Genomic DNA, 72,089 nt, shown 5'->3' on the forward strand with positions numbered 1-72,089 from the left:
CTGTTAGACTTTGACTTGAGTAGTGGCCGAATGCAAAGATCTCAAAGCCAAAGAGGATCCTGATTCCTCAGAATGCAAATTTTTGGAGTCCAATCTTTCTCCCCAAATGTGTCATAGTCCAGTTTCCTGTTATCAGAAAATTTTACATGTTTAAAATTTATATTTGGTGCTACCCTAATTAAACTGTCTTCAGAGATGGATTTTCAGTCACACAAGAAAAAAAGGTTGTATTACTCTATCATCACAAAATATTCCTTCATTTGCCAGATTCTTTCCCTTTCCTTCTCTCCTCTTCTTCTCCTTCTCTTCTTCCTTCCTTCCGTCTTTTATTTCCTCATGTTTCTTTGCTTAGTTCTGACTTCCCTCCTTTCTCTTCAGTTTGAACCCATAGCTTGAGTATCCAGAGTCTCCACAACCAAGATGCCCCAGGACCATCAACAGGTAGACAGCAAGGGACTCCAGAGACACGTTGAGACCTTAACTGTAGAAAGATTTACCCAGAGCATTAGCAAGCAGATCTGCGGAAGTACCACAGCCATGGTTGTGTGGCCCCTCTATGGCCATGGGCCTCAACAAGGACAAGAAGGTGACGAAGAGCATGAGTAAATCAAAGCACAGCTTCAACCACAGGCACCTTACCGAGCACACCATATTCACATAGGACATGACCCCAAAAGGTGTGTGGCTTTGTTCTGAATGAATAGTAAACTGTGGAGCTGCTCAAGTTCTCCAAAGATTAAACAGTTCTGTAAGTTCATCAAGAAAAGTGGGATTCAACAAATGATGCTGAGAAAACTGGAAATCCATATGCAACAAAATGAAATTAAACCCCTATCTCTCACCATGCACAAAACTCAATTCAAAATGGATCAAGGACCTAGGAATAAAACCAGAGACCCTGTGTCTAATAGAAGAAAAAGTAGGCCCTAATCTCCATTGTATGGGATTAGGCCCCAACTTCCTTAATAAGACTTCTATAGAGTAAGAATTAAAATCAAGAATCAATAAATGGGATGGATTCAAACTAAAAAGTTTCCTCTCAGCAAAAGAAACAATCAGTGAGGTGAATAGAGAGCCTACATCTTAGGAGCAAATCTTTACCCCTCACACATCAGATAGAGCACTAATCTCTAGGGTATATAAAGAACTCAAAAAGCTAAACACCAAAAAACAAATAATGCAATCAATAAATGGGCCAAGGACCTGAAGAGACACTTCTCAGAAGATGATATACAATCAATCAACAAATAAATGAAAAAATGTTCATCATCACTAGCAATCAGAGAAATGCAATTCAAAACTACTCTAAGATTTCATCTCACTCCAGTCAGAATGGCAGCTATTATGCATACAAACAACAATAAGTTTTGGCAAAGATGTCGGGGGGGAAAGGTACCCTCATACACTGCTGGTGGGACTGCAAATTGGTGCAGCCAATATAGAAAGCAGTATGGAAATTTCTTGGAAAATTGGGAATGGAACCACCATTTGACCCAGCTATTCCTCTCCTCAGTCTTAAAAATAGCATACTACAGGGACATAGCCACATCAATGTTTATAGCAGCACAATTCACAATAGATAAACTGTGGAACCAACCTAGATGCCCTTCAATAGATGAATGGATAAAAAAAATTGGCATATATACACAATGGAATATTACTCAGCAATAAAATAATAAAATCATAGTATTTGCAGGTAAATGGAGGGAGTTAGAGAAGATAATGCTAAGTGAAGTTAGCCAATCCTAAAAACCCAAATGCCAAATGTTTTCTGATATAAGGAGGCTGATGATTCATAGTGGGGTAGGGAGGGGGAGCATGGGAAGAATAGACAAACTCTAGATAGGACAGAAGGGTGGGAGGTAAAGGGAGGAGACAGGGGGTTAGCAAGAATGGTGGAATGTGATGGACATCATTATCCAAAGTACATGTATGAAGACACGAATTGGTGTCAACATACTTTGTATACAAACAGAGATGTGAAAAATTGTGCTCTATTTATGTAATATAAATTGTAATGTATTCCAGTGTCATATGTAAATTAAAAAATTAATAAAAAAAAAAAGTGGGAGCCGGGAGCAATAGCGAACACCTGTAATCCCAGTGACTTGGCAGAGGCAGGCTAAATCAAGAAGACTGCAAGTTTGTGGGCAGCCTCAGTAACTTAGCAAGACCTGTCTCAAAATAAAAAGTAAAACGGACTGGGGATGTAGCTCAGTGGCAAAGTAAATCTAGGTTCAATCCCCAGTACCAAGAAAGAGAAGAGTGGAACACATATCCATGCCAACAAGAAGAGAAAGGAACTGAATAATGTCCTAACTGCCAAGGAGGACTAAGACCCCTTTTTCCTCTGTACATAATAAAACCTTTACAGAAAAAAATAGGGGGAGGGAGGAAGGGAGGAAACTGGTACTGTAGAACTACATACCCCTCAGTGTGATTAACTAGTGAGGAATTCCCTCATAGTGGATCTCCTGATCAGAACATCAAGGATGATCATCCTTGTCAGGAACCACTATTTCCAGAATAATAGCCCTAAGCATAAATATGCAACCCCAACCCACCCAACCATATTGTGTTAATATGTGAACTTGAAAAGTCTCTGTGAGGATCCTTTATCTGTAAAACAGAGATGACATCTATCAAATGAGGCTACTTTCTGCGTGTAAAGCACTTGCATATAATAGTTCTCAACAACCTAGTTATTACAATTTTAATTTTTATTTGTTCTTTTTAGGTATGCATGACAGTATATTTTGACATATTATAAATACATGGAGTATAACTTATTCTAATTAGGATTCCATTCGTGTGGTTGTACATGATGTGGAGTTACACTGGTTGCGTATATTCATATATGAGCATAGGAAAGTTATATCCAATTCATTCTAGTGTCTTTTCTATTCCCATTCCCCCTCCCTTCCCTCAGTCCCCTTTGTCTAATTCAATGAACTTCTACTCTTCCTTCCTCCTCTTATTGTGAATCTGAATATTAGAGAGAACATTTGGACTTCAGCTTTTTCAAACGTGGCATTCTCTGGTTGCCAGCGAAACTAAATATATATTTAGCTTTCAATATGTTTACTGGATATTTTCTATCTCTTCTTTTGTGACTTATCTGTAGCCCTTTTGATAGCATAACCAATCTTGACTTGAAGTCAGTTGTCAGCAAAACCTTTCCTGAACTGATGTGAAGCTATTTTAAATTTTATTTACCCCATTTAGAATGAACATTCATATATTTGAATAAATATATAAACTAAAAATGTATTTGATGAACTGCATGCTGCTCTGAGCCTCACTGGGAATGATTAGCACGTACCATCAACACATCAAAAACTGAAATCATTTTCTCTTATGTCAAACCTATTCATCTATTTATATTAATTCTTATTGATTGGAATCACTAGCCTCTCAACTAAGAATCTGGTCAGCAATCATGATTTTAATCTCTCCTATATCCTTGCTCTTAATTTTATCCATTTCTCATTTCCATGGCAACAAACTTAGTTTAAGCCCTTGTGATGGCTAATTTTATGTCAACAAGACTGGGCCACAGGCGGTCCAGATATTGTGTCAAACACTATTCTAGGTGCTTCTGGGTGAAACTAATATTTAAATTGGTAGACTGAGTAAAAACAGATTGCCCTCTCTAATGTGGTTGGGCCTCACCTGAAATCCACAGAAGTGAACAAAATAGTGACACTCCCCAAATAAAAGAGAATTCTCCTACTGATGGCCTTTAAACTTGAATGTAAACATCAGTCCTTCTTGTCTGATGACTTTCAAACTGATACATTGACTTTTCCAAATTCTATAAAGATTTCTAGCCTTTAACTCAAAATGGGACATTGGCTCTGCAGATTTTAGAATTGCCTTCCTCCAGAGTCATATGAGTTAATTTCACATAGTAAATCTCTTTATGTATATGTGTGTATATACATGTACATGCATATATGGGTGTGTATGTATACATATCTCCTTTTGGCTATTTCTCTAAAGGATCTTGATTAATACACCTATCATTCATTGCCTAAATTATTCTACTGCTTCCTAAACAGTTTTCCTAAGACAGCCTTCATTCCCTTCAATCCATCTTTCACATTGCAACCAGGGAGATCTTTCTAAAATGCAAATCTGAGGCAGGTATGGTGACATACACATGTAATCCCAACTACTGCAGAGGCTGAAACAGAAAGACTGCAAGTTCAAGGCCAGACTGAACGATTTACCAAGTCCCTGTCTCAAAATATAATTTTTTTTCAAAAGGTTGGAGATGTAGCTCAGTGGTAGAGCATACCTGAATGCAATTCACAGTACTAAAAAAATAAAATAAAATGCAAATCCAGTATCACTCCCTCACTTAAAACTCTTCAAAAAGAGACCCTATTACTCTTAGGATGAAGTCTATACTCCTTAATGTGGCCTACAAAATCCTTTATAATCTACAACCTACTTGTTACATGATCTCCCCTATTATTGATCCTTTTGCCCCAGTACCTGGATTACTGAATGTTACCATTTACCAATTTGCTTAAGCCCAGAAACCTGGATTCTCCCCTTCCCTTCCTCCTCTTTATCTAATTAGTCATCATATCCTACCCTCAGTACCACCACTTGGTCCCAGTCACAATCTTTTCTCATCTGGACTGCTAAACTAGCCTGAGGCAGAAGCAAAACATGACCCTCATGAATAGCTTGATCAACATGCTCAATTTTGTACTATAAAATGTTTTATGTGTAAGAACATCTGATGTACTCTTGAAGCCCCCACTGAATTTTTAAGAATTGTAGAAGCTATCGAATTTCCCACTAAACTAGAGGAAAACACAGGATCAAGGCATTTTTATACACCCAAAGATTTTGAAAACTATCAAAGTAAGAAGACAAAAAAAATAATGCTTTAATTAAACCTTGGTACTATTTTATTCAAGGTAAATGCAATAAAGAACTGGGAAGAATCTGAGATTTTTATCCTATTTACAAAGTAACAGCCTACTGACTGTTGCTGGATGCTGGCAAAAGACATAAGAGTCTAGGATCAGAGATAAAAGTTGTTATTGCCTTCAGCAACAGCAGTAACTGGAATAAAATACTAACATTTTCTTGTTGTAGTCCTTCAATCTCTAACTCCCACAGAGTTGCACAAAAAGGACCTAGATGACATCTACGCACACAATGAGTTACATTATAAGAAAGACCCCCCACCAAGCTTAGAAAACCTAACTATCACGGGACAGTAAGCATGCCTACACTTTGTTCCAAAAGTAGACACTACATCTTCCAAGATTCCAAACACACATGTCCCTTGCCCTGGAAGGAAACACTATCTCTTTCTGCCAATGATGTTCCCTATGCAAACATCCTTAAAGAAACAGTCTGGAACATAGACAATCAGTGCCCATTGCTCACAAGAAATATGTGGAATATGAGAGGGCTACAGAGAACTGTCTCCCAACACCATGGACAATCTCCCAACAAGATCCACAAAATTGTGTGATTTCTACTATAAAGAAATCTCCAGTCTTTACTTTTGGAAAATTTTTCCCATGATATGCCACTCCCATCAGCCACTCTAATTAATCTGACTAACAGAGGGGAAGACCAAATCAATTTGTCTCACACAACATTTAATTAAGGTTACCACCAATAGAACTCTGTACAGCAAGATAAGGCCAAACTACAAAGTCCTGGACCCAACCAGTTTAAAAATCCCACACACCATTGGGGTCTACTTAGAAAGCCAAGTAGCTTTCCCTTTAAAGTTCTATATTGACCTTTTCATTTGGCCTGAGTCATTAATCCAGGCATAGCAAGATATATCAGATACTGCACAGATGTCACCTGAGGAGGAAGTCTAAGGCAATTCTTTCATCCATAGCAACCTTGTTTAGTAAGCTGAAGCTGACCTTAATTCCTTCCAAGGCCAAGGTAGTGTAACTTATAACTACAGCTAAATTTTACTACTCTTCCTAATTGGATAACTTCTGTTATAAGAATAACTGCCCTAAAAGTGTACATAAATAATGCATCCATTATCATTCTAGGGAGAACCCTCCAGCAACTAAGAATTGCCTCACTTTGAAAAAATATATATATCTAGAGTCATTTGAAGGTCACATGATCTATTTCCTTAAAGATTTGAAGATCTTATGTTTGCTCTTCAGGGTGTTGTCAGGAGAGACAGATTAACTCTTGGCTTCCACCCAGGAAATAAAGTCCTAAGGACACACAAGGTGCCCCTAGAAAGAAAACATTGTTTACAATGCTCAGCCTTCCCAAGTAGGACATATTCATTCAGAGAGCAGAGGTGACAGTTCCTTCAATGTGGACTCTAGGCAAGCTGATGAGCCTTAGAACCCCTAGTTCAGTTTGAAAAATTGAAATCTAATCCCTGATTTTGAAGGGATTGCCTCAGGGTTGTCTGTCCAAACTATTCTATTTGTCTTTGCCATCAGGTAGGGGGTACTGATCATCCCATAGAATGACCAAGCAATAGCTATGGGAATGGAGATGTGGAAGACATCTGGTAGTATTAACCGGTGTTTTGAATGGAAGATATGGAAGCTGGGTTATCCACTGCTCTTTCTGGTAGACTCTTGCTAAGGTGAAGAGAAATGACAATCAAGATCATGGATGGAACCATTCGGAAAGAAAGGCAGATTCGACAGTTTCACCATTTAAGGTATTTGCAACATTTTAGGAGAGTACTCAGGCGTATTCCTTCCTGAAGAAGAATCCAGGTGTCACACTGAAAGACAAAAGATTGTTAGAGATCCTTCCTCCCAACTCCTGGTGTCTCAGGTGTTCTCACCCCAGATGCTGGGATTGCTTTCTATCCCACAAAACCAGTTTGCCTCATTTCAGTAACTATAAATCACCTTTTCCTAAGCATCTCTGTTCACACTTAGACCTTTAATCCCAGAGTCCAATGTAAAAGGGATAAGCCATTTTTATAAAACTTAGAGATTCATTATGCTACCCACTTTGGCCTGCATGAACAACTCAGCAGTTCACAAAGCAGTGTACTTACCAAGTAGTGACTGGCCTCATGATACTGGGTCATACAAATCCAACAAGATTCCAAATGGTTGAACCAGAATTTGAGTGTGAAATTCCTAGGTCTCTTTTGACTAGATTTCCAATCCACTGGTCTGAGGATGCCCTTAGTGAATTGAAAAGCATCATACCCAGGAATGGTCAGGAAGAAATCCCAAATTTTAAAATAGCAATAGATCATCCTGATCATTAACCATGAAATGGCTAAGCACAATCACATTCCATAATCAGATGAGGGATCCACAATCAGAAATCTATTTGATTTCAGGAGTGGTAGCACACACATATAATCCCAACAACTCAGGAGGCTGAGGCAGGAGGGTTGCCAAGTTCCAGCCCAGCCTAGAAAATGTAACAAGAACCTACTTCAAAATAAAATATAAAAAGGGCTAGGGATGTAGCTCAGTGGTAGACTGCCCTGGGTTCAATTCCCAGGGAAAGAAAGAAGGGAAATTTTTATTTTTCAGTTCTAGGGCTGTAGGAAGCCATTCTCAAACGTGATTGGGCACCTCCCTGATTGGGTGTGAGGCGTTCTGTCGGAACTAATCCCCACCCTCTCTAGGTGGGAGAGCCCTTCCGTGTGGGGGTGTGACTGACCATTGACCCTGAGACCAATCACTAACCCTGACCTTGGAATGCTGTCCCCCTCAACCTTCATTGGATGGAATTTTCCCCTGAATTTCTTGTTCCCCAATAAAAGGCCACTCCCTGGCGTGCTCTCTCTCTCTCCTGCTAGTCCTGAATAAGCCTCGCTGCCCCACCGGGTGGCTCGAGGCAGGAGCCAGAGGGAGGGCCATCTCAGACATGGTCAAAGAAAAAGGTAAATTGAGTTTATGTTTATTTTGATCTCACTAATTAACTTCTATGCTACGAACCTCTTGTATGAAGCCAGCATGCTGGTCACCCAGAAGAATTGGGCCACTTAAGGACTACAATAGTATGGCTAGGATCTACTGCAGTCTGGAACAGCAATATTGTAACGGGGAAAAAAGGGTCACCTGAAAAAGTGTCAATAGCAGTGATGCACAAGGAATGCTACTGAGAGGTCAAAGGACTGATATATCAGCGAGCACAGTGTAGGGAAATGGAGGTGATGGCTCTCTATGTGACACACACAACCACCGCCATCCTCCTACACACCCCACACACATGGCAACACTTTCACAGGTCTGGTGCACAGGTAGCCTCTGAATCACAAACTAGGTCCTTTGTGCCATACCTACAATGGTGGACAGGTTGCTGTGTCCAGTAGGATGATGGATCTAGGCAGTAATGATGGCTAGTACAGCTTATCAGCAGCTAGTACCAGAGAATTGATCCTTACTATGGGGGGGGCACTTACATGAGTAACAAACAGTTTAATTAATGTATTATGTAATATTCTTATCTCATTTTGGGACCCAAAAGAAGGGCATCTTTAACCTACCAGTCTGAAACCAAATCCTAGGCCATTGGCTATAGCCCAGTAGTCAGTAAAAATATAACAAACTTTTGCCAAAAGGTATATAGGCCAGGACTGTGAGAACAGTTTCAAGTTCTGCATAGTGAACAGAACAATGCCCACATTTGATTCTGCTGACATAGCTCTAAGGCTGAGCAGTGGCTACAGCTCAGTGGACAACATCAGGGTTGAGCTTCTGAACTAACAGTAAACTAGTCCCAGGCATTTATGGTAAACTTTATGAATTGAAGTCCCCATTGAACCAGCAATTTTGCCTCAGGCAGCAGAATAAGCAATGAAATATCCCCAGCAGAACAGTGGCCACTTTTTCATGTAATACTGAGAAGTTGCTAGAACCAGATCAGCTATATTCTTGAAAATGACATTTCCATTTGACAGTGACTTTCTTTGGCCCTTGCTCACCTTGTCTTGAGTCCAGTTGACTCAAAAAATGGGACTATCATGCCAGAGTGACAAAACCTCCATGTATCAGTTTGGAGAGAGCCCGGAGGCATGCTAATAGATGCTTTTCAAAAGGGAGATATTTCAAAGACATATAAGAGGGACAAGGAGTCAAAATCTTCAAAGGGTGCCTCCAGATAAAGGATGCTTCTTTTTTACCAGCAAAATGGTAAAGTCATAGTCAAAAACTTGTAGCTCAAAGGAGTTGTTCTAGTTGTTGGGACCCAAAGGTACAAACATTTCTCTATATACATAGAGAGTTATAAGGATCATCTCTGGCACTTACAATCATTCAAAGTATAGGCATGTAAAACAAATATCAATTATGCATTCATGTAAAAGCTATAGTACACTAAGGCCTCAAGCAACAAGGTCACACTAATTTCCCTTTGCCACTGTAACTGTTGCTCAAATCCAATCAATTGAGCGAAGATGCCCCATCATCCCACAGGGAAAGCTAGTGCCTTGTATAGCTATATTCAATAGAGCCATAAGTTTTAATTTCTCCCCTTTGCAAAAATTCTCCAACACACTTGAGCAGGTATGCATTGGGTCTCATTTGTAACCATCTTTCTCCTTCATGAAGCTCAGGTTAGGATAGAACACAAGGGAGAGATTGGGAGGACAGAGAAAAAGAGCAGCTCTCTTTAATGAAACTTAAGTTTCAAGTTCAATTTCCATTTCAAATTGCCACTCATTCATGGCTTACCTGAATTAGCTTCCAATGTTTTCGAAACACCCAAGGTCTTTGCTGAATAGTATGGTCCTCCCTATGGACACTATTTACTTCAACTTTCAGGATTCTTTGGCTGAGCAGCCATAGACACACTTCCCTTAGTCAAAGGCAGTAGAGCCTATTGTCCCACTGTGATAAGATCCCTTCTACCAGCAAAGAATGAGCAGCCACCAAGGCACCATTTAGGAAGCTTGTTTCCTTCCTTCTCACTACGACAAACAGACTATTGGGGGATCCTTTTTCTCCTAACTCACCCAATACTTGGACAAAAGCATTTATCACTGAATCCTAGGAGTTGTCACCTCTCCAAATCTCATTTGTAAGACCATTATTCTTCCTTTTCCAGATGACCACATCTGCCGATATCCCATCCTCACCACCAAAACTGAGAAGGGTCAGAAATTTTACTCTACTCACAAGCCAACAAGTTAGCCTGACAGATGCTGGCAGAAAATGTGAGATTCCAAGGTCAAAGACAAAGGACTTTATTAATCAGAGCAATAGCCAAAGTATTAAAATTTTCTTATTTTTGGTTCCCAAGCCCCAATTCCCAAGGGGCAATATAACCTGCATAAGCAGAAGGTTGCATTACAGGAAAAGAATTCTGAGTACAGGGAACCTAAATCTTTTTAAATGTCCTTTCCTCCAGGAAGAGAAATCCTCTATCTTACAAGGATCTAAGCAAACCTACCCTTTGCTCTGGAGGGAGACACCATCTGTATCCATCTTCTTCATCTTTATCCTTGAAAAAACACCTGAATTAAGTTAGTCAGTACCTCTTCTTACAAGATATTCAGAAAGACAAGCAGGCCATGAAGAGAATTATCTAATAAATACTTTATTTTAAACAAAGAAAGTGGAAATTATCTCCCCATTTTTTTAATTTACCAACCAACAAACTGGCCATTTGAGAATATACTTCCCTGATCACCTTTCAATGGACATTCTTCTATTTCTGTCTAAACTTTCTCAGGATTTCATGTAAGACTAAACTGATCTTCCACATATCTCACAGGAAAAAAAAAAAAAAACTCAATCATCAGCTATGCAACAGAAATTTAATGGATTTCAGCAGAGTGAGGACAAATTAAAAAGTTCTGAGGACCAGGTAGAGAATCCAGTACCCACCTAAATAGTGATTCTCACTTTATCCTGTCTTCAACACACCAAGGGATATTAGGTATCCACTTATCAGTAGTTCTTTTTTTTTTTAATAAGTTGTTGATTAACCTTTATTTATTTACTTATATGTGATGCTGAGAATTGAACCCAGTGCCTTGCACATGCCAGGCCATTGCTCCCCGACTGAGCTACAACCCTAGCCCTATCAGTAGTTCTTTTGGGGGGACAATAGAGGAATGGCAAATTTGAACATTAATTCAACAAATCCCAAGTTAAATCTTCAAATTCATTATTTGACCTAAAAGAGTATGAATACAGCTCATAAAACCTTAACCAATTTTAACTACTTTAAAACTAAACAGTAACATACAATCCATATTGGGTTTATACTATATTATCCAATCTAATTGGGATGATACAGATGAGCTCTTAAAAAAAAAAAACTCAAGTGTTGCATATTATTTGAGGCCTCTGAATTGGAAAGCACTTCAAAATTCTAGCCTTTAAAATCTAGGGCCAACAATACCTGCAGTCTTTAAAATTAGCAAAACTTATGCTATCTTAAAATATATAATCTAACTTATACTCACTTGCTTCTCTGATCCTTCACAGCAATCAACTCAGAAATACAACTACTAGATCAATATTAAACCATGGAAAAAAAGACAGGCCACTACATTAGCTGATTTTTCTTCTCTTTGAATTTAATGAGCTTACATCAAAAAATTAGGTAGTCATTTTACATTTAAGGAATAAAAATCTTAAAAAAAAATACAAAGAGTGAAAGAATTTTAACCAAATTTACACTTCTTTTTGCTGCTATAGTTTTTAACAATTCATCTCATCACATCTTATTGCAATGTGCAAATGCATTTGCAGCACCCATTACAATCATGAAAACTAAATTCAAGAAAGTACATATACTGTTAATAGTGGCCCTTGGAGGAAACTGATTTACCTTCTATTAAAAACTCTACAGTATATACAAGCATTACATAATAATGCTACTTAACCATCTGTTGTCAAGAATCATCACCAAAGTTTTCTAGAAATAAGTCTACATAATGAATAAATATCTAAAAGGTAAAGTGTTCCTTATTTTAATTTTAGCAAGATCTTTTACTTTTCATTGCTAAGAAACACTTGAATAGTTTTAAAGCAAAAGCTGTTAAGAGTCTAGATAGCTAAACTGTACTCCTGAGTTCAAGCTTACAGAAGTCTTTTGTAAGTAGTTCTTCAATAAAATATCCTCCCTCCCATGCCCCTGGCCCCAAATCGTGTATTGTTTCTTACAAAACTTTGGTCAAGAGTAAAAATATATCCAGGCAGATGTATATGCCATACAATAGCAAGAACAGTAGAGCCCAACTAATGACTTTGGGTTTTAAAAATAGAAGGCAATTAAAATGTACTCAAAGTTACATTAAGAAAAGCTTTCACAGGATAATATTGAAACAGTCACAAAGGTTAAGAAAATACTGATATCAAAGTACAAATGACTACAATGTTAAAATAGACAAAAACTACTATACAAGAGCCTCTTTCAAAATTAAAAATAAAGAACACAACACATGAGTCAGGATGATTTTCCTGTTCTACTCATGGATCTTAGTCTCTGTATTTATAAGGTTGGTTATGTTGACATCTGGTAGAGTTTCTTATGACATCTGATGAAGTCTCATTCCAACTTCATAGGGTGGATCTTCCCCAAGGAACCTCTAGATCCTGGTTACATCGTGGTCATTGAACAATCTCAAAGTAGTGTAAAATCGCCATGATGTGCTGGGGCATGAAGACGTATCCAGTGTACAGTGCCATCCCCACAACGGAAACCAGCATGGAATCTGAGTTTTAGTTAAGGAAACTTATTATTTTTCTTAGTTTATTTAAAACAAAATCACACAACTTCTTCAATAACCATTTCATGTTGAAGTAATCATTCGCTTAGTACTTCTCATTTCTATGCCAGCCTCAGCAACTTAGTGAGACCCCACCTGGTAGTAAAGTGTCCTTGGGTTCAATGCCAAGACAGAGGAAGAGAAAAGAAGAAGAGAGAAGAAAGGGAAGGAAAGAAGGAGGAAGAAAGAAGAAGACAGATACAAGTCAATTATATACTTAGTGACATAACAAAGTGATAGCATCAATCACTTATTATTATCACTATTAAACATTATTATTACTATTGCTACTATCTGCAACAGCTTCAAGCAAAAAAATCACTTTGGGGGCTGGGGAGATTGCCTGGCATGTGTGAGGTACTGGATTTGATCCTTAGCACCACATAAAAATAAAATAAAAGCATGCTGTTCATCTACAATCACCAAAAAAAAAAAAAAAAATTAAAGTCATCTTGGTAACCTATACAATAACAATTATTCACTTTGTTTCTGCTCATTTCGGAAGGAACTAAAAAGTAGCAAGCAACAAGGGTCCCCTCTCCAGAGCCACACAAAATATTGCTAACAAAAATCATGTAAAATCTGGGCTGGGGTTGTACCTACAGTGGTAAAGTGCTTGCTTTGCACGCGTGAGGCCCTGGGTTCGATCCTCAGCATCACATAAAAATAAATAAAGATACTGTGTGTTCATCTACAACTAAAAAAAAAAAAAATTACAATAAATAAATAAATAAATAAGATATTGTGTAAAAACAAATCATGTAAAACCTAAGGGCTTTTGACTTTTCAAAGTCAAGAAGGAATGCTAAAAGAAATAACTGCTTCTGAACTATGGCCATGTTTCATTAATTCACTCATTCATACTCATTTATTCTCTCTCCTTTTTTCCCTCCCTCCCTCTCTCCCTCATAAGCCTTTCAGTTCTACATACTAGTATTCTATAATAACTTACATTCTTATAAGAAGATAGGGTTTAAATAAACAATGTGCTTACTACTAGCTAATATTTGTATAACAGTTTCATTGACAAATATTCTTCACATAACATTATCGTGCTTAACTCTATGGCTTTCCTATGAAATGTTTATTATGGTTATTACTCACCAGAGGTTGAGAAAACAGAGTGACTTATCTCAGGGCATGCAGAAAAGTGTGTTTAGAGGTCAAACCAAGGTTCAAACCCTAAATTCTTCACCTCATTCAGAAAACATGCCAAGTCCATAATCAAAATTTATACTTTAATTTGTCCTAATCCAGTTCTATTTACCACCTTAAAACAAACATACAAAAAATTATACACTTGCTGCATCCCTATCATTATCACATATTTAGCTGGACAACCATTTGAGTTCTGCCCTTCCAGGCTGTGGACATGGCTCTACGATCACCAGTGACCTACTGTCAAATCCAGTGGCTTTCTGAATTAACACTAGGCACTTCTCTAGGTCTCTCTTCCCTCTCTATCACCATTTTTCCTGTGTCACTGGCTCTTTTCTCCTGACTGTCCCTTAAGTATAAGATTGGAGTGAAGTTTGTACCTTTCTTCCATACACTGCACAATCCTCCTTGAATACAATCATGCTTTTGTTTTTGTTTTTGTTTGGGGGTGGGGCAGGGATTTGCTCATGGTACCAAGAAATGAACCCCGTGGCCCCCTGCCACGGAACTATATCTCCAACCCTTTTAATTTTTTGTTTTGAGATAGAGTCTCACCAAAGTGCCAAGGCTGGCCTCAAACTTGAGATCCTCCTATCTCAGCCACCTAAGTAGCTGGATTATAGGCATGCAGCTAATCATGCCTAACCCTATTGCATCTTTGGGGATAAGCCCTGATTGATCTTTTTATTTTTGTAATTTTTTTTAGTTATAGATGGACACAATATCTTTATTTATTTATTTATTTATTTAATGTGATACTGAGGATCGAACCCAGTACCTCACATATGCAAGGCAAGTGCTCTATTCCTGAGCCACAACCCCAGCCCCCTGATTGATCTTAACCAATTAGAATATCCCCTTCTCTTGACAGCAATAGCTTCCTCAAAACTGATTAGCTCAAAGCTTAGGACTTCTGCCAGGAATTCAGGAACCAGCTGCTCTCTCCCCCTCTAGAATATGCAGTTTGCAAATGGAATCCTGGAATCAATGGAATCACCTTTCCTTCATGAGGAAAGAAGACTCAGAACGTTAGATTTTTTTGTTACATAGAGCTGAAAGCATTCTAAATGATAAAAATGGGGCTTCCAGAGTTCTGCCTTGAGCCCTGTACTCCCTTACAACTAAAACCACCACCTTAGTGTTGTTGACCTGATCCCATCTTCCACACAACTGACAGACATTTCCTACTTAACTTACTGAACATTTCCACCATATGACATTTCACAGGACACCTTAAATTCAAGACAGCCAAAACTAAACTCATTAACTCCAAAACTACCAGTTTCTATGAGTTCTATTTTTTCAGTTCATATAACTATTTACCTACTCATTTGCTCAGAGGCATCTTTGATTTCTTTTCCTTATATTTAAATTGTCTAAGACCTCATTTCTTCCGTAACCCCTACGAGTGACTCTTATATCTTATCTCCCCTCCCCCAATCAATGACAACTGATTGAGACACTTATCATTCCTTACTTAGATCACGTAAAAGTTCCCACCAGGAATGGTGGTACATGGAGGCTGAGGCAGGAGGATCACAAGTTCAAGGCCAGCATTAGCAACTTAGTGAAGCCCTAACAACTTAGGGAGACCCTCTCTCAAAGAATAAAAAGGACTGGTGCTTCCAAATCTCAATCCCCAGGACAAAAAAAAATTCTCCCATTTTTGGCTTCTTGCCCCTCTTTACTAAAGTGAATTTTGTGAAATTCATGAGGCTTCCTATTGCCTAGAGGATGGCACCTAGAATTCTAAAGCAAGCATTCAAGAACCTTTACAATCTAGACCCAGGTGTTTATCTTATGTGGAAGTTCACAGCGATAGAAGAGACTGAGGAACTGATCTCAGAAGAAGAGGAGCAAGTAGAGTAGAATAGATCAAGGGGAATAAACTAAGCTGGGTTGGGGTCTTAGTTTCTGCAGGGCACTCAAAAGCATGCACTGTGCTACTAAGTTGGCATGGCCTCAAGTGAGGGGCCTGAACTTCTGGATCCCTTTTCTATGAATCATTAACTACAGAATGGGGTAAGGAAAATCCACTTGAGCAAGAAAGCTCACTTAGCAGAAGACAATGCTTGAGAAGAGTCAGCTATAAGACATGAGCAGACAACACTCACGGGAGCTGGTGGATAGGTACATCAGCTGGTAAAGGGAGATCAGGCCAATCACATCTACCATGCTGCTTTTCTTTTTTTTCTTTTGGAACCACGGATTGAATCACTGAGCCATCCCCAGTCCTTTTTGTTTTGTTTTTTTGTTGTTGTTGTTGTTGTTTTTTATGAGATACACATCCTACTCATAGCCAAGTTATATGAATCTCAATGCATTTTCTTTTTTGTTTTGGTGCTAGGGAGTGAACCCAGGGGTGCTTTACCACTGAGCTACAACTTTTTTTTTTTTTTAATTTTTATTTTGAGACAAGGTCTTGCTAAGTTTCTTAGGGCTCACTAAAGTTGCTAAAGTTGATCTCAAATTTGTAATCCTCCTTCCACAGTGTCCCAAGCCACTAGGATCAAAGGCATGTGCCACCACACCTGGCCTCAATATATTTTCGTACTCCTCTGACTTTGCTTATAATCTAATCATAATGAATAACAGTGGAAGCAACAGCTTTCATTCCATGAATGTCTAATGTGTGTTAAGCACTTCATTCAATTCAAGTAACATCCTCAATGTCAAAGTAAGTAATGAAGCCAGTTCCAAAAAATCAGTTAGGTTCCAAATATCTGTGCTCTTAACAACTAAACTATACTATCTTCCTACTTCTGAAAAGTCCTAATCCCCTTAGGTAAACCCAGTAATTCTTAGAACTCAGTTAGCTAACTCCTGTTGTGAGGCCTTCCCAACCACTCAAAATTTTTCCATCCTTACCCCAGCCTCCTGGCAGAACTAATTACTTCCTTATGTTTACATAGCTCTTTATTCATGAAAAACAGCATTTATCACCCCTCATGACCTATTTGCAAGTATATTTATCTCACCTAAATTTGCAGTTCCTTGAACACAGAAACATATTATTTTTGTATCTTTAGCTTCTAAAGTAACACATGCTTAATAAATATTTTATGAATAAGAAATTTCTCAAGAAATATTCACTTGATCCTATATTTACTATTATTAATTATATGGATTATATGTTCTATATAATCCATACATTTGGGGGGGGGGTACTAGGGATTGAACTCAGGGACTCTCAACCACTGAGCCACATCCCCAGCCCTATTTTGTATTTGATTCAGAGACAGGGTCTCAATGAATGGCTTAGTGCCTTGCAGTTGTTGAGGCTGGCTTTGAACTCACAATCCTCCTGCCTCAGTCTTTCAAACCACTAGGATTATAGGCATGCACCACCATGCCCAACCCATAATCCATATATTTTTGTAGCTGGCAAAAAAGAAAACAAATCAGTGTCTAGGCAATATTGTATGTAAGAATACTTTGGGGGGGCTAGGGCTGTGGCTCAGTGGCACAGCACTTGCCTAGCATGTGTAAGACACTAGGTTCAATCCTTAGCACCACATAAAAAAATAAACAAATAAAATAAAGGCATGCTGTCTGTCTACAACTACAGAAAAGAAGTTTTAAAAAATATACTTTTTAGGGCTGGAGATGTGGCTCAGCGGTAGCGCGCTCGCCTGGCATGCGTGCGGCCCGGGTTCGATCCTCAGCACCACATACCAACAAAGATGTTGTGTCCGCCGAGAACTAAAAAATAAATATTAAAAATTCTCTCTCTCTCTCTCTCTCTCCTCTCTCACTCTCTCTTTAAAAAAAAAAATATATATATATATACTTTTTAGCTTTTTAAAGACTTTTATGTAAGTCTTTAAATATATACACTGAGCAAATGAAAATAATATAGTAATAAGCCTCAGGTCATAGACTCGAATTCAACAGAATGACGGACTGATTACTATAAGACAGACACTTGAATAGTTGAACTACATAACTTTTTTGGCACTACCATTCTTTAATTTAGTTTGGAGAATATATCCACTAAAGAACATACATAAATTAGCTAAATAGAGATTACTCCACTATAACATAAGAATCTGAAATTTAAACTCAATTTTGTGAACACTAAATTATCAGGCTTTTAAATTTTTTATATGCATATAAACATCATGTTTTTTTTCTAAGCAAAACAAGAACTTATCAGAACTTGAAAAGATTTTTAGCTAAGATACTAGAGTTCAAAATTGAATATGGCATTATGTTGTGAAGCATGCATATGGATAAAAGTTATAAGAAATAAATGGTAAATTGAGGAGAGTGGTTACTTGGCGAGGTGAACAGGGAGAGAGAGAAGTAACTAAAAAGGGAGATACAGGCGACTTCAAATATATAGTAATATATGTTTTTCTTTAGCTAGTTAGTACACATTCATTATACTATGTTTATCAGTTTTTTTGTTTGTTTTGTTGTTGTTGTTTTGGTATGCCTGGTTTCCTTAATAAGAACTATAAAGGAAAAATGAAAAAGCACGTGGTACTTGTCTGAAAACTGTTGTGTGTGAATTATCCTCTTCCTTTACAAAATTTAGGGTAGATACATTTGGACCTAGTTTATTACTGCAAAATAAACAGAAAGTCTTCACTCTTGGAAACAGAACAAAGAACTATCAATTTTGGATAAGGCAAAGAGAAGTTATTGAAAGTCACCAGAATCTGAATCCAAATACCAACTCATATCCTGCTAAAATAAGTAAATAAATACATAAAACAAAAACTTAACCTAAACCTTTATCCAGAGAAATGAATGCTCATCCTGTGTCCCCTCAAGAGTATTTCTATAAGCTGGATGCAGCAGCACATGTCTATAATCTCACTGACTCTGGAAGTTGAGACAGGAGAATCAAAAGTTTGAGGCCAGCCTCAGGAACTTAGCAAGACCCTAAGCAACTTAGTGAGAACCTGTCCCCAAAAAACAAAGGCTGGGGATATGGCAAAGCACCTGCAGGTTTAATCCAAGTGCCAAAAAAATAAATCTAAAAAAAAAAAAAAAAAAAAAAAAATATATATATATATATATATATATATATATATATATATGAGACAGAGAGAGAGAGAGAGGGGAGCACAGAGTTGGAAATGTAGTTCAGTTCAGACATAATCCTCAGTACCCCCCCAAAAAAAATTTTTTATAGTCTGACCCCATTTATCTTGATTATTCCAGAATCATAATAACCTAAGTCTACAAAAGGAAGTTTTCTACAAGTTAAACTTCAAAATTATTCTAAAGAAGTATCCTAAAACTCTCCTCCATAACAGAATACTTAAAATTGACTCAACTATATATAGCAACACACACCAGGTAAACAAGTAGACAAGGAAGGGAACAGTGAGGAATTTCTACAAGCCTTAAAAATCACCTTGCAAAAAAATGAAAAAGGCACTTCAGATAAGTAACTTTCTTTTTTTTTTTTTAAATATTTTTGTTAGTTGTACATGGACACAATACCTTTATTTTATTTATTTATTTATTTATATGTGGTGCAGAGGATCAAACTCAGTGCCCCATACATGCTAGGCAAGCGCTCCACCACTGAGCCCCAGCCCCAGCCCAGAGATAAGTAACTTACTACAAATTCAATTTAAGCAATCTTAGTCATGTAGTTGAAACAGCTCCAATACACTGGGTTGAATATTCCCTAGGCTTATGCTTGGCACCATTTAAAGTGGTAGTTTCTATTGACACTCTTAGACAATGGTTTTATTGTGACATTTGTAAGATTGGGGAACATGTGACCTTCATCTCCTTAGAAGCATTCTCACAGAGATAAAGATACACCATTTATAGTTCACTGGTTATAATTTGCTCCCTGGAACTTAAGTGGATTTCTCGGTCCATCTCATTTTATAACCTCCCTCTCAAAGTTTTAAGTATTCTCAACACTCTGTGAAATACAAGAAATGAATACCAAGAACATGGCACTGGAGGACACCTAGATTTGAATCATGATCTGTTCATCCATGCATATACCAAAAACTCTGGGTCATCAGTCTCCTATCTAAAAAAAAAAAGTAGACATACTTCACCTATCTCTCAGGGTTGGTGTGAGAATTTGGAAATTGGATCTATTCTGCAAAAGAAGACAATATAACCCTTCCTAAAACTGCTCTCCCAGGGTTTCAGCATTACCATCATGACTCAGACCTCTGCTGGGGAATTGCCCAAGGTTACACTGTTACTAATTTGTTATTGGTTTATAATTTAATCCTGGGATGTCAAATTTTCTCAGGGCCTAAGTGTCTTCATATAATGAAGTCCCTTCCTTTACAGACATTTCAGAATCTCATGTGTCTGGAGAGGACATTTGGGTAGCACCTCTCATTCATCCCTAAAGGAATCTTCCTATTCATTCTAGACATTCACAAAGACAAAATGTAAAAATCAAACAGTGTTATATAAGGCACACCCAGTAAAATGTAATACACAAAGAAATAATTTATTTACCAAATTCTTACTGTTCTTTATATAAATTACAGTAGCTTCATATAATTTAGTCAGATTTATTTTCAGGAGGGGGCTCTAAGATTCAAGCAATAGAGAATAACAGTACAATCTAGATTATAACAAAAAAAAATTCTCAAAAACTAAAAATATGGACTGTTCTAGTGTGGTTATGACCCGTCTCCAGTGCTGAATTGTAAGTGTTTGAGAGCAAGAGAGAGCCTGTGCTTCCAGCTGTGCTGCATTGTTTGATAAAGTAGATGCTTCATAAATCACTTCACAACTAAACAGATAATGTGCCAGGGTATGTGCAGGCACTGAAGATAAATGTTTGTTCAAGGGCTGAATGAACAATCAGAGGTTATTTACAACCTGAACATAACATAAATATTTTATGAGGTGACTGGTTATAGAAACAAATAGATGTGAAACCATATAATTGTATGTTGTTTGCCATTTCTTTAAGAGAGATCCTCAACTACTAATAAGCTAATAAGTTATCCAGCTGGATAAGAAAAAATAAAGGCTTTGTTGTTGTTTTGCCCATAAAAGAGCTGTCCTCAGCTCTTGTCCCAGCAACTTCAAATGAGAAAAAAAAAAAAAAATCCTGTAACAAAGAAAGGAAATGTTTTAAAAAGTTAAGCTTAGTACAACAGAAGTAAGACCACAGCAACTAATATTTCCTGTCCTAAACAGTAACTCCAAACTTGATTTTAGTATTTCATAAGATTTTGGAAAATTTAAAGTAGTTTCTCATTGGGAAAAGGCTAGGGGCTGTTCTAATGGTAGAAGTTATACTTCTTCACTACTGTAAAAAAAAAAAAAATTCAATGCTTTAAGTCTCTGATTGAATTGGTCACCTAGAAAAGCAAAAATGACATTAAAAACAATTCGGTATTAGTCAACTTCCTTTTGTAAAATCAAGTCTAAGATGCTATTTATCCTTAGAAATACTCAACAATTTTTATAAATATTATTTATCTTAAAGAACCACTTCTTTTTTGTAGCAGGGGAGCAGAACTGGGATTGAACTCAAGGGGCACTTTACCACGGAGCTATCTTCGAAGTCCCTTTTATTTTCAAGGTCTGGCTAAGTTGGCCAGGCTAGACTCCACAATTTGTGATCCTCTAGCTCAGCCCCCTAAGTCTCTGGACTTAAAGGTGTGCACCACCATACCTCACAAGGAACCAATTTAATGGGGAAAAAAAAGAACAGCAGTTAACAAAGTATTATCAGAGGCAGTTTACTCTAAAGCAAACAAAGCCCTAGCTGGGCCAGTGACCCACGCTTGTAATCCCAGCAACTCAGGAGGAAGGAAGATGGAAAGTCAGGGCCAGTCTGGGAACTTTAGGGAGACCCTGCTCAAAATAAAAATAAAAAGAATTGGGGATGTAGTTTCTCATTAGTAGAGAACTCCTTGGTTCAATTCCCAGTACTTCAAAAAACAACAAAAAAGTGAAAGCTATTGCTGGCTACTGAATGAAGCTCCAAACAGGAAATCTTTATTACTATAATTCTTTTCCTTAACTTAAAAAAAAAAAATGAGATCACCCCCCAACAGAAACATTAACAAAGTTATTTTTCCCAAATATATTGCCTATCTCTTGACTTTTCTATTTGCCTTATATTAAAAGCAAATGGAATATACTGACCTTGTTACAGTCCTGTGAATGTTAACCAATCTGCTATTCCTAAATCATATTAAAGGATGTCACTTTAGCAAGCCCATTCTCTGGACTTTCTGTAGTGTGTTGACTGTACAAGCCTAAGTAAGGATATTATTTTTAGTAATCACAACTTGATGACAAACTTTTAAAAAAAACTATGCAAACAAAAAAAGCATGCTGCTGAAACGAGCAATGACCATGAACTGAAATTTTCATTCTGAATTGAAATCCCGGAAATAGTTTATAGCTCCAATTCCAGTGACACCAAGGTTACAAAGGATGTATAATTTTATTGATTATTTCTACCACCTTCATGAAGACTTGAAGTCCCAGTGTCAAGGGGAGAAAAAAATCCCAGTCTGCAATGAAATACAATCTGTTCTGCTGCAGTATCTGATTCTGGAACATCATTAGCTCACTTATAACTGGTATGGTATAGGAACTGTACTGTTTCACATGGCATTTTGCATCAGTTAGGGAAGCCAGATTAATGGAAAAAGATTTATAACATTCAGCAGGAAACACCTCTCAGCTCAGTTGCTGTCCAGGCAGAAGTCTTTTTAATTCTGTTTTAGAAAATTAGAAATTAGCATTTCACCTGGGCCCCTCTCCAGAGAGGTACATACCTCCAGGCCAGCACAGCTCTGTTAATGGCTGGTGGCACTGCCTCCTGTGTAGTCTCAGTGGCAGCCCACACTATGCATTACATCAGCATCTACCATCAACATTTCCAATCAACTTGGTCCAATGCATTTTTAATGTCCCCTAGGGCAGCTTCCAGCCACACTGAGCTGCCTGCCTGGGTTATCTGTTTCCCCCAAGATGCCAATTATTGTTTCTGTTATTGCTTGGTTACCAAGTTGCACAGATTTTCAGTGGTCTGCCTCAATATTGTTTTCCCATAAGCCCTATTATTTTGGAATTTTCCAGAAACACATATAACTCATTCATGATGACCAAAATTCTTGTTTCAGTAAAACTTCTACTTCTCATAATGACTGATCATAAATATTATCTTTCTATCATTCTATAACCATGTTTAAGTATTCCTATATGTGAATGTATACACTCTACCAAGTAGATCTTCTGGAACAGAGTTTTAATTATTAAATTTAAGAATTCTGAGTCTGTTCTTTAAATATTATATATATATATATATATATATCTCAGAAGAATCTGTCTTAACTATCTCCTAAGTGCCATAATGTTACAACACTCAAAGTCTAGAGTCTATAAATATTTTAAAAGATTACATAGGATTTCTAAAGTGAAGTAGTAGAGGTAGAATATGGATGTGTGTTCAGTCCCTACCACCATTAATCACCAGGACCTTCCCTGCCTGTCCTGGTATAGACCTTGCTAAGCATGGTTTTCATTATTTCTCACCTTTGCTGAAAATTACTAAAGAAAAAGTTATAATATTCTACAGAATACAGTTAAGGGATAGTCTAACCTTCTCACTTGTCCAGCCAAATATAAAAGCACTATGAAATGAGTTAGAGCAGGTGTCTTTAAATTAAAGCTCCAGAGTCATGGAGTTGACAACACGAGATGTTATGGTAGTTTGAGAATCTACTCAGTGCTCCCGCTATCCTCTCCTAAAGCAGATCTGAGAACTGCTGTGGCACTGCTAGTTCTCCTACCCAACCCCCCTTATAATTGTACTTTTCCCACTTTATTTCCTGAATCTCACAATGGAACATTTTCCTGGGGTATAAAATAACCTCTGGGACACCACACAGAGGGATAATAACTAACTTGGATTGCACTTTGTTTCATTCAGATAACAAGTTTCTGGCATAGCACCAAGCCTCATCTATTTCAACACCAAGCTTGTCTACATATCCATCTAGAAATTTGTGAGACATGTGGCATTCATAAATGTATTTTAAAAATGTACATTTTGTTAAAACTTGAAGCCATTGTTTTTCCTCAAACAGGTCATAAAAAAAAATATTCAGCATGTAACCAATTGGCAAAGCCAGTCTTTGTTGTGAAGTCAAATAGGCAAACACAACTTAATTTCTATCAGAGAAAGTTCAAGCCAAGATTCACTTGTCAACTTAAACACCCAAGGCAATGCACAGTCGACGCTTTTTTGTTCTTTGAGGAGGTTTTTTTTTAAAAAAAAAAAGCCTGAAGACCACTGGGGCTAGAAGATTGAGAATATTAATTTATCAGTTACAATTATTCCTGCCTCTGCTTCCCCCACTCAGTCCACAGAAAGCTGCATTTGTTTCTACAAAGGGAAGGTCCAAAGGCACAGGCAGAAAAAAATGGAAGAGTAAAGATCTCTGGGTGGGGGGGTGTTCTTTTTCTATTCAAGTTTGAAGGTAATACAAAATGTTCAGATTATTTTAAGGTTATTCTGAAATCACATTTTGATTAAAAATATCTTGATAAAAGTCTAAAAGGCATTAAGTTTACTAAGAATATTTTTTTCTAGAAGGAACTTTCTATGATACTGAGAATTCAGCCTAATTATCACACACTGATTTTTACTGGGACTCTATTAAAGTCTCAGATAATTCCATATATATATATATATATGTTTTCTTCAAAATAGGAGTTCAATAAGAGAGAAGTTCTAGCAAAAGTCTCTGGTGAATTGAGGTTTTAATAATTCCCGTTATTGACTAGCTCAAGGGAAGCTTTGACACAGACAGAAACATCATATTGTGACTGAAAAGTGCCTACTAGCCAAATGTGGGGTTTTCTTCATCAGTTTTGTTTGCTGAGTCTATTTACAAATAGCGTATAAACAGAAAATAGGCAGAAATACTAATTTAATTGTAGGAAATTATGCCAATCATTATCAGTACTTCCAATGATAGCACAGCAAAATGTATTCTTCAAACATCTCTTTTTTGGCTTATAAAAACTGATTTCACCAAACCACATACACCAAAACATCTATTAAGTATATATTTTACAGCTGGGCACACAAGCCTGTAATCCCAGTAGCTTGGGAGGCTGAGGCAGGAGGAACATGAATTCAAAGCCAGTCTCAGCAACTTAGAGAGGCCCTAAGCAATCTAGTGAGACCCTGTCTTAAATAAAATATAAAAAGGTTGGGATATGGCTCAATGGTTAAGTGCTCCTGGGTTCAATTCCTGGTACCAAAAAAAAAAAAAAAAATATATATATATATATATATATATATATATATATATATATTTTTTTTTTTTTTTCCATGTATTCACAAAGTGTCTCAGGAGAGATGCACAAAAAACTGGTGTCATTAGCCAACCCAGGGTGGCTCAGACTGAGGCAGAAAGAAGACTGTCACCAGCTACCTCTTCAATCTGCAGTTGGCTGAATCCATGGTTACAGGACCCATAGATACAAAGGGCCAACTGTATTTGTTAAATTGATGAATGGCCCAAATTACTTTTTCAACCATATTTCCTATCTATTCTGCCTTAAAGAATGCGTGCTCCAGCTATGCAGACTGAAGTTCTTGCTATCCCAAAGCACCTCTACAGCCAGTCTGCACTTTCTTCCCTATCTGCAAAACACACACACACACACACACACACACACACACACACACCTCACTGCAAGTTCTCTGTGCACTCCCAGTGCATCATGCTCTTCCTGCCCTGCATCACAAAGCACCTGCTGCCCATGTCCGTTAGCCAACAACACAGAAGGGTCCCTCTAAGAACGCATATCTAAGAACATGTATCTTCCTGGAAACATACCACAGAACTCTGGACAATAAACCAAAAAATGAAGGAGGAAAAACTGTCTATTGGTTATATATTTTTTCCCCACTTAAGATGAAAACAGCTTTGAGTCTCATAGAAAAAAAATTACAGTCATCCCTCCCTATGTGTAGGGAACTGGTTCCAGGACCTCCTCAGATTCCAAAGTCTGAGAATGTTCAAATTCCTTATACAAAATGGCACACTATATGCATATAATCTAGGCACATTCTCCAGCATACTTTAAATCTTCTCCAGATTAAGTACCTGAATGCATACATTAGTCTTCCACCTCATTAAGACCCAATTCTCAGAAGTTTCTCTTGTCTTCTTCTTGCCTGATCTCTTACAGATTAACTGCACACTAAAGCCAATTAGAAATGCATAAAGTCCTCCCTCCCCAAACACTCCCTAGTCCCAAGTTACAGGTCACACCTGGGAAGGGCAAATGTCCACAAATGGCAACAATAACAAAACCAGACAAAGGCCACTTTAATCAAAAACACAGAAAGTCTGATCACTGATTCCTTCTTTGGATCTACTGTACTGCAACTCCCATCGACATAGTGAACAAGATAAGAAGTACACAGCCTACCCTCCAGAAGAGGCTACTTTTGAAACGCTGAATAACTGAGGTACCCACCTGTCTGGTACCCACATATCTTCCCTTGAAAAATTATAAAAAAAGATTCTCCCTAAGGAGAATCTCCCTAAAGGGTAATAGGATCATTGGAAGGCAAGAGCCAACTATCTTTCAAATTGCTGATAAAGTTCTTTCCTTCTTCCTCATACTTGATTCCTTGACTCTATTAGGTGGCAGCTAACAGGACCTTGTTCAGTTATATTCACACACACACACACACACACACACACACACAGCTCTTCACCAGGCTCCAGCCACATTATTCTTGCTATTCCTGAAACAGGCCAGACTTGCTCATGCCTTGGGGCATTAGTACACTAACTGTGCCCTCTACCTGGAATGCTTCATCATTCCTCTGAAATTCTCTCCCTGATTAAATATTTCCAAATGTCCCCTCCTAACCATTCTAGCTAAAATTAAAAAAACACTCCCTTTTCCTTACTTCCCATCACTTTCTGATTTATTTTTATCCATAATAATTACAACAACTAACAGACTTATTTACTTTTTTAGAAGCAGTAGAAGAAAATATGTTTTATTCACAGTTATAGTTCTAGGATTGAGAATAGCATCTGGCAAAGAGAAGGCACATAATACTTGTAGAAAACAGAATCCAGCAAACATACCTATTTTATTAATGAGAAACAGAGCAATGCAAATTTTGTTAACAGCTTTGATACATCAAAGAAGTTTTTCCAATCCATAGTAGTTTCTAGGTTTTTTTTAAATTTGAATTCTGAGAACCGAATTCTGTTAATCAGCCAAGTTCCAAAGATACTCTAAAAGTGGTTCAAAATCAGGTCTCTTGGTGGTAGCATACTCAATGTTCTGGGTTCAATCCTCAGGACTGGGGGATAGGGGTGGGGAAGAGATTAGGTCTCTTCCCCACCACCAGATACTTTTGCAATTACTTTAAAATGACAAAAATAATATAAACAAATGTTTTTCAGGCAAGTGCAGTGGCTCAGATCTGTAATCCCAGTTACTCAGGAGGCTCAGCCAGGAGAACTAAAAGTTCAAGATCACTCCAGACATTTTAGCGAGACCCTGTCTCAAAATAAAAGTTTAAAAAGGAATGGGGACTGGGGGCTGGGATTGTGGCTCAACAGCAGAGCGATCATCTAGCATGTGCAAGGCACTGGGTCCGATCCTCAGCACCACATAAAAATAAATAAATAAAATAAAAGTATTGTGTCCAACTACAACTAAAAATAAAAGATAGCTCAGTGGTAAAGCACTTATCTAGTGTATGGTTTAGAAATCAGGTGTCCCCAAAAAGTTCTTGCGTGAGACAATATAAGGTTTGGAGGTCATATGATTGGGTTATGAGAGCCTTAACATAATCAGTGAATTAATCCCCAGATAGGAATCAACTGAGTGGTAATAGAAGGCCAGGGTGTCGCTGGAGGAGGTGGGTCCCTGGGGGCGTACCTTTAGGGTTTACTTTGTGTTGGTAAAGAGAGCTCTCTCTGCTTCTTGGTGGCCATGTCCAGACTTGCGTTTCCACCACACCCTTCTGCTATAATGTTCTGCTTACCTCCAGCCCAAAGGAATAGAGCTAGCTATCTATGAAATCAGACCTCTGAAACTGTGATCCCCAAAATAAACATTTCCTCTTTTAAATTTTCTTGTCAAGTCTTTTTAGTAACAGCTCCAAAAAAGCTAACTAATAAAATACCTAGCATGCATGAGGCCGTGGGTTCAATTCCTAGCACAAAATAAATAACAAATGATTTTCAAGTAAATACTCAACATTGTGATTTTTTTTTTTTTAATCTTTTGAAGAAACAAGGACTGTCTTTCAGGGGAAATCTCGTTCCCAACAATAAACCAAAAAGAAGCTGACCATGTTTTGCTTAAAATAAATTGAAATACAAAATATCACTGTAGCTCAGTGGTGCACTTGCATTGCATAAACAAGCCCTGAGTTTAATCACCAGCACCACAAAAAGAAAGAAAAGAAAAAACAAGCCATGAAAACAAACAGTAGCAGTGAAATGACAAATAGAACCCAGTAATAAATTACAGATTAATGTGACTTTATTTTTTAACAAGGTTAAAATAACATACTTAAGATTGAAATTATAGTGACAAGCTATTTTTAATTTGTCCACCTCTCTCAACAGGCATGGTTACAATGTTATTCTTTCCATGAGGCTCTGGGGGGGGGGGGGGGTATGTGGAGGAGGCTTCTATTCTTACCAGTTAGAAAAACTTGTCTTTGTTACAAAACCTGGTCTTTTCCTTTCCTGTCTTTGGCTGCCAGGAAGGAAGGGAGGCTTGAAACATTTAAAAGTTTCAAAGCTAAAAATTTTCCCTCCTGAAAGATCAATAGCTCTGGAACTGTGATAGGACTCCTACACTAGTCACTGCTATATGTAAAAGTGGCTGTGTGTTTGTTTAATTGAAGCCAGGAGAGCTTTACCACCAAGCCAAGTTCCCAGATCTTTTCTTTCTTTATTTCTTTTTCTTTTTTTAATTTTGAAACAAGGTCTAGCTAACTTGCCTCAACCTCCCTATTAGAGGCACTGGGATTTTTTTTATTGGTATCTTCTGTCTTAATGCAGGAGGGCCCACTTCTTCATAAAATAAAAAACTATTGCACATTAAAAAGTTAAAATATTTTTGACAAGGCAAAAGTGTATTAACTTTTCATTTTAAATGTAATATCAGAAGACAGAAAATAAAACTTTAGGATACAGTCCCTATCATGGAAGGATTTTTAAAATTCACTTACAAATCTTACTGTTTTAAGAACTACTTACAGTGTGTCTGACTTGATACAATAGATACATTTCTAAAAACATATTTTTAGGGCTGGGGTACAACACAATAGTAGAGGGCTTGCCTAATATATGTGAGGTCCTGGATTTGAGCCTCAGCTACACAATAAATAAATATTACATTTTGAAGTTGTTTTTATTTCTTTTTTTTAACATTTAAATTTTTTTAATTTTTTTTTAGTTGTAAGTTGGACAGAATATCTTTATTTTATTTATTTATTTTTATGTAGTGCTGAGGTGAGCGCTCTACCTCTGAGCTACAACCCCAGCCCCTAAACTTCTTTTTTATCACAATTTTATAAATAAATTCAAACACATTTGATTGGGGTTGACTTTCAACTTATAACAGCTTTTAACTAACTTCTAACTCTTTGATTTAGGAAAAAACAGAGATATAAATAATTTCTAAACATCCAAGCAGATGTTCCATGATGCCTCTAGAAAGTATGCAGAAATAATTATAGTAGACTATCAGTTTTACCTAAAATAGCAACTTCAAATTATTAAAGGAGTTATAGAGTTAAAATGTAAACAAATACATTTAACTTCTTTAAGAAATTAGTTTCCATTGTCCAGGACTTCTAACTCACAGACCAACCTTCTGAGAGATAGAAGCAAATTTCTCCTACATTAAATTTTAGGTTTACAGTAGTCATGATCATGTTCCATATAATTTTTTGTTTTGTTTTTGGTGCTGGGAATTAAACCCAAGGCCTCACACATGCTAAGCATAGACTCTGTTACTGATCTACACCCCAGTCCCCAAAATAATTTTTTTTTTAAGTTATAGAAAGTATCCCTTTTTCCAAAACCATGTAACTGGTCCCAAAATAGTTCTTACTAATTTATTAGTGAACTTATAAAATTCAAACCACTTCACAGTTAAGTCTTCAGATAAGTGGGGAAACAATCCAGCTTTCTCATTCAGTTCCTTCCTCTGAGCTAGAATGAGGATTCAATCTCAAATTGCTCTTCCAAGCTACAAAACAATGAAATACCCCACTAAAATAACTCTAGAAGTTGACATGGAATACAATAAATACAACAGCTGACAGTAATTTAAGATTGGCTTATATCAAAGGATTGCATTTCTACACCAAGTTAACTTCAATAATATGATCTTTGAAATAAATGTTTTGAACCTTAGCTTTAAAAACCTAACATTTTACAGTACTAGATGTCAGCTGACTACAGTTCTACTTTTTAAAAAATTAATCATTTGACCCCATAAATCAATGAGAAGTCAAAAACATCAAAAGCAAAAATCTACAGAAGCACTACATGTCCCTTCATAATTTATTTCTGCATCTCCAAAACAGCACAGGTAAGTAATAGGGACACTATTACTACTGGAACATAATCAGAAAAAAAACAACACCATTGATACTGTAGCATTTATCTGTATGCCAACAAGAGATTTTACATATAAAATCTATAGGAGACTCTATAACTTGGTTCTACATTCTACCTCGAATTTAAAGAATTTTGATTTATCCCAACATGGCTTAAATTTTAAACTGTAAGATGATTTTAAGTGAGTCAAGATACCTGCTTCTACTGAGATATTTCAATTAAATGTGCATTTGAATAAACATACACTTTACAAGCATGATCTCATAAGCCCTGACCTACAGATAGAGATCAAACCTAAAGAGAGAGATCAAACCTAAAGATAGAGATCAAACTGCAGCTAGAAATAAATGGTGCTAGAAATCAGAGCAGATTTTATATTCAAAGTCTAAACTCAAAATATGCATCCTGTTTATGAAGTTCCAGGTTTAGAAAGAACTGCCAACAGTAATAAGTAAACAAACAGTCCTGTAAGCAGCTAAAATTCTTCAAAAGTGCTGAAACAAAAGACAAATTTGACTACAATGGTATACTATTTCAATACCAAAACATTTTATAGGACTTGAAATTAAATTGCCTCAGCTAGTCATTGGAATGAAAGAATGCATTTTCAAAGTTGTTCTGAAGTAAGCTACTCCAACTAAAACACAATGGAAAGGAAAGAGCCTGAATGAAATAAACATGTAACGTTAAAATATTTAATTCATACTAGCCCCTGAGTTGGGAAAAAAATCAGATCTCATTATTAGTATTTACTTTGCAAGAATAATATCACCAAGGGATGTCAGCATTTACAACTGGAGAAAAAACAGCACAGACTTCAGAGAACCTACCTTCACAACCTTGAGTTACTCACTGGGGTTGTAAAAATTAGATGAGGTAAGACACCCAAAGTGCTTAGCACAGTTGCTTCGCTTAATAGTCCTTAATAAGAATTTATTTCCTATCCACCAAAACAGTTTCAAACTACAAAATCTTTTTCTAAACAAATTCCTTTTCGGGCACGACTTCTACCTAAGGTGCAGAGAAGTAATGAATACAACACTTTTAAAACTGCCATCTTGAAGACCATAAAGGTACAATAACTTAAAAACTCTTTCCAAAAATTGTATTGGAGTGCCAAAGGCACAATTTCACAACCTGGTTAAAAAAGTGGTAAACTAATTAGAATTGTTAATGGGTCCAAAGCCAGCTAAATCAGGGACAGTTAAAGGTCAAATGCGTCCAAGCCGGGAGCGACAAGCTCCACTTACATGTCTCTGCCTCCCACAAGAACTGGGGACTGAACCAAGGCAGGCGCGGCCGAAGTGGAGGCGAGGACAGACCGGGTTAGACATCGCCCTCGGGGATTTCCTCCAGAAATAAAGACGATTCTACCTAGAGTCCAGTGACTTCATGGGAGACCCCGGATCTCAAAGAGTTCTGGCCTTTCCTTAACCGCACGAGCACCGTCCCCGACCTCCAAGCCACCACCACCCCGAGCCCGCGGCGAGGAAACAAGTCCCCAGCGGATCCAGCCTCTCCGCCCCCAACTCCAAGCTCTGGGCCCGGGAGGATGAGGCCCGCGCCCCACCCCGGCACCCGCTCCAGCGGCCCCGGCAGGATACTGAACACAGTCCGCTCCCAGGGCTCCAGCATGTAAAGCGCGGTGACTAGCAGGTACTGGTAGTAGAACCAGGACATCTGCTTCCAGGCCCGTGCCAGCGCCATCCCCGCCATGCGCCTCCTGCGCTGCAACCACACGTCAGTCTGTCCCGCCGGCTGCTTGCCAGCGTCCTAAAACCCAGGCCTCCAGGCCCGCCCGCTCGCCACCCCGAGCCCATTGGCCTGTCCGGCCCTGCGCGTCACCCATGGCACGCCCAGCCCTGCGCGCGCCCGAGCAGTCGCTGCGAGCCCCGCCCGGCTGGCGCCCATTGGCCGGGTTGCTACCTTCGCTCCCTCACCCACCAGTCTCCCCCCAGACCGCGCCCCCGCGAGCCGAAGAACGGTCTACGCGACCTCACCCGGTACACGCAACGCCCCGCGCTACGCCCCGCGTCCCGCCCCTCCTAGGCCTGGGCCTGCCCTGGCCTTGAATCCGGCTGCGGGAGCTAGTGGAGGCCAGCCCTCTGGTGGTCGGTCCCTATAGACCCTCCCAGAAGCGCTTATGAGAGAAAAGAATTTGTGGAATACTTGTTATGCCTCAGACATCTTTCTGGACAGCAGGATTACAGGGCTGAATGGAAATGCATTCAGTTCCTTACCTTGTGCAATTTACAATCTAGTTCTAGCAAAGAAAACAGGCATTCACAGGAATGAAAGCAAAGCAGTGATCTGTGCAAAGGAGGAGAATAAGGAGATCAGAGAGAGAATAAGAGATCAATGTCAAGGAGGTCTGGAAAGATGTCTCTCTAGAAGTGATGCATAGATCACCTCCTCCTACTTCCTCCACCCATGCACGGGCATGAAGACACACTCACGTAGGCCAACATACCCATACACTGCTTAATCTAAAAACAACAGTTCGTCATAAAAATTTTTCTGACCACCTCTTTAGCGGCTATTGGGACGGACAGTGTATGTTGGTCAAGATCAAGAAAACACGCTGATTTAGTGGGTTCTGCAACTGATAGGCAGTTTGAGATCAGTATGTGTGTGGTTATATCTCCTAGAGATACATTCTTAAATGTCCTGATTTTCTTACTGGCAAATGGACTGGGAAAGTTCCATTCTCCATCAGGAATGCCATGCACTGTTAGCATGCAAACTGACGCAATAAATGGATTGCTGTTTAAACGTTGAGAATTTCTAAGTTCAATAGCCAACTGCTTAAACTTTAAAACTTTCATGATTGATAACGCTTTATTCACTTAGAAATATCAGGTGCTGTTTATGAACTAAATGTTAGGAATAACAAGGCAGATAGACTGAGATCTGCCTTCATTAAGTACCCAGTCTACTAGGGAAGAGAGACAAATTAACCAGCCACAGTAAAGGGTATTTTTGTTGTCTGAATAGCCTAGAGAGCATCAGGTTGGGACTGTAAAAGATTTCTGGGAAATAGTGCTTGAACTGAGCATTGAAGGTAAGTAGAAGAATGAATGAGGTGGGAGAGAAAAGGATTCCAAGTTCAGGTATGTGGCACACCTGTATGAAAGCCTAATTTTTGTTATCCAGGGCTGAGGCAACCACTGATTGCAGTCCAGTAAGAAAGCCAGGACCTTCACTCAAGTTTCTCAGTTTGTCTTTCAAATACATGTTAATAAGAAGTAATCTGTGTCTGAGCAAAGTTCAGCCCTGAATGATTAAGTGATGAGATTTTGGAAGCAACCTAAGTCTATGCAGACCACCCAACCTCCAGCCTTCTTCCCAGAGAGGAAAAGGGCATAGGAAAGCATGTTAGCCCAATGCTCTGGCCTCTGAAAAGTGGAGCCTTGGGTAAAAGCTAGTGGCACAATTAGTTCTGGGTTTGTGTGTAGAAAAAAACAGAATGCAAACTATCATACCTTTAAAAGAAACACACTCCTACAGAGCTACATAGCTGTATTCATAAATTAAGTCAATGCCTAACTCACATCTAATAAATATAACTTAATTCAAGCAGCATTTATTAAGTACCTGGTTGCTATATATTTTTGCATTTGGGTGAAGCAAATAGTTCTTATTTGGGTAAAACAAACACTAGTATTTACCAATTTTTGTATGTTTTTTATACCAGAAGAAACAATTGTTAAATGTCTAGCACTTTGTTCCACAACAGTTTCAGAGCTTCTCAAACCCTCCTGTTCTGCCTCTCCTCTCCTGGACCAATACTCTGAGATCCTCCAAAGAATCTTTATGAGCCTTCCCTCATTCACAAATATCAGGATCCTATACTTAGCATCTTGCATTTCCTTCTAGCCTCTGGAGTTATCTCTAATCTATAAGGCTACTCCCTCCCTTAGACAGTAGATATCACCTTCTGTTACAAATCCTAAAAAGTCTCCCCTCCCTCCACCTCCACTTTCTACATCCTCCAAACACTCTCAGCCAATCTTCTGACCCCATTCAACTTCCTCCTGCACTCCCTTCCCCACCCCATTTGCTGACTCAAATCCTTTTGGGAATTAGAAAAAAAATTACCAAGCTATTGTCCTCTTGCTGTTAAGTACTTAATAGCTGTGGTGATACCTATAGCCACTCCTCTTTCCAGGTATCTTGACACAGTCCCAGTCACCCCTCCAAAATATACAAATTCTGAGTGCTCTCTCAACCCTGCACTGAAACCATTTACTCAAATTTACCAAAATGTCCTTCAAGCCAAATTCAATAAAGTTGTTTTGTTGTTGTTTTTGTGGTGCTGGGGACCAAATCCAGAGCCTCACAACATGCTAGGAAAGTGTTCTACCCATGAGCCATACCCCCAGCCTCCCATGAAGTTTTAGTCCTTGCTCTTAGCTGTGCATGGTGGGACACATCTGTAGTCCCAGCTACTTCAGAGGCTGAGGCAAGAGGATGACTTTTTTTTTTTTTTTTAATGTTTTCGGCGGACACAACATCTTTGTTGGTATGTGGTGCTGAGGATCGAACCCGGGCCGCACACATGCCAGGCAAGCGCGCTACCGCTTGAGCCACATCCCCAGCCCTAGAATTATAATTTTTTTGATACTGAGTGTAAGCAAAAATAAGATAATTCCTACATTTCTGGCTTGATGATTAACTTTCTCTCTTTTTTTACTTTCTGTACTAGGGATTGAACCCAGAGGTGCTTGACCTCTGGGACACATCCCAGTCCTTTTTAGTTTTTATTTTGAGACAGGGTCTCACTAAGTTGCTTAGGGCCTTGCTAAGTTTACTTGTGATCCTTCGCCTTCTGAGCCACTGGGATTACAGGCATTTGTAACAATGCCCAGGGATGATTAACTTTTTTGGGGGCTGGGAGGATTGAACTCAGGGGCACTTGGCCACGGAGCCACATACCCAGCCCTATTTTTTATTTTATTTAGAGACAGGGTCTCACTGAGTTGCTTAGTGCCTCACTTTTGCTGAGGCTGGCTTTCCGAGTAGGCGAGAGGAATCTCATATTTTTTCCACCCTAACATCAAGGGCTGACTCTATGTGACCTACGCTACCACTCCTACAGCACCTGGCAAAGGGTGGCACTTGATGTAATTTTAAACTTAATTATGCCTTTCTGTGAGACATGTAGGCACATTTCTTTTCAGATCACACAGACTCTGAGGACAGAGGTCATGTCACATTGTTCTTTCTGTGACTTGGCACTGGCACAGCTGCCATATTTGGAGCACAGGGTAATGAGTAGTAAGTGAATGGATTGGTGTAATAATTGGGTCATTTGAGTTGAAAAGAATTTAAGTGAGGGATGGGGTTGTGGCTCAGCGGTAGAGCGCTTACCTCTTATGTTTGAGACCCTGGGTTCAATCCTCAGCACCACATAAAAATAAATAAATAAAATAAAGGTGTTGTGTCCAACTACAACTAAAAAATAATTTAAAAATTAAGTAAAAGCTTTCAGGGGACAAAACGTGTTATTCTTTTCTTATAAACTAGAAGTGCAGTATGAGGGTTTTTTTTTTTAACTAAAAGTACAAATATGATTTATGGTTAACAAACAGGAATAGCCAGTGGTAGCAGGTGAGCCAAGTTTGGGTAACAATAGCCAGCTTTTTAACTAGGTAAGAATGAGGTTGTGGGCTGGGGATGTGGCTCAGTCGGTAGCGCGCTCGCCTGGCATGCGTGCGGCCCAGGTTCGATCCTCAGCACCACATACAAACAAAGATGTTGTGTCCGCTGAGAACTAAAAAATAAATATTAAAAATTCTCTCTCTCTCTCTCTCTCTAAAAAAAAAAAAAAAAAAAAAAGAATGAGGTTGTGTGGGTAGTATAAAATGGCAGATCCTAACAAGGCAAACCTGAGACACTTGAAAGAATGACTTGGTCAGTTAGAAAAAAAAAAAAAAAGGCCCACGTGTTAAAGACTTGGTCCCTAGCCTGTGGCACTGTGGAGAGCTGGTGGAGCATTTAGTAGGCAGGGTCTAGTGAGAGGAAGTTAAGTCATTCAGGGTGTGCCTTTGGGTGAGATATTTGGATCCTGACCTCTTCCTGTCTCTTTGCTTCCTGGCCTCCATGAGGTAGACAGTTTTCTCCATCACACATTCCCACCATGAGGTACTACCTTGCCACAGGTTCAAAGTAATGGGGTCAATCAACCATAAACTGAAAACTCCAAAATTATAAACCATAAACCTTTCTTCCTTTTAAGTTGATTATCTCAGGTATTTGATCAGTGTAACAGAAAACTAACATAACTACATTATGCCATATATATATATATATATATATATATATATATGGCATAATGTAGTTATGTTAGTTTGCAAAACCATATATATATATATATATATATATTTATAGTGTTTGTCAGCTTTCCATTGTTGAAACAAAATACCTGACATTAACAACTTAAAAAGATGAAAGGTTTATTTTTGCTTAAAATTCCAATTCATGTTTGGACCAGCTGCTTTGGTGTCTATGGTAAGGCAGACAATGGCAACAGGAATTTCTGGCAGAGGAGGTTGTTCACCTCATGTTGGCCAGGAAGCAAAGAATGAGTTCACTTTGATGACAATCTCCCTTAAGCTATAGATCTGTAAATGGATTACTCTAGTCATGAGTTCATTATTCAATCACTTCCAAAAGGTCCCACCTCTAAGTATTGTTGCATTGGGACTAAGTCTTCAACATGTGAGATTTTGGGGGACATTTAAGACCCAAACCATGACACATAGTGTCACATAGTTTAATCACATTTCTGAACACTATAAAAGTTATTCGACTCCCTCTAGAAATTGAGGGGGAGGGGCTAGTTACTCTCAGGCATCTACCCATGTTGAACAGATGAGCTGCTTTAGCCTCTTCCCTTATCTTCCTATCTTGTCCCCTAACCCATTCTTCCTCATTGCTATTGAAGAGAATCCTCCAAGAATCTTACCATAATTTATCAGGACACATCTCATCAGGACAGGACAGGTTCTTCATGATTGTACTCTGGCCTCTCTCCCCCACATACACTGAACTATTACTACTCTTTGTGAAATGTACTTTCCCATTCCTCTGTGCCTAAATAGAAGAACTATTATTCCTTCTGCTGCTCCTCCTGATGAATCCCAGCTCATCTTTCAAGAATCGCCCCACTGTTTCTTCTTCATGCTTCCTTCAATTCCCCCAAAAAGGACACAAGTCCTAGCATACCCCTCCCTACAGCACCTACTTCCTGCGTTTGTCACTGTCTGGTTGGAGGTTGAGCCTACCATTCAGCAAGTTCCTGGAAGACAAGCTTACACCTTTCCTTTCTATGTTCCCAGCATTGCCTGAAATAAAATATATCCTTAATAAATAGTTGTTAGATGAATAAATAATGAAGAGTTCCAAGAATGTTTTAGCAAGAATTGCATCAGAAAAATAAGCAGTTTCCCAAAAGTCAGTTATCAATTTTTCTGATAGCACCTACCATGTTCTGCTCACAGTAAACACACAAGAAAAGTCAAGAAGCTGAAAACAGCCAAGCGTCGTAGTGTATGCCTGTATTCCCAGCAACTCAGGAGGTTGAGACAAGAGGAACACAAGTTCAAGACCAGCCTCAGCAACTTAGCGAGGTTCTAAACAACTTAGCAAGACCCTGTTTCAAAGTAAAAAATAAGAAGGGATGGGGATGTGGCTAAGTGATTAAGTACCACTGGGTTAAGTCTCCTGTACCAAAAAATAAAAAGGCTGAAAACATAAACTATTTTGTTATGCATATTTTTTTAAAATAATATTATACTTACATTGGGTATGATGAAGAGAACTCATGTTTTAAAAACAAAATGATTCCAGGCTAGGACTGTGGCTCAGCGGTAGAGCACTTGCCTAGGACGTGTGAGGCCCTGGGTTCGATCCTCAGCAGCACATAAAAATAAATAAGTAAAGGTATTGTGTCCAACTACAACTAAAAAATAAATAAATAAATAAATAAATATTTCAGTGACATCACCCCCTTGATTTTAAAAAGATGTAAAATTAGTTAAATAAGAGTCATAAGTAATTAAGTCAGAAATTGTCACCTTCATCTTTGAGTTCTAACTTGGGATAAAGATAGAAATCAGAAAGTAGGAAAATTCAGAAGACTAGCAAGGTGGTGGTTAGGGAGGGTTGTTGTTGTTATTTTGTTTCATTTTGTTTTGTGTTAGGAGGGATTAAATCCAGGGTTTTGCACATGCTAATCAAGCACTCTACCACTGAGCTACATCCCCAGCTCTTTTAAAAAAATTTTTAGACAGGTCCTTGCTAAATTGCACAAGTTGACCTCAAATTTGTAATCCATCTACTTCGGCCTCCCGAGTTGCTGGGATTACAGGTTTTTATCACCTCACATAGCAAGGGAGTTGTTTTCTTTTAAAAAAGCAAGTGTCTGATTTGCCGTTATTCAAGTAGTTGGTGGGATATTCATTAAACCAACAAACTAAAATATTCATATCTGCCTTCTAGGTAGGATTTTTCCTTTATCCTGTTCAGATCAGCTCAGCTCAGAGTTCATTTAATTAAATTTATCAATGTGCTGGGCACACTGTACTAGGTAAGACTTGTTCTACCCCTGACAAGATGTGGGAGAGAAGGGTCATTTGGGGAGCCATCAGGGCACAGGTAGGAGGCATCCATCCCAGAAAAGAGCTCCACCCATTCTCCAGGGAGATCATTTTGTCACTTTATTTCATCAGCAGGCTGTCCTTGTCTTTCATGGTTATTATTTCCACAGAACATGCAATTTTCATAAATCAATGCTCCAAAACCTCCAAAACAACTCTTTTAAAAACAGAATTTTTAGGGGCTGGGGATATAGCTCAGTTGGTAGAGGATATAGCTCAGTTGGTAGAGTGTTTGCCTTGCATGCACAAGGCCCTGGGTTCAATCCCTGGAACAAAAAAAAAAAAAAAAACAGAATTCAGCTCTCTTACCCAGCTTAATCAAGTTTATATCCTAGTACTCTGCATTCAACCAGAGAATCCTCCCATCTCTTAAACATGATTTCTTCATTCCCAATTCAGTACTTCTACACCTTTAACTCCCAGAAATCTTCTCCCTCAGGCAACTCAACTCATTTTTTTTTTTTAAACTGGGGATTGAACTCAGGGACACTCAACCACTGAGCCACATCCCCAGCCTTATTTTGTATTTTATTTAGAGACAGGGTCACTGAGTTGCTTAGCACTTCACTGTTGCTGAGGCTGGCTTTGAATTCTCAATCCTACTGACTCAGCCTCTAGAGCCGCTGGGATTACTCACTCAATTTTAAATCAGCAGTTCTCATCAGGAGTGATTCTGCACCCAGGGAATATTTGGCAATATCTAGAGGCATTCCCTCCCTGCACCTGTACTGGGGATTGAACACAGGGCTTTGTACTTGCCAGGCAAGTGTTCTAACACTGAGCTACATCCTGGCCCCTAAAGACATTTTTGATTGTCAGAACAGATGGTTGCTAGAAGCAACTCATGAGTAGAAACCAGGAATGCTGTTAAATACTGTATCATGCACAGGACAGCCCCACACAAAAAATTATCTGGCCCCAAAATGTCTGTAGTAACCAGATTGAGAAACACTACTTTACACTGAGCTCATATTTATCTATTTGGATTAGAAAACATTCCCAAATTAACCATACCCAACTTGAGCATGCCTTTGCTTTCATTACCCAAGTGTACAGAGTACTCTAAATTAACTTGCATGTTAAGGTCATAGAGTCTGAGGATCAGATAGGATTTTAAAAGTCTAATTACTGCTGGGCATGGTGATGCATGCCTATAATTCCAGTAGCTTGGGAGGCTGAGGCAGGAGGATGGAAAGTTCAAAGCCAACCTCAGTAACTTAGTGAGGCCCTAGGCAACATAGCCCTATCTCAAAAATAAAAAATAAAAAGGGCTGGAGATGTGGCTCAGCATTTAAGTAACCCTAGGCTCAATCCCTGGTATAAAAAAAAAAAAAAAAAAAAAAAGTCTAACCGCCTCTCTATCAGCACTGCTTCATAATAACTGTTACAAGTGAAAATGTTGTCTTTCCTCAACTAGGTTACAAATAATTCCATTAAATACTTTTTATAATACTTCCATTATAATCCTCTTAAATGTATTCCACAAACATTTATTGAGTATCTACTGTGAAACAAGCATTTGGGGATATCATGAAAAATAGGCATTAACCCTGTTCTTGTGGCTCTTATGAGGGATAGATTTTTTCTTATTGTTTGTGCAAAAATGGCCCAAACTGAATTCAACAGTCAATGCACAGGCATATTTCATTTGCATCTTCAACAACAAAAGGTATCCAACACTACAGAACTAAATAGGAGTACTAGCTTCAATAGCAGCTGTTAAGCACTGAAGTCCTGCAAGTTACACCACAATGGGCAAATATTGCCAAGTAAAATTCTAATGTTAAAGCTGAAACAGGTTCAAGGCCATTCAAGTTCAAGCATAGTTACACAAATCTTTTGGAGTCTTTCTATGTGTGTTTGCATTATGTGACCTTTCTACTAACTTGAGGTCTTAAACTTCTGTTTTGGAAAATCCAAATGGAAAATTCGACAGAAGAAATCAATGCAAAGGTTACATTAAATAAGAGCAACACACAAAGCTACAATCAAGATTAAGCAAGAAAAGTCAAAACATTACAAATTGTAACACTAAGAGTTAGGAAATATATACAAATATTTTCAAGTAGATTACTTCTTATGTTGCTCTAACATGTCCTTTTCCTAGTGCACTGTTAGAACTAATCATCACCTCTACACAAGTATATTCCCTTAAAATAGCAATACATTCTATTGCTACCTACAAAGCCATCAGTCTCAAATGACTTAGTGAAGAAAAAGGAAACAAAAAGAAAATAAGTAACATATTAAGGAGAAATTGCAGAAATTAGTAAATTTATGTAGGTCAGCTCTTTAAATCAGCCAGCCAGCTTGCTAACAAGGGATGGTTTCCATTAAGGAAGGTCCTATAGAGTGAGAATGTGGTCACCAGTCACCTCTGTCTTATCCGGGGCTGCCGGAGGAAGTTGCTTGTTCTTCATCTTTGCTTTTGCCATGTTGTAATCCCCAGAATTAAAATATTTTTACCCTTTCTGCAATCATTTTCTTAAAAAAAGATCAGCCGCCAGGCTTTTGGCTCAGGTGAGAAAACCTTGCTTTTAATTTTGCTTATTCAGCTTTCTCTAGACTAGTCGCTTATCTTCCATTTCCTTCTGCTCCTCTGCTGAGGCTGCCTGGGGACTTCCATGGACATAGGCCTCCCCGTGAGTAGCCCCAGTCCTCTGTCTCTGTAACCAACTTAAGGAAAAAAAAAATCACATAATTTATATTGTGGATGCTCCAACAGGAAGGATATAGTTTACCTAATAATAAGGGTGCCTCAGATCTAATCTAGGACATCAGACAAGGCTTTGCTGAAACTGGGACATTAAGCACATATTAAGCATTCAGTCAATATTTATTGAATAAATAAAGGTAAAATCTGATCGAAGTAAAGTATGCAGAGGCAGGAGGAAGACAGCAGGAGCCATATGGCCATAATGTGCTTGAGGTGCCTGTGATCCAAGTACACATCTGGATCCCAGATCGGGATCCTGGAACCAAGACCAAGAAACTCCAGCTTCGACATGAAAGTTAGGAAGAAGAGGAGCCAACAAGAGACAGGCGATGAGAGGCCACAGACTTTAAGGCAGATAGCAGGAAAGAGGATATCAAGAAGGAAGCTTTTCAAGAAGCAAGGCCGGCTAGCTTGCCAGAGTAACTGAGGCCTCTTCTCTCACTGCCCACATTTTGGAGTTGGGGAGTGAGCAGCCTGGACAGATACAGGCATTCTATATTGTGAATGAGCTTCTACTTTTGCATTTTGACCCCCAGCCTCACCCCATAGCTGGGGATCTAACCCAGGGCCTTATGCATGCTAGGCAAACACCATACCACTGAGCTATATCCCCAAGTCTCTGCTTTTGCTTTTTTCTCGAAACACTTAATAAGTTTTATTGAAAATGATAAAATACAGAAATACCAGATTCTCATTTTCAAGTAAAAATGGCAGTATCTTCCAAAATTTTCCTAGTATTGCATCAAAAAAATAAAACCAAGTTCTATATCCAAAATAACAAAGGAATGCACTGGTAAATTTTTCTCATGGTTCTAAGCCCTGACCTTAGTTAACATTTTTTAAATAGCATAAAATTTTTCTTCCTGGTAAATTTTTCTACTTCAAAGTTAACCACATTGACTTAAGTCATCAATCAGATTTTTGTGTGTGTTTTTTTTAATATTTTATTTACATTTTAGTTTTCGGCAGACACAACATCTTTGTTTGTACGTGGTGCTGAGGATTGAACCGGGCCGCACCCATGGCAGGAGAGCTCGCTACCACTTGAGCCACATCCCCAGCCCCTTTTGTGGTTGTTTTAATTTATAACCTTCATATTTATAGACTTTAAAAGGTAAACTCAACCTACTTTTAGATCCCTTTTCAGTTGTCACAGTATACCCATTCAGTGTGTCAATAAGGGTTTGGAGTTAATATCTCAGTGGCTTAATTAACAATAGATGCATCTGGCAACATACAATTCTATCTTGATTATCTATGCCAATTAGAGGTAAGAATAGCATGAATAAAATTAATGGAATCTAACACCCCAAGTTTAGCATGTTTTTCTAACCAAAATTTAATTTTAAAAAAATTACCAAATATCACAAATATTATAGTAATCTTATGCTTGGTTTCCTTTCATCCCAGTTCATAAGGGGTGAAGATGCTATAAACCATCTAAAGTGTAGATAAAGAATAAGATGCCCAGACAACCCAGAAATTTATAAATCAATTCCTCCATAATGTTAACTGTAGCTACCTCTTATTGTTTAAACGAGACCCACCAAGAGTAATTGAATTTCCGATTCTTTTAGAATGAGCATCACTGAGTATTTAGCCACCATAAGAAATGTGAGATGAAGACACTGCCTTGCTCTCAGGGGACTTGACCTCTACAGTGAGACAATAAGCTCAAAGGCTGAATGCAGAAAATCTGAGCCACAAACAAAATGGTGAAAGCACAGAGGAGGGAGGAAGCCGCTGCAGCTTGTGTGCAGTGGCTTGTCGATGTGACAAAATACTGAGAAAAATCAACTTAAAGGAGGAAAAATTTATTTGGCTCATGTTTTTGCAGGTTTTAGTCCATGACCAGCTGACTGCCTTGCTGTGGGCCTGAGGTAAGGTAGAACATCCTGGCAGAGCACAGGGTAGGGCAAAGCTACTCACCTCCTGGAAGCAGAGAGAGAAAAAAAGGAAGGGTCTAGGGACAAAATATACCTTTCCAGAGAATACCCCCCCAGTGACATACTTCCTTCAACCAGACCCCACCTCCCACAGTTTCTGCCACCTTCCAATAGTCCACTCAATTATGAACCCATCAATGGATTAATCTATCCATGAAATCAGAGCTTTCATGATCCAATCACTTCCCCAAAGGCCCACCTCTGAATATTGATGTATAAGGGGCAAGCCTTCAACACACGAACTTTTGAGGGACATTTCAGATCCCAACCTAACATGTGGCAACTGGGGAAGGAAGTGAATTGGGAAGGCTTCAGGGAGGATAAACAGAGGTAAGGGAAGAGCATTCAGGATAAAGGAAGCGCATGAGCAGGGCCTTTCAGTTACCTACCAGCCTTAAGTAAGACTTGTGGTTAATTAAGCTGAAAAGCGCAGGCACGTGAAACAAATGTAGGAAGAGTGGATAGGAAAGTCTGTTAGATTCAAAACATGGAGGGTCTTGCAGGTCTTGAGTATGGGTTAAATGTATTCAAGTTTATGAGAACTAAAGTATCAGAACTGATTTTGTGAGTTAGAAATAAAAGCAATGTAAATCATAGGCCAAGGATAAAAGAGACTGGAGATAGAGAAGAGTCCACTAGGAAGTTATTAAAATGATCCAGTTCAGGGCTAGGGTTGTAGCTCAGTGGTAGAGCACTTGCCTAGCATGTGTGAGGCACTGGGTTTGATTCTCATCACCACATATAAATAAATAAAATAAAGGTCTATCAACAACTAAAAAAAATAATGATCCAGTTCAGAAGTGCCCAATGTGTTCCAGGGAACATTGAAACTCCTCAAAAGAAAAAGACCAGTGGCCAGGCATGGAGACACACGCCTGTAATCCCAGCGGCTTGGGAGGCTAAGGCAGGAGGATCATGACTTCAAAGCTAGCCTCAGCAACAGTGAGGCGCTAAGCAACTCAGTGTGATCCTGTCTCTAATAAAATGTGAAATTGGGCTTCGGATGTGGCTTAGTGGTTGAGTGCCCCTGAGTTCAATCCCTAGTACTTGGAGAGCTATAATGCAAATTAGCACATAAACTTGCTTTTGGAACCTGGTTTGACCCAATGTGTCCCAACTTATTAGACCAAAGCATCACTGTTGTTGCTGTTGTTGTTGTAAAATATCTATTAATACTGACCAGGACACTAAGGTTAAATGGGATATAATCTATGAAATGAGGTTCAGGTAATAGATGATGAAATTCTAAACTAGGGGTCGGGCGCGTTCTGAGGGTGCCGGGTGAGGGACTCCCTCCGCGGTCGGGAAGCCTCGGAGGGCCTGGGGAGGGCCGGTCTGCACGGCGGCCCCTCCCCCACGCCCGGCAGACTCCTTGTCCCGTGAGCGGTCGCTGGACCTGCGGCGCGCCCCTGCCCAGGCCGTCCCCCCGCGCCCGGCGACCTCGGTGGCGAAGCCTGGCTACCCTTGGTTTCCCCCGTTTTCTCGGGTCCTGAAGAGTGAAGACCTAAATCCAAGGTCATGGCAAAGCACCTGAAGTTCATTGCCAGGACTGTGATGGTACACGAAGGGAACGTGGAAGGTGCATACAGAACCCTGAACAGAATCCTCAGCATGGATGGGCTCATTGAGGACATTAAACGACGAAGATACTATGAGAAACCTTGCCGCAAGCGACAGCGGGAAAGCTATGAAACCTGCAGGCGGATCTACAACATGGAAATGGCTCGAAAGATCAACTTTTTGATGCGAAAGAATCGGGCAGATCCATGGCAGGGCTGCTGAGACTCGGATAGAAGGCCCACATCCAGTTTGTCTCCACCTGTTTCTCTATAATAAACTCAAATCAACTATATGCAAGAAAACTTGCATGTAGAGAAGCAACCCCACTGGTCAGCAGTAGACTTTCTTATTAAGTGAAAGAGAAACAGTCCAAAAGTAGTCTAGGAGTAGAATGGTGGTGGTTAAAGGATAGGGAAGGGGGCTATCAGCAATTGTTTAATGTCAGTTTGCAAATCTGAAAGCATTCTGAAGATAGATGGTGATGATTGCCAAAAAAAAAAAAAGTGAATGTACTTAATGCCACTGAATTACACACTTTAATAGTTTTAAAATGGTAATTTTTGTAAAAGTATTTACAATATGTTTAATTCTAGGGTATGTAAGGAAAATTTACAAACTCTGGTGGGACATATACCTACCATACCACTTTTATGAACCCTAAAGCAAAATCTTATTGGAAAAGCATCAGTTACTTTTTACTGAGCTACTCCCCGCATCCCTGTGCAACCATTGAACAAAGACGAGAGGAATTATTTATGTATTTGGAATAAGTCTGCTTCCAAAATACCTTAACAGTAGGCTGGAGTGATGGAATCCTTGCCCAGAGCAATAAAAGACAAGTTTAACATCAAAAAAAAAAAAAATTCTAAACTAGGACATAGATATAGCAATCAGATCTATATTTGGTATTATAAATCTTGGAATGTTTTCTGCATGATAATTTCCTCTATTCAGCCATTTCTTTTTATTGTCTATACATAGGAAAAACCAAAGATGAGAATTTGGGGGCCACACCAGGAATTAGAAATACTAGTACTGCTAGTTAGGAAGGGAGTGAGATGAAAGTCTAAAGAGAAGAGAATTGGTTGAAAGATGGGTCGAAGGAGCTCTCTAACACTAGTTCTACCACAACTCTGTAAAACCAAGTGATTTTCCTTTTCCCCAACCCTACAGAAAACAAGAAGCTTAATTTCTGGAGATATGGAACTAGAGAGGTTGTTGGCTTAGAATACTTAGCACAGTACAAAGTGGGATATTGATGAAAAGAGATGAATTAAACAAAAACTTCTGGGCTGGGGTGTAGCTCAGTTGGTAGAGTGCTTGTCTCACATGCACAAGGGCCTGGGTTCAATTCCCAGAACCACCGAAAAAAAAAAAAAAAAAAAAAAAAAAAACTTCTACAATCCTCAACCATAGTAAAATTGGCCAATCAACAAACTCTATACAGACACACAAACTTCCCATCAGCTTTAGTGTTTCATCCCTCAATCTGAATGAATAGTCAAGGATTACTAGACATACGTGGAAATCTTCCTACATCAAAGACAGAACCAGATCAATGAATGAAACATAATATGTCAATTTTGAACACAGATGTCAGGTCATGAAAAAATAACATTCATAGATTAAGAAAATAATATTATAAATGTAACAATCAGAAGGAAAAAAAGATAAACACATAGTGAATAAACAAGATAGCCCAAAATAAAAACCAATATAAATAAATATGCTAAAAGAGACAGGAGCAATGGTGTACACCTATAATCACAGTGATTTAGGAGGCTGAGACAAAAGGATTGCATGTTCGAGGCCAGCCTCAGCACCTTAGCAAGACCCTTAGCAACTTAGTGAAAAATAACAAATAAAATAAAAATAAAAATTGCTCAGTGATAAGCCACCCCTGGTTTCAACCCCCAGTGCCCAGTATATATATATATATATATATATATATATATATATATATATATATATACACACTAGAAGATTCAAGTAAGGATCATTTAACATAAACAACAAATGATAAAAAAATTAAAATATAATACCTTATCCTAGGTGAAATAAACACATGAAAAAAGTTATCCTTTGATTTTTCTTAGGAAAAAATAAGAAAACGAGAAGATCCCATACTAACATAGGATATCCTAAAAGAAAAAAGAGCCTAATGAGAAGAGAATTATAAGAAAATCAAACACTTCTACAAGAGAAGATCCAAATTAAACAGGTCAACTGAATGACCCATTCTATGGATTTAAAAAATGTAAAAACAGCTGATCATGACAGAACATGCCTGTAATCCCAGTGGCTTGGGAGGATAGGGCAGGAGGATTGCAAATTCAAAGGTAGCCTCAGCAATTTAGCAATAACCTGTCTCTAAATAAAATATTAAAAAAGGGCTGAGGATGTGGCTCAGTGGTTAAGCACCCTGGGTTCAATCCGGAGTACACACACACAAAAAGTGAAATCACATAATTGTGAAATTTCAAACATCAAGGGAAAAAGAGAAATAAAGTGGTATGCAGTTCCTGTCTTAGGTTAAGTATTACCAGAAGCATACCTTGAATCTAGGATATGAGTACAAGTCTAGGATATGATCCAAAAGAAATATTAATAGAGAAATGGTAAGTAAGACATGGGAAAAAAAGAATCTTTAATGTACAAGGTGCTACTGTGGGCAACTAAGGCTAAGTCCCACGGGACTCTGGGAAACTATGGAAAACACACCTCAAAGTTGTCCCACCCAAAGAAGACTAACCACTAAGTCCTTTCCTCATTTTTTGAGGGCTACTATGAAGGCATCAAAACATCAAACTCCTAGGACTAAAGAAAGGCCTACATGGAGCTTTGTGAGCACTTCAAGTAAGAATCTTTCACACATAAGGAATGAGTCTTGTGAAGAAGCTATAGACAGGGAAATAAGGGCATCTACTTTTGTCACATACAAAGAAATCAAAATGGTATCAGATTTCTGATAGCATCCTCAGATGATAGAATACAAGGAGCAATGCCTTTAAAATGCTTAATGATATGGTCAACGAAAGCAAAGATAGATAAATGGGATAATATCAAACTAAGAAGCTTCTTCTCAGCAAAGGAAACAATCAACTGAATGGGAGAAAAATAGCGGTAAACTATTTGTACAAAAGAAGATGGATATCCAAAATATATAAGGAACTAAAAAAAACTCTAGAGCAAAATCATCACCATCACCATCATCCAATTAAAATGGGCAAGTGATTTGAATACACATTTCCTAAAAGAAGATATACAAATATCTAACAAATATATAAAAAATGCTCAATATCACTAATTATCAGGAAAATACAAATCAAACCCCATTGAGATATCATCTCACTCTAGTTAGAATAGCTATAATCAGTAAGCCAAAGCAAAAGATAAATGTTGGCAAGGTTGTGGAGAAACAGGAACTCTTACATTGTTGGTGGAAATGTAAATTATAACAGTCATTACAGAAAACAGTATGGAGGCTCCACAAAAAAACTAAAATAGAGCTACCATATGATTCAACTATACCACTTCTGGGTATATATCCTAAGAAAATGAAGTCAGTATATTAAAATGATATCTGCACTCCTAGGTTTATTGCAGCGCTACTCACAAAAGCCAAGATATGGATTCAACCAATAAGAACATCAACAGATAAATGTACACACACACACACACACACACACAGTGGAATATTATTCAGCCATTAAAAAGAAATGAAATACTTTTATTAGCAGCAAAATGAATGAAACTGAAGGATGTTAAGTGAAACAATCTAGAATAGAAAGACAAATAACACATGTTCTCATATGTGGAAACTGAAATTTTTTATTTCCAAAAAGTAGAAAGTAAAGCTGTGCATGGCAGCTCATGTCTATAATCTCAGGAGGGGAGGCTAAGGCAGGATAATCATGAATTTGAGGCCAGTATATACAACCTAGTGAGACTCTTATCTCAAAATTTAAAAATAAAATATAAAATCTGAGGATATAGCTTCATGGCAGAGTGCTTGCATGTGTATGGCTCTGGGTTTGATCTCCAGAACCACAAAGAGAAAAAATTAGAGAGAAAAATAGTGATCACTAGGAAAGGGGAGAGGGTTTGACAAAGATCCATTAATGGGAACCAAAATACATAGGAGGAGTAAGTTGTGTTCTACAGCACTTTAGAGTGACTATGGTTTATAACAATTGTTTGTCTACTTTATAAAGAACTAGAAGAAAGAGCTTCAAAAGCTCAAAGATTCTCAAAACTGTCATGTTCCTCACAGTCAGGGTCACTCCAAGGGAACTGGGCCACATGAAATAACCACACAAGAGACCTTTTTCTTTGGGGTCGCTGCGACAGCTCCTCTGACCTTAAGGATCCTCAGAAAGAGAGAGGAAGAGCGCCTGTGCTGACCCCTTTTATTGAGGGAAGCTATTCAAATGAGGCAAGGGGTCAGGTTTCAAGGGGCTGAGTCTAGCTTCATGATGTCCACTGTCAGCAGGTTGACTGACACCTGGATAGGCCACACCCAAGGGCAGAGTAAGAGAAGGGGACACACAAAAGGTGTTTCCATGGAACATTCTATCCCAAACAGGGCAAGGGGTGATATCATAAAGGAACAGGTGAGCGTAACTCGACCCATGGGGCTGCAGGAAAGCGTGCCTATTCATGAAGACACATTTGGTTGCATTTTTACTACTCTCAAGATGGGGGCTACCATCTTCAGCTACTTAAAAGTGGTCAGATCACGGGGAGCGACCAACAGTGCCTCAACCCATCAGGAGAGAAAAACGCTGGTCACATGATGTGATGGGCTCCCACACAAAACAATGATAAATATTTAAGAAGATGGAAGTGCTAAGTATGCTGATTTGATCGTCATACATTGTATACATGTACTGAATTACCACATTGTACCTCATAAATATGCATAATTAAAAATAAAAAATGGCTCAGTGAAATAACACATACCTGTAATCCCAGCAACTGAGGAGGCAGATGCAGGAGGATCCCAAATTCTAGACCAATCTGAACAACCTTGTAAGACTCTGTATCAAAATAAAGAGGACTTGGGGTGTTGCTCAGTGGTAGAGTGCCCCCAGATCCACCTGACAGTATCGCAAAAAAATAAAATACATGGGCTGGGGATATGGCTCAAGCGGTAGCGCGATCACCTGGCATGTGTGCAGCCCAGGTTCGATCCTCAGCACCACATACAAACAAAGATGTTGTGTCCACCGAAAACTAAAAAATAAATATTAAAATTCTCTCTCTCTCTCTCTTTAAAAATAAATAAATAAATAAAAATAAAATACAAATAAATAATAAAATTAAAATTTATTTATTTTTAATTGATTTTAAAATAAATAACAGCAGAATACATTACAATTCTTACTACACATATATACCACAATTTTTCATATCTCTATTTGTTTATAAAGTATGTTGACACCCAATTCGTGTCTTCATACATGTATTTTGGATAATGATGTCTATCACATTCCATCATCCTTGCTAATCCCCTGCCCCCTCCCTTACCCTCCCACCCCTCTGCCCTATCTAGAATTCATCTATTCCTCCCATGCTCCCCCTCCCTACCCCACTATGAGTCAGCCTCCTTATATCAGAGAAAATATTCTGGCATTTGTTTTTGTGGGATTGGCTAACTTCACTTAGCATTATCTGCTCCAATGCCATCCATTTACCTGCAAATGCCATGATTTTATTCTTTTTTATTGCTGAGTAATATTCTATTGTGTATATATGCCACATTTTTTTAATCCATTCATCCATTGAAGGACATCTAGATTGGCTCCACAGTTTAGGAATTGTGAATTGTGCTGCTATAAACATTGATGTGGCTGTGTCCCTGTAGTATGCTGTTTTTAAGTCATTTGGGTATAGTCTGAGGAGAGGGATAGCTGGGTCAAATGGTGGTTCCATTCCCAAATCCCAATTCTCTCTCACCCATCAATTTTTTAAAATTGTCTGGTAACATTTTATTTATTTATTTATTTGTTTGTTTGTTTATTTTTACTTTTGGGTGGTAGATGGACAGCATACACTTATTTTGATTATTTTTTATGTGATGCTGGGGATTGAACCCAGGGCTTTGTACATTCAAGGCAAGCACTCTACCAACTTAGCTATATCACCAATCCTCTCACCCATCAATTTTAACCTACCAAACTATCAATTAAATTTAATGAAAGAATAAAGTCAGTTTTTCATGTAAGGTATTAGAGGATATACTACAGCAAAAGAAAAAGAAGGGGCCTAGGATGTGGCTCAAGCGGTATCGCGCTCACCTGGCATGCGCGGGGCGCTGGGTTCAATCCTCAGCACCACATAAAAATAAAAATGTTGTGTCCACCGAAAACTAAAAAATAAATATTAAAAATTTCTCTCTCTCTCTCTCTCTCTCTCTCTCTCTCTCTCTCTCTCTCTCTCTTAAAAAAAAGAAAAGAAAAGAAAGAGAAAAAGAGGGCTTAAGCCAAAAATAAATAAGACAAGGAATTCAGAACATAAGATTCAACATAGGAGCGAGGGCAAGAGAATTCCCCATATTATATTAAGAGGGAAGTCCTAAAATGACAAGTATACAGCAGAGTTAGAGACTAGAAGTAAGTTGAGCATTCCAGGAGGGGCCTTTTCCAGGAAAGAAAACATAGAAGGGATCATGATTTGATTGAAAGATTCATTGAGAAGCAATTGGAATATGTGAATAAACATAGTCAGATGCTCAAGAAAATTAAGCTAATGAGAACAAATGTAATTTTTAACTCAAAGAAAAACAAAATGTACAGGAAAGGAATTGTAACCATTTTAACATGCTTAGTTAGCCATCCTAATCACTTAATATGGATTCAAAAAAGAATTCCTGTGCTGAATTCATATTGAGATAAGGTGAGCTATAAGAGCAATTCTTGTTGACTATAATAGAAAGTAAACATTATTTTCAAAAATTGATTAATCAAGAATCCATAATATAAGCATATTATTTAGTTAGAGAAAGTGAATACCAAACTACGTTGTAAATAGATGCCATTGAGCACAGAAGGGAATGCTGGTTTTGTTGCTTTTTAGTACTATTTTATTTTTCAAAGTGTTTATATATTAACTTGATAAAATTATATGATTTAAAAATTTAAGATAAAGTTGTAGTAAAGGGCAAAGTTCTTTTATTTTTTGTTGTTGTTTTGTATGTGTGTGTTTTGTTTTTGGTTTGGTTTGGTTTCTAGTAGTAGGGATTAAACCACTGAGCCACATCAGTATTTAATTTTTTAATTTATTATTTTTTTTTAGTTGTTGATGGATCTTTATTTTATTTATTTATATGCAGTGCTGAGAATTGAACCCCATGCCTCACACATGCTAGGCAAGCGCTTTATCACCGAGTTATAACTCCAGCCCCTTATTATTATTATTATTATTATTATTATTATTATTATTATTTTATTTCAAGACCTGGTCTCACTAAGTTGCTTAGGGCCTCACAAAGTTGTTTTGTTGGTTGATTGGTTGGTTGGTTGGTTGGTTTTCTGCATTACCTAAACATGAACATCATTCTTTCATTCACAACACGTTGGTGAAGGGTGCATTTTATGCAAGTCTGGTTCCTCTGTGGAAGGTGCTCTGGGAAACTCCAGTTTCAAGTCACAAGATGTATTTCAATCCTCCCTAGAAAGTGTTTACCACCTCCATGGTTGTATAGAGGAAAGCTGCCTTATGTGTGTTATGGTTCCATTAGGGATGCAATGAGTTTAGCAGTAACCTCTACATTTGAGCTAATAAAGTAATTGTGAACTATAAGCTAAATACTGTAAAGCTAAAGGTACTTTATAAAGCAGCTTACTGCAGTAAGAGAGAAAGGAGACTCTCTAGCCCTAGGGCCTAAAGCCCTGCAAAAGCCAGCAGTTCTGCACAGGTATGGAAATCCTGGGGAAGGCACACCCATCTAGCAATTTTAAAACCCAGAAACAACTAAGAGACTTAGGAAAAGCCACACAGATTGAAAGTGAGTCTCTAAAATGACTCTCTTGTTGGCCATTCCTACATCAACACAATTACACACCAATAGAGGTAATCTCAACGGCTAAGAATTCATTTAAATATGAGACTGCTTCTTTTAGACTCTGTGAGTGCCAAAATTGAGAAATCCATGATTAATGTTTACTATTTTGCATTCTATTTACGGATGCCCCAGGAGAACATCACACTTTCCCACTGCAGCTACTACAGAGAGTTGCTTCTAAGGGCGGGGCCGGAGATTCTGTAAGAAGTTCAAAGCAAGGCCTAAGGCTCTGCGTGAACGTTCAAGTTGGCGGATGTTGACACGTATATACATGACTTGCCCTGTTGTTCTTCCTGATCCAGCAAAAAATGGGAGTCTAAAGCGCTTACAAGCCTTGGGATTTTGAGCATGTGCAGGCCAGACGACAGGAGGTGCTCACTAACGTCAACTTTGATCTGGAGAAAAAGTTTCAGATTGGTAAAAATTAGACAGTGAGTAATCTCAATGACTCATCTATGAGTTCATTCAATATTGTGTGCCAGGAACTGTCAGGACAAAGAGAGTCTTTCAAAGGCCCAGTTTTCAGGGAAGCTCACAGCCCAGATACATAAGCAGGTGGTTTCCATTATTACTACATACAATGCCATTACCACTACAGAGGCAAGAAGCTGGGTAATATGGGCATGGTTTAAAAAAGTAAAAATCTGCCTCCTCATTGTCCAGGCTTGGAAAACTGACACAAATAAAGGTAGCTACAAAATAAACAAAAAGGTGACTCCCCCAGTAACACATTACAGCTATGAAGTATCAACACAATCCCCTTCTTAGAACACTACTTTTGGGAACAAGATGGCGGCGAAGGGAGTGCATCACCCCCGTGTACCACATCACTGTGCAGGAGAATGACGAGTTAGATCAGCTAAAAGCTATCTTGTTAGGAAGTTCCAGCAAAATTAGGATGCTCCAAAACCTAGTGGAAGGATTTTAATCACACAAGGATCAGCTACGGGGGTTCAAACACAAGCGATTTGTCCACACGGAGGGTCACACTGCTTATTCAGCAAATCGCCCCGTGGCTAGAATCTGCAGCGCGCGCTGGGAAACGACAAGATAGCAACGCAAAGATACAGCGCTGTGGATTCTGTGGGCTCCTGCCAGCTGTGCAATCACTGTACTCAGGGCTGAATTCTGGGTTTGAGACGGGGAAGGAAGCGGTCCAATTTGGTTCTCCACACCAGACCACAGAGGAAGCCAGCGGCCACCATCTTGGAGAGCTGATGTCACAATCCCTGTTTTCGACTGATTGCAGCTCATTCAGCTATAGAACAGGTAATTTCAGGCTGCCATTCACCTGTGTCTCGCAGACAAATTACTCAGGCTCAGTGCTAAAGAGCCCGCGGAAACTGCTTCTTGGAGCCTGCTCCTATCAGAACATACACCGAGCCCAGAGCGGCCGAATTCTGGCTCCCGGAACTGCTCTGGCCCAGAGCTAAAGAACCCGCGAAAACTGCTTCTCGGTCCGGGTCCTGCTGAATACTGTGGAGGCCAGAGGGGCAGAGCAGAGCCGCCGCCCGTGCCCGGGACAGGCCCAGCGACCCGACGGCATGGTAGTCACGTCACCCCAATTGGAGTAGGGGCAGAGCAGAGCCTAGGCCCGCACCCTGAACAGGCCCAGTGGCCCGCCAGCGTGGTAGTCACGTCACCCCAATTGGAGTAGGGGTAGAGCAGAGCTGCCACCCACGCCCAGAACAGGCCCAGCGACCCGCCAACATGGTAGACACGTCACCCCAATTGGAGTAAGGGCAGAGCAGAGCCGCCACCCGCGCCTGCAAGGTAGGCAGACCTGCGACTGACCGGCAAAACAGGCCCAGGGGTCCGCGGGCGTGGTAGACACGTCACACCAATTGGAGGAGAGGCAGAGCAGAGCCGCCACCCATGCCTACAAGGTAGGCAGACCTGCGACCAACTGGCAGAACAGACCCAGCGGCCCACCAGCGTGGTAGACAGATCACCCCAATTGGAGGAGGAGCACAGCCGCTGCCCGCCCTCCAAGGGAGACTTTTCAACTATACAAGAGCAATATAAATATATAGGGGGAAATATTCAAAAACACAACAGTTTCACCAAGCAGAAAGAAACACGAGCAGTATGAAAAGACAAGGAAAGAAAGGACCACAAGCAATGCAGGTCAACTCAACTTTAGAAGAGGTAATAGCTGCAGCAGATGGAATGTCAGATAAAGAATTCAGGATATACATGCTTCAGATGATCTGGAGTCTCAAGGAAGACATTAGACAGCAAAATCACACAATGAAAGATCACTTTGACAATGAATTACATAAACAAATCCAAGAAGCAAAAGATCAACTATACAGGGAGATAGAGGTAATTTAAAACAAACAAACAGAAATCCTAGAAATGCAGGAAGCAATAAACCAACTTAAAAACTCGATTGAGAATACTACCAGCAGAGTAGAACACTTAGAAGATAGAACATCAGACAATGAAGACAAAGTATTTCAACTTGAAAAGAACATAGACAGCTCAGCAAGACTGTTCAGGAACCACGAGCAGAACATCCAAGAAATATGGGATAACACAAAGAGACCAAACTTAAGAGTCATTGGGATACAGGAAGGTATAGAGGTCCAAAGCAAAGGAATGAGCAATCTATTCAATGAAATAATACGAGAAAACTTCCCAGACTTGAAGAATGAGACAGAATCCCAAATCCTAGAAGCCTACAGGACGCCGAATGTGCAAAATCATAAGAGATCCACACCTAGACACATTATAATGAAGATGCCCAACATACAGAATAAGGAGAGAATTTTAAAAGCTACAAGAGAAAGGAAGCAGATTACATTTAGGGGTAAACCAATCAGGATAACAGCTGATCTTTCAACACAGACTCTGAAAGCTAGAAGATCCTGGAATAACATATTTCAAACACTGAAAGAAAATGGGTTCCAACCAAGAATCATGTATCCAGCTAAATTAAGCTTCAGGTTGGAAGATGAAATTAAAACCTTCCATGATAAACAAAAGTTAAAAGAATTTGCAGCTAGAAAACCATCTCTTCAAAACATCCTTGGCAAAACATTACAGGAAGAGGAAATGGAAAATAACAATGAAAACCAACAGTGGGAGGTAGGAAAAGGGGGGAAAATAATCAAAGAGGAAAACAAACCATGTTTAGTAACATAAATAAACAAATATGGCTGGAAGAACAAACCATATCTCAATAATAACCCTAAATGTTAATGGCTTAAACTCACCAATTAAGAGACACAGGCTAGTAGAATGGATCAAAAAACAAGAGACACAGGCTAGTAGAATGGATCACAAAACAAGACCCAACAATATGCTGCCTACAGGAGATGCATTTGATAGGAAAAGATATACATAGACTGAAGGTGAAAGGTTGGGAAAAATCATATCACTCATATGGACTTTGGAAACAAGCAGGAGTGTCCATACTCATATCAAATAAAATAGATTTCAAGCCAAAGTTAATCAAAAGGAGTAAAGAGGGACACTACATACTGCTCAAGGGAACCATACACCAACAAGACATAACAATCATAAATATATATGCTCCAAACAATGGTGCAGCTATGTTCATCAAGCAAACTCTTCTCAAGTTCAAGAGTCTAATAGACCACCATACAATAATCATGGGAGACTTCAACACACCTCTCTCACCATTGGACAGATCTTCCAAACAAAAGTTGAATAAGGAAACTATAGAACTCAATAACACAATGAATAACCTAGACTAATTGACATATATAGAATATACCACCCAACATCAAGCAGTTACACTTTTTTCTCAGCAGCACATGGATCCTTCTCAAAAATCATATATTATGTCACAGGGCAACTCTTAGACAATATAAAGGAGTAGAGATAATACCATGCATCTTATCTGATCATAATGGAATGAAACTGAAAATCAACGATAAAAGAAGGAAGGAAAAATCAAGCATCACTTGGAGAATGAACAATAGGTTACTGAATGATCAATGGGTTATAGAAGACATCAAGGAGGAAATTAAAAAAATTTTAGAGATAAATGAAAACACAGACACAACATATTGGAATCTATGGGACACATTGAAAACAGTTCTAAGAGGAAAATTCATTGCTTGGAGTTCATTCCTTAAAAAAATAAAAAAACAACAAATAAATTATCTCATACTTCATCTCAAAATCCTAGAAAAAGAAGAGCAAAACAACAGCAAAAGAAGTAGAAGACAAGAAATAATTAAAATCAGAGCTGAAATTAATGAAATAGAAACAAAAGAAACAATTGAAAAAACTGACAAAACTAAAAGTTGGTTCTTTGAAAAAATAAATAAAATCGACAGACCCTTAGCCATGCTAATGAACAGAAGAAGAGAGAGAACTCAAATTACTAGCATACAGGATGAAAAAGGCAACATCATAACAGACACTTCAGAAATACAGAAGATAATCAGAAATTATTTTGAATCCTTATACTCCAATAAAATAGAAGGTAGTGAAGGCACCGATAAATTTCTTAAGTCATATGATCTGCCCAGATTGAGTCAGGAGGATATAGACAACCTAAACAGACCAATATCAATTGAGGAAATAGAAGAAACCATCAAAAGACTACCAACTAAGAAAAGCCCAGGACCGGATGGGTATACAGCAGAGTTTTACAAAATCTTTAAAGAGGAACTAATACCAATACTTTTCAAGCTATTTCAGGAAATAGAAAAAGAGGGAAAACTTCCAAATTCATTCTATGAGGCCAACATCACCCTGATTCCTAAACCAGACAAAGACACTTCAAAGAAAGAAAACTACAGACCAATATCTCTAATGAACCTAGATGCAAAAATCCTCAATAAAATTCTGGCGAATCGGATTCAAAAACATATCAAAAAATTGTGCACCATGATCAAGTAGGATTCATCCCTGGGATGCAAGGCTGGTTCAATATACGGAAATCAATAAATGTTATTCACCACATCAATAGACTTAAAAATAAGAACCATATGATCATCTCGATAGATGCGGAAAAAGCATTCGACAAAGTACAGCATCCCTTTATGTTCAAAACTCTAGAAAAACTAGGGATAACAGGAACATACCTCAACATTGTAAAAGCAATCTATGCTAAGCCTCAGGCTAGCATCATTCTGAATGGAGAAAAATTGAAGGCATTCCCTCTAAAATCTGGAACAAGACAGGGATGCCCTCTCTCACCACTTCTGTTCAACATAGTTCTTGAAACACTGGCCAGAGCAATTAGACAGATGAAAGAAATTAAAGGCATAAAAATAGGAAAAGAAGAACTTAAATTACCACTATTTGCAGATGACATGATTCTATACCTAGCAGACCCAAAAGGGTCTACAAAGAAGCTATTAGAGCTAATAAATGAATTCAGCAAAGTGGCAGGATATAAAATCAACACGCATAAATCAAAGGCATTCCTGTATATCAGCGACAAATCCTCTGAAACGGAAATGAGGACAACCACTCCATTCACAATATCCTCAAAAAAAATAAAATACTTGGGAATCAACCTAACAAAAGAGGTGAAAGACTTATACAATGAAAACTACAGAACCCTAAAGAGAGAAATAGAAGAAGATCTTAGAAGATGGAAAAATATACCCTGTTCATGGATAGGCAGAACTAACATCATCAAAATGGCGATATTACCAAAAGTTCTCTATAGGTTTAATGCAATGCCAATCAAAATCCCAACGGCATTTCTTGTAGAAATAGAGAAAGCAATCATAAAATTCATATGGAAAAATAAAAGACCCAGAATAGCAAAAACAATGCTAAGCAGGAAGTGTGAATCAGGCGGTATAGCGATACCAGACTTCAAACTATACTACAGAGCAATAGTAACAAAAACAGCATGGTACTGGTACCAAAACAGGCAGGTGGACCAATGGTACAGAATAGAGGACACAGAAACCAATCCACAAAACTACAACTATCTTATATTTGATAAAGGGGCTAAAAGCATGCAATGGAGGAAGGATAGCATCTTCAACAAATGATGCTGGGAAAACTGGAAATCCATATGCATCAAAATGAAACTGAATCCCTTTCTCTCGCCATGCACAAAAGTTAACTCAAAATGGATCAAGGAGCTTGATATCAAATCAGAGACATGGTGTCTGATAGAAGAAAAAGTTGGCTACGATCTACATACTGTGGGGTCGGACTCCAAATTCCTCAATAGGACACCCATAGCACAAGAGTTAATAACTAGAATCAACAAATGGGACTTACTCGAACTAAAAAGTTTTTTCTCAGCAAAAGAAACAATAAGAGAGGTAAATAGGGAGCCTACATCCTGGGAACAAATCTTTACTCCTCACACTTCAGATAGAGCCCTAATATCCAGAGTATACAAAGAACTCAAAAAATTGGACAATAAGATAGCAAATAACCCAATCAACAAATGGGCCAAGGACCCGAACAGACACTTCTCAGAGGAGGACATACAATCAATCAACAAGTACATGAAAAAATGCTCACCATCACTAGCAGTCAGAGAAATGCAAATCAAAACCACCCTAAGATACCATCTCACTCCAGTAAGATTGGCAGCCATTATGAAGTCAAACAACAACAAGTGCTGGCGAGGATGTGGGGAAAAGGGTACACTTGTTCATTGTTGGTGGGACTGCAAATTGGTGCAGCCAATTTGGAAAGCAGTATGGAGATTTCTTGGAAAGCTGGGAATGGAACCACCATTTGACCCAGCTATTCCCCTTCTCGGTCTATTCCATAAAGACCTAATAAGAGCATGCTTCAGGGACACTGCTACATCAATGTTCATAGCAGCACAATTCACAATAGCAAGACTATGGAACCAACCTAGATGCCCTTCAATAGACGAATGGATAAAAAAAAATGTGGCATTTATACACAATGGAGTATTACTCTGCATTAAAAAATGACAAAATCATAGAATTTGGAGGGAAATGGATGGCATTAGAGCAGATTATGCTAAGTGAAGCCAGCCAATCCCTAAAAAACAAATGCCAAATGTTTTCTTTGATATAAGGAGAGTAACTAAGAACAGAGTAGGGACAAAGAGCATGAGAAGAAGATTAACATTAAACAGGGATGAGAGGTGGGAGGGAAAGGGAGAGAGAAGGGAAATTGCATGGAAATGGAAGGAGACCCTCAGGGTTATACAAAATTACATACAAGAGGAAGTGAGGGGAAAGGGAAAAATAATACAAGGGGGAGAAATGAATTACAGTAGAGGGGGTAGAGAGAGAAGAGGGGAGGGGAGGGGAGGGGAGGGGAGAGGGGATAGTAGAGGATAGGAAAGGCAGCAGAATACAACAGACACTAGTATGGCAATATGTAAATCAATGGAAGTGTAACTGATGTGATTCTGCAATCTGTATACGGAGTAAAAATGGGAGTTCATAACCCACTTGAATCAAAGTGTGAAATATGATATGTCAAGAACTATGTAATGTTTTGAACAAACAACAATAAAAGAAAAGAAAAGAAAAAAAAAGAACACTACTTTTGTATTGACTGAAAACCTTTGTTCTCTAAAATCATAGATTATCAGAATCTTTGTTGTTTGAAATTTTATCAGTAGGACTGAAGCATTTCACTCTTGCCTGAAGTCACTTTGATTCAGAAGTAGCCTTAATTTACAACCCAGTGCAAAGCTTTGGAAAGAGGTCTGTGGACATAGCACTCCATATCTAAACTTCCTAAGGCCACTTTGCAATTCATACTTGACCTTGCCCTTTTTACAGGAGCCTAGTTTTGCTTTCAGATTGTCAAAACATTGCTTCATTTTAATTGTATTTGTATCCATCCAGCAAATTCTATATTGACTCTATCCTTTGATACTCTTGTGTACATTCTCTTACAATGGGTTGATAAACCTAGCTTTGCCAGATTACGGGTCTGGGACATCTAGATGGGCTAGGACATTTAATAAATGTCTGAGGTGATAGATGTGTCACTGACCCTGATCTGATCATTACACATTATATACATGTACTGAAATATCACATGGTACCACTGTAAATACGTATAATTGCCAGGTGTCAGTTTAAAACAAAAATATATTTTAAATGTAAAATATGTAGAAAGTTTATATTCAGAGAAAAAAATTCTAAAAGAAGAGTATGGTCAAAGAGAGTTTACAGCCCAGCGCAGCAGCACACACCCGTAATCCCAGTGCCCTGGGAGGCTGAGGCAGGAGGATTGTGAGTTCAAAACCAGCCTCAGCAATTTAACCCTAAGCCACTCAGTGAGACCCTGTCTCTAAATAAAATACCAAAAAAAGGCTGGGGATGTGGCTCAGTGGTTGAGTGCCCTGAGTTCAATCCCCAGTACCAAAAAACAAACAAACAAAAGAAAGAAAGAGTTTAAAATTTCACAAGGATGAATTCCTGGCCAATTCATACTAATCCTATAAGACTCAGTTCATAAATTACCTCTCCTTCAGAGCTGGCCATAATCCTGCCTTCCTCTTCTAAACTCTGGTGGCAGATGCCACCATAATATTATGATTATAGGCTTACCTGTGTCTCCATTTGTCTTAGCTTTTTGGGAGTACGGCCTGACATTGATCTATAAATGCCTGGCACCTGGCCCATGGGAAGGGCTTAATGTTTACAAGATGGGCCAACAAGAGAAGCAGAGACTGGGAGCAAGAAAACCCATTGCCAGGGCTGGGGATGTGGCTCAAGCGGTAGCACGCTTGCCTGGCATGTGCACAGCACTGGGTTCGATCCTCAGCACCACATAGAAATAAAGATGTTGTGTCTGCCAAAAATTAAAGAATAAATATTAAAAATTTCTCTCTCTTTAAAAAAAAAAAAAAAAAAAAAAAAAAAACATTTCCAGGAGGTTGTAATGGTCCACAAGTAATGAAAATTACCTGGCCCCAGTGAGACTAGCTGGGAAAACTAGAAGGGTAATGGATGTTTGAATGGTGAAAGAAAAAAGACTTGATAACGAAGTGAAAGAAGTAAAGAAAGTATAAAAAACAAAAGAAAAATTTAAACATTTAAACCTAGCCAGGTGTGGTGGCACATGCCTATAATCCTAGCGGCTCAGGAGGCTGAGACAGGGGGATCCCAAGTTCAAAACTAGCCTCAGCAACTTAGCAAGGCCCTATAGTGAGACCCTGTCTCAAAAAATAAATAGGACTGGGGCTGGGGTTGTGGATCAGTGGTAAAGTGCTCACCTAGCTCCTGAGGGGCCCTGGGTTCGATCCTCAGCACCACATATAAATAAATTAAATAAAGGTATTATGTCCAACTATAACTAGAAAATAAATATTTTGGGCTGGGGTTGTGGCTCCAGTGGTAGCGAGCTCACCTAGCATGTGTGAGGCACTGAGTTCGATTCTCAGCACCACATAAAAATGAAATAAAGATATTGTGTCCACCTAAAACTAAAAATAAATATTTTAAAATAAATAAATGTTTAAAAAATAAGAAATAAAAAGGGCTGGGGATGTGGCTCAGTGGTTAAGCACCCCTGAGTTAAATCCCCAGCACCAAAAAACAAAAACAATCATTTCCAACAATCAACAGCTTTCCTTCGGTTTTAACTTGTTAGAAAATAAAATGGATGAAAAATGCCATTTGCAACAGCAAACCAAATATCTAGGGATAAACTGTGAAAATGTGTGACGTGTGTGTGCGTGTGTGTGTGCGCGCGCGAGTGTGTGTGTGTGTGCGCGCGCACGCCCGTGCATGCATACATTCATGTGTGTTACTGGGTACTGTACCATTCCTGAGGTGTTCTACTACTGAGCTACATCTCTAGTCCTATCTATCTATCTATCTATTTATTTATTTGTTTATTTATTTATTTAGAGATAGGGTCTCACTAAGTTGTTCATGTTAGACTTGAACTTTGATCCTCCTGCCTCCACCTCCCAAATTACTGGGATAACAGGTGTATTCCACCACACCCGGCCCCAAAGACCACATTTTAGAAACCCCTGCTCTGAAATATTGTGAGATTGTTTGTGGACCTGAGAAGACAAAGGAAGCTCTTGACTGTTTCTTTTTTACAAAGAAGTACTGGGAGAGAAACAGGAGGAAACAGGGTCTAAACAGAGGGGTCAGAGGCCTGACAGGAGCTACGCAACAGAATTCTTTCCTTGCAAATACTCCACCCTAAACCTTAGTGAAGTTACTAGGTTCAGAATATGTTTGGTTTAAGTAAAGGCTCATCTGTGTGTGTGTGTATAACACCAAACTAACAAGACCAAACCAAAAAGTGTAGCGCACTAATGTGAGGAATCCATTGAACAAGGGAAAGATATCTAAATGCCTAAAATAGAATCCAGGAGAAATTTACTAAAATCTCCAAGGGCAGAGATTTTTCAAGTGAATGTTTCAAACTCCTGATGCTTTGGCAGGGCATGCTTGTAATCCCAGCCACTCAGGAGGCTGAGATAGGAGGATCACATGTTCAAGGCTAGACTTAGCAAATTAGCCAGATCCTGTCTTGAAATCGAAAATAAAAAGAACTGGGATATATCTCAGTGGTGAAGTGCCCCTGGGTTAAATTCCTAGTACCTAAAAATAAATAAATTTTTTAAAATTAATTAAATACCTGGAGTCATTTGATCTATTTCTTTTTTTATTATTTTTTTAGTTGTTGATGGACCTTTATTTTATTAATTTATTTATATGTGGTGCTGAGAATCGAACCCAGTGCCTCACACATGCTAGGCAAGTGCTCGACCACTGAGCCATAACTCCAGCCCCCTTCATCTATTTCTTGACCCCTTACATATTAGGCTAAAATAAAAGGCTGCTAAGGACTATTTGTGTACCACTGAAATGAAGAATGTCTTCATTACATTTCAACATATTTTTCAATGGTCTAAATAATTACATGGTTTCAAATGAACTTTCAACATAGCACAAATGGAAGACTCCTCTTACAGTGAATAAACATTGGCATATCACATTCACATGGTAGGGGATAATTCACTGTTTTAGATAAGGTTTACAAGAGTCATTACACCTTTCCATTCAGATAAACTGGAAGGTTAGTGTGGTAACCAGGTTCCAAGATGGCCCCAGTGATCCTTGCTTCCTGGTATTTAAGCACTTATGTAACATCTTCCCTCTCTGAATTGTTATTGGACTCTTAGGACAAATCAAATAAGGCAAAAGTGACAATGTCTTGCTTCCAAAGTTGTCATAAAAGATAAAAGATACTGCACTTTACAGTTTGGTCTGTGGTCCCTTACTCCAGTAAAGACACTGGAGCCATCTTGTCAGTGGTCCACATGGCAAGGAACCAAAGCTTCCTGCAAATAACCAATATCAAATTAGGGAGCCACCTTGGGAGCAGATCCTTCAGCCTCAGCCTGAATCTTAACGTCAACCTTTTAAGAGACCTCAAGTTAGAACTTCCAACCAAGCCACTCCCCAAAGTCCTGATTCCATGAACCACAAAACAATATATGATGTTATTTTAGTTCCCTAAGTTTGAGGGTAATGTGTTAGGCAGAAAAATATGCAAAGAAAAGAGCTCCATTAAAAGGGCAAGATAATAAAAGCAAACAAAAAAACCCAGGAGAGTTCAGTGGTACACACATGTAATCCAGAGATTTGGGAGGTTAAAGTGGGGAGATCACAAGAGCAAAAACAGCCTCAGCAATTTAGTGAGACCCTGTCTCAAAAAATAAAAAGGGCTGGGAATGTAGCCCAGTGATAAAGCACCCCTTGGTGTTCAATCCAGAGTACCTCCCCCACCCCAAATAAAAGAAAGAGATGCAAGGGTGGCATCTAAAAATTATAAAATTTCATTGAGAAACAGAGAACTATTGTTTTCATTGATAGGAAGACACAACATTGTAAGGATATTGATCCCTCCAAAACTTTGACATACTTTTATAGAACTTGATAAATTATTCTAAAATGTAACAACATGGGTTACCATAAAACTAAAGTAAGTAACACCGTACAATATTGGTACAAAAACAAATAGAAGACAGGTGCAGTGGTACATATCTATAATCTATTATTAGGAAGGCTGAGGCAGGAGTTGCAGTTTAAGACCAGCCAGGACAACTTAGAAAGAACCTTTCTCAAAATAAAAAATAAAAAGGACCTGACATGTAGCTCATTGCACAAGGCCTTGGATTCAAATCCCCGGTACCAAAAAATAAAAATATAAAAAGAATAATAAACAATTAATGGAACAGAATAGAGAGCCCAGAGCCAGAAATAAATCCAGGCATATTGGAAACTTCATAAGGCAAAGATAACATCATAGAATTGCTGGGAAGAAATGGACTTTTCAACAAAGATAAAGCATGCTTAGTCCCTATGAAAAAATATATCAGAGATGAATTAAACAAATAGGAATGGAATTTTTTAAAACTTTCCAAAGAAAATATAGAATGTCTTTTTGATCTAAGAATAATGAACAAGATACAAAATGTGTTAACCATAATACAAAATAACAAAGTTGACTATCTTAACAGAAAAAAACTTCTATTTGTTGAAAGAAACCACAAGGAAGGTGAAATGACAAACCACAAAATGAGAGGAGGTTATTTGTAACTCATATTTCTATACAGAAAGTGACTTGGGGGATTGTTTCCAACATATGAATTCACATGCTACTACATGTGAATACAACAGTGCCAGGGTCCCCCAGCTTTTTCAGAGCATAGGAAAATGTCTGAAATCTAGGCAGGTGAGGAACTGGTTCTAAATAAGAAAATAAAACTATAAAATTAAAATGTTTGAATTTTTATATATTTTTATGCTTCATAAATTTTTAATTTTTTTTTAAATTTTTTTAGTTGTAGTTAGACACAATAGCTTATTTTATTTATTTTTATGTGGTGCTGATAATCGAACTCAGCATCTCGCATGTGCTAGGTGAGCATTGTATAGATGAGCCACAACCCCAGCCCTGAAATTTTTAATATTTTAATTGATACAAATTATATAATATACATGTGCATATATGGGGTAACTTCCTTAATATTTAAATTTAAAACATAAACAAATTTCATTATATTTGAAAACAATTCATTGTGTTTTTTTTGCATTTTTCAATTTTTCCAGTGTCTGCCTGATTGCTAAGAAATCATAAAAATCAAATAAGTCAATCATAGTCAAATGTCAATATTGACAATATTCAAAATTGGATATGAGTGTGTATAGTTTAGATCTGGAGTGTCCCCTAAAGGCTCATGTGTTGGAGGCTTGATCTATAATACAGCAATGTTCAGGGACTTTTGGCCTCTCTTTCTGCTTCCTAGCTGCCATGAGGTGAGCAGCTTTGTTCTGTCACACCCGTCCACCATGATGGTCTGCCTTACCACATGTCCAGAGACAATGTAGCCAACTGATTATGGACTGAAACTGTAAACCAAAATAAATCTTTCTGCCTTTTTTTTGCTCAGATATTTTGTCACAGCTATGGAAAGCTATCAAGAATATTTCATGACACATAGTAAGGTCTCTCTTTTCCGATATCCATTCTATAACCACCTGTCTCCTTCTATTCCAAATCACTGAGGGTGATTGAGAGAGTGTGGGGCAATGGCTCTAGCAAGGAAGAATCAGAGTAATGGGGGTAAAGTTTCAAGGGGTTCAGAGGAAGGAATAGAGAAAAGAATATACAGTCTATGTTTTATATACATGGAAACACATACCATATAAGCACAAATTCATTTTGGACTCACTGAAGCTTAAGTGACAGATGTAGTAAGTGACATTAATAATGTCTGTTAGTTTTTCTTTGCTGCAAACAACATACCTGACAACAACTTAAAAGAAGAAAACAGTTCATCCTGTCTCACGATCTTAGAAGTTCATTCCATGGTGTGCCAAATACATTGCTCTGGGCCTAACATGAGGCAGAACATAATGATAGAAGGGCATTGTATAAGAAAGCTTTTCCCCTCATGACAAATAGGAAGCAAAAAGGGTGGGGAAGGGGCACAAGGAAGACAAACCTTTCCAGGGCATACTCCCAGTGACCTACCTTCTCTAGTTGCACCCCACTTTGCCTACAGGCACCACCCATTACATTCAAACTAGGATGAATTGATCAGGTTACAGTTTTAATAATCTATCTAATAATAATTTTACCTCTGAATATTCCTGAATTAACACAGGAGCTTTTGAGGGACACCTCAAATCCAAACTGTAACTGTGCATATTCCACAGTTAGAGGGGAAGCACCTAAGAGTTAAGAGCAGATCCTGGGTGACAACAAACAAGAAAATAGTAACTTCAGTCCTGTAACCATAAGGACAGGCATTCTGCCAACAACTTGAAGATGGTGGAAGCAGATCCTTCTCCAATTGAATCTCCAGATAAGAATGTAACAACAATGGGCTGGGGTTGTGGCTCAGCGGTAGAGTGCTTGCCTAGCTCACCTAGGCCCTGGGTTCGATCCTCAGCACCACATAAAAATAAGTAAATAAAATAAATGTATTAAAAAATTTAACAGCTGCGGGGCTGGAGCTGGGGCTCAGCAGTAGCACACTTGCCTGGCATGTGTGAGGCACTGGGTTCAATTCTCAGCACTGCATATAAATAAATAAAATAAAAGTTCTATCAACAACTTAAAAAAATACATTCACACACACACATCTATCTATCTTTATATATATATATATATATATATATATGAATGAATGTAACAACTGGATTAGAGCCTGTGAGACCCTGAGTAGAAGACACTGCTAAAGTGCTAAAGTGTGCCCTGACTCTTGACTCAAAGAGTATAAGAGAATGTGCATTGCTCAATGCTTCTACATCTGTGGTCATTTGTTACACACATGAAATTAAACAGCAAGACAAGCTGATCATGAAAAAGAACAATTAGCTTCAGTGGGATCAGCAAACTATAACTCCAGATCCATGTATTTATTTAAACCTCATATAAGTATTACATAATTTATGCTTCATTTTTAAAAGGGACTGAGGCAGAGTAAGGCCAAAGGTTTGTAGTTCTCTTTGTGGTTTATGTTGAAAAACATTACAACTGTTGAATAATCTGAGATAATTGCTTATAGATAGCATCCTAAGAATACAAAAGGACAAGAAAATATGTCCAGAGTTATGCTGTAAAATTGAGGTAGAAAAACTTTTGCAGTCCTTTGTACATCAAGCCAAAACACTGTTGGACACCAATTTACTTAGGTGATAGTTCAAGAAATTTTTTAAAAATTTAAAGGGACATAGGAATAATTGTGAATAGTTTTATAATAAATATACAATTGTCAATCATTGCATCATTTTCAATTTTCTCTTTATAACATCTCCATGATTGCCTTGGGAAGTTTATAATTATCTTCTTAAATTTATAACAAACTAGCTTGAACCAATAATATCAACTAAGTTTAAATAATATACAAAACACTACTCCTCTACAGCTCTCTCCTCTGTTATTATAACAAATTACATCTGTATATCTTGTGCTTTCCTGCTTCTTATTGTAGTCACATTCTCAGAGGAGGGGCACAATAACTTACCTGTCTTTCTAATGTCTACTCCAGGTGGTTTTTTATGTTTCAGACCACTGAGAACCTCTCACAAGAATCCCCAATGGAGGTGCATGTGAAGGCAGTGGTGAGATCTGGGAAGAATGCAAGGTTTGACAGTGACACTGTATGTCTTGCATAGCTACAATATGGCAGCACAAGATTACAACAGACATACTGTTGTGTTATCCTGTAACATATCACCTGGCAGTAAGTTGAAACATCTTAAATTCACACACACACACACAGAGTTCCTAATCAGATATTAGCATATTAATTTATCAAATGTTATTAAGGCACTGGAAATGTCCTAAAGACTAGTTTGTGTAAGTCCACTATGACCAAAATACCTGATAAGAACAAGAGAGACAAAGAGAGTGAAGGTGGGGAAAAGATATAGTCCCAAGGCACATTCCCAGTGACCTACTTCCTCCATATTCACCCTGTCTGCCTACAGTTAACACCCAGTAGCCCTAATTATTAATCCATCAAATGGGTTAATTCACTAATGAGATTATAGCTCTCCTAATCTAAACATTCCACCTCTGAACATTCCTGTATTGCCTAATACATGAGCTTTTCTGGGGACATCACATAACCAAACCAACTGTATATGAAGTGAGGAGAGTGGTGCTGGGGATTAAACCCAGGGCTTTATACATTCTAAGCATGCTATACCACTGAACTACATCCCCACCCACAAAACTCATTCTTTATTATCTTCCTGCCTCCACCTCCTTCATATAAACATCATTTAATCACTGGTTCCAACTCTTTCCGTATAGCTTATAGAAAGCCCAGAAGGCAAGTAGTTGAGGACATTTTCCCTTGTGGAATATGTAGGGATCCCTTTTAAACCTTGTTGAGCCCTGATCCATGTGGGGAATCAGTAGTCTAGCTCAGCTTTCAATTTTTTTTTTTTTTTCAGTGCTGGGGATTGACATGGCTTCATGCATAGTGGGCAAGCATTCTATCACTAAACTGTATACCCAGTCCCCAGTGTTTTGTCATTTTACAGATGAGAAAACTGCACTTGCCCAGTATGCTTGAAGACCTGGATTCAATCTCCAGCATTCACCACAACTCCCCAAAAATCACATGAGATGAGAAAACTGTTTCTCACAAAAATAGACTTGCCCAAGATTAATGTTACAGAGCCCATTTAAATACATTTCCTGTCGTTTTCCTTTGTATCACATTTGCTCTATTAGAAACTATCTAATGCTTTTGGACAGTCCAAATCACTCCCTCTTTAAAAAGGGTAAAGTGCACATATGCCTACAATGCAACTTCCCCTCAAACTGCCACTAATGATTTTTATATTATTAATACTAAAAGAACATACCTTGGTTACTGCCAAAAGAAGAAAAAAATGATAGGCACAAGAGGTAACAACAGGATTTTAAGTCAGAGGGGAAATTGCTCTTCCTCAAGCATGAATTTTTATTTTAAAGTGTACAATTATTACAGTTAGAACAATACCAACTCCATGGAATTGTAACATTTGCTAAACACTGGCATTCCACAGTGGGGAGGGGGCAAGAATAATTATATTCCTTAGCAAAAACGATGCAGACAGAAGTCTGGGAAATAGTTTCCAATATAATCATATCAAGGTTATGAATGTAGATTGTTGTGCAGATGTTGTTTTTCAGTTTGGCAATGCGTATAGGTGGTAGAACCTTTAAGAGGTGGGACCTAGTGGAAGGTGGTTAGATCACTAGGGTTACTGCCCTGGGAAGGGATTAATATAGTTCTCCAAGGACCTCAGTTAGCTTCCTCAGTTAGTCTGAGTAAGCCTAACCTCTGAATCCCTCTCTGGTTTCCTGTATCACCATCTGATCTTTCCCTTTCAAATATGATTTGGCCATGATACCATCCTGCCATTGCCCATGATATGACCCAGCAGGGCGGAGGGGCCCTCACAGAGGCCAAAAAGATGGGAACAGCCATCTGCCTTTAGCCTCCAAAACTCTAAGCTTAATAACTTCTTTTGTTCATAAAGCACTTGACCTCAGGTATTTTGTTATAGAAAGATAAAATGGATTAAGATACTCAGAAACAAAGATTAGTTATAACTCCAGAACATTTTAATTTTAAAGAGCCTTAATAAACAAAAACCCCAGTATCCAAATGTCCATCAAAAAGGGAATGAATAATCAGTTCCATCAGTATTCGTAAGAAAATTAAAGGAAAAAAAAAAAAAAAGAGGTGAGGAGATAAAGTTTAATAACCATTCTTCATAAGATAAAATACTGCTTCCTCAAATAACTCAACATCAATTAATGATATGGATAGACAGAAGGAAAATAACTGTACATATTCGCCTTAAATACAGTATTAGGTAATGCACGCCGGCTGAGCTGTTTAGGAATGGCTTGCTAAAACATTGAAAAAATGAAAGACTTCATCCTTGTCGTAGACTGCCACTTCTGTGGAACATTCTGTACACATGACTGGGTGATAGATTTCTTCCACTTCTGTCTCTGCCTGCTCTGCAGAGTCTTCATGGTTAGACTTCATCTTCTTATAGCCCCGCCTTTTCTTCCTGTTCTCTGAGTTTTTATATCTTAGAACCTCCTCTTTGTTGACAGAACAATTCATCACGAACATTGCTCTATATTGAGTTTTGTAGGATTCATGCCTAAGAGGAAAATGAAATGGAGAATATTAATTTGTTTTCTAAATTAACAGTTATTCTTTTAGATAAAATTGAGAAAACCAAAAACTGACTAAAATAAACATGGAAACAAAACAGCAAATTTAAGGAAATCTAAAAGTTGTTTTAAAATAGAAAGAAACTTTTTTTAAAAAAATTTTGTAGTTGTAGATGGACAGAATGCCTTTATTTCATCTATTCATTTTTATGTGATACTAAAGATTGAACTCAGTGCCTCACATGTGTGCTAGGCAAGCGCTCCGCCACTGAGCCACAACCCCAACCCCAGGAGGAAACTTTTTAATGGACACTAGTATAAAACAATGATGTTATTCAATCCCTGGTACAAAAAAAATGATGTTATATTTGTAATAGATATGCCAATTACATTTATCTGATCATTACACATTATAAATATGTATTGAAATGTCATACTGTACCTCATAAATATGCACAATTACTTTGTAGCAATTAGAAGTCTATTTTTTTTTTTTAGTTGGATACAATATCCTTAACTTACTTATTTATTTTTATGTG

The 72,089-nt window shown here is 38.4% G+C and overlaps 3 protein-coding genes and 1 pseudogene across 4 annotated transcripts in view; 1 reads left to right on the forward strand and 3 right to left on the reverse strand.

Annotated features, from left to right (window-relative positions):
* Window positions 1-11,506: 11,506 nt before the first annotated feature.
* On the reverse strand, window positions 11,507-32,249 carry Sptssa (serine palmitoyltransferase small subunit A). The gene is made up of 2 exons (XM_026413826.2): window positions 32,085-32,249; window positions 11,507-12,664 (listed from the first exon to the last, which is right to left on the reverse strand). Exons 1-2 carry the CDS (start codon window positions 32,194-32,196, stop codon window positions 12,561-12,563), a joined length of 216 nt encoding a protein of 71 aa, XP_026269611.1. The 5' UTR covers window positions 32,197-32,249; the 3' UTR covers window positions 11,507-12,560.
* Window positions 32,250-41,437: 9,188 nt separating this feature from the next.
* LOC113200581 (cAMP-regulated phosphoprotein 19 pseudogene) lies at window positions 41,438-42,147 on the reverse strand (annotated as a pseudogene).
* A 3,080-nt stretch (window positions 42,148-45,227) lies between these two features.
* LOC113200641 (small ribosomal subunit protein bS21m) lies at window positions 45,228-45,894 on the forward strand. Its single transcript, XM_026414141.2, has one exon. It carries the CDS (start codon window positions 45,321-45,323, stop codon window positions 45,582-45,584), a length of 264 nt encoding a protein of 87 aa, XP_026269926.1. The 5' UTR covers window positions 45,228-45,320; the 3' UTR covers window positions 45,585-45,894.
* A 25,208-nt stretch (window positions 45,895-71,102) lies between these two features.
* Window positions 71,103-72,089, reverse strand: part of Eapp (E2F associated phosphoprotein) — a 20,456-nt gene continuing 19,469 nt past the window's right edge. The window contains exon 6 of one of the 2 annotated variants that reach the window (XM_026414011.2): window positions 71,103-71,537. In XM_026414011.2, coding sequence (XP_026269796.2) covers window positions 71,261-71,537 — 277 coding nt within the window. In that variant the 3' untranslated portion in view covers window positions 71,103-71,260. The remainder of the gene's footprint in view (window positions 71,538-72,089) is intronic. The other variant, XM_026414019.2, reaches the window with a different exon arrangement.

Source organism: Urocitellus parryii, chromosome 6, assembly GCF_045843805.1.
Source record: "Urocitellus parryii isolate mUroPar1 chromosome 6, mUroPar1.hap1, whole genome shotgun sequence".
Taxonomy (NCBI): domain Eukaryota; kingdom Metazoa; phylum Chordata; class Mammalia; order Rodentia; family Sciuridae; genus Urocitellus; species Urocitellus parryii.

What these genes read in the sequence shown, in the direction of transcription:
- Sptssa (XM_026413826.2), bottom strand. Translation starts at nt 32,196, where the DNA reads ATGGCGGGGATGGCGCTGGCACGGGCCTGGAAGCAGATGTCCTGGTTC. An exon ending in CTGGGAGCGGACTGTGTTCA is followed by an intron (nt 12,665 to 32,084) that starts GTATCCTGCCGG and finishes ACTAAAACTCAG; the next exon opens with ATTCCATGCTGGTTTCCGTT.
- LOC113200641 (XM_026414141.2), top strand. Translation starts at nt 45,321, where the DNA reads ATGGCAAAGCACCTGAAGTTCATTGCCAGGACTGTGATGGTACACGAA.